Source organism: Mustela nivalis (genome assembly GCF_964662115.1).
Source record: "Mustela nivalis genome assembly, chromosome: 3".
In the NCBI taxonomy this organism is placed as follows: Eukaryota; Metazoa; Chordata; class Mammalia; order Carnivora; family Mustelidae; genus Mustela; species Mustela nivalis.
The window spans coordinates 95,273,727-95,345,605 of NC_139022.1; the positions used below are offsets into that span (position 1 = coordinate 95,273,727).

Here is a 71,879-nt window from a genome sequence, read left to right on the forward strand (position 1 = left end):
TTAAGCATAAGTTTAGTAAAAGGTATGTAAGACATGTACATTGAAAACTATAAGACATTGCTAGGAGAAAGTAAATAAGACCTAAGTAAATAGAGTGATATGTTCATTGGATGGGAAGACTCTTACTCAGATGTCATTTCTCTCCAAATTGATCTTATAGATTCAAAACAATCTCAAGCAAAATATTAGCAGGCATTTTGTAGAAATGGATGAACTGATTCTGAAATTCTTAGAGAAATAAGGAATATTGAACAGGCAAAATAATTTTGAAAAAGGACAAAGATGAGGGATTTAAATTGTCCGATTTCAAGATTTATTATAAATATTATTAGTCATCAAGAATTATCTTATGACACACATATAGAATAATGAAACAAAGAATGGAACATAGTAATAGGCATTATATACATAGTTTTTCATATATATGAATAAAAGATAGATTTTGTGACATATATGTATATGAACCATCAAAAATCTATCTATATCTCTGTCTATATTCAGGTAATTTTTTTTTTTTTTTACAAATGTGCCAAATCATTTCATTGGGAGAAAGCTTTTCAACAAATAGTATTGGGACAACTGGTATCTCTATTAAAAAAAAAGGAACCTTGACCCTTAGATCACACCATATATAAAAATTAACTCAAAATGGATCATAGATCTAAATGTTAAAGCTGACACTATAACATATTTTGAAAAAAAAAAAAAAAAAGATCCAGAGAAAATCTTGGAAAACTTGGAGAAGACAAAAAAATTACAAGACCACAATAAACCAATCATAAGAGAAAAAAATGGATACATTGAACTTCATCAAAATTAAAATCTTCTGTTCTTCAAGTATAAATGCAACCAGGAGAATAGCAGGGTAGAGAAGGCAGTGTGTACGTACAGTGGATCCTCCGTTGGTGAAGAACAGTGACCAGGTAGTCAGTAAATGACAGTGACCAGGAATGAAGACAGTATAATGAATATTAGGATTCTCAGAGTTTGGAGCATCCTGGCTTTCTATCAGAGCATCAAGGACGTGGACCTCACTTCCTGATCCTAGATTTGTGCAGTCTGAAGGGTGGTGTCCTGGGTAGGCAGGGCAGGAAGAATCAAGGAGGGGAGCAGGTCTCAGTGAAGGCAGGTGGATCAGGAAAATGCCCAGGGAACTGGTTCAGGTTGTAAGGGGTGTGAGATTACAAAGTAAGACTTCCGGGGGCTTGCTACAAGATTTTGGAAGGACTAAGGAGGGGGGGGTGTGTGGGATGACCTCTGGGTGTTATAGGCAACTAATGGGTAATAAAAATTAAGTAATTAATTAATTATTTTAAAAAGGTTTGGGGAGGAAAGTGAGACATGTTACGAAGGAGAGGTCCTGAGGATAGAGGACAAGAGAGATGTTTTAGAACATGGCTTTAGGCAAATTTAGTCCTCTCAGTTTCCTACAGCTGTGGTCTTCAAATTTTTTGCTTGAATAGTCTTCCAAAAGAACTTTGAAAACACCCTTTACTTTTGTTGTTGTTGTTGTTTTTATTAAAATATAACCTTTTTAAAGATTTTGTTTATTTATTTGACAGATGGAGACACAGTGAGAGAGGGAACAAAAGCAGGGGGAGAGGGAGAAGCAAGCTTCTTGCTGAGGAGGGAGCCCAATTCGGGGCTCCATCCCAGGACTCTGGAATCACGACCTGAGCTGAAGGCAGACGCTTAACACCTGAGCCACTCAGGTGCCCCTAAAATGTAACTTTTCTAAGATGCACACATTTTTTAAGTGTACCAGCTCAGTGGACTTTTCCATATTTATACACACTCTCATTATCACCACAAAGATGGAGATGTAGAACATTTCCAGTACCTAGCAGGCTCCCTCCTGCTCCCTTCTTAGAGATAACCTGCCCTCTCCCTCCTATAGGTAGTCACTATTCTGACTTATATCACCATTCTCTCACATTTTTAAGTTAATGTGAAAATTTTTCTATTATAAATCTAAAGAATTGCAAAGGATGTCATTTTTGGCATTTTTTATAGTAGCGTACCTTGGCCCGCAGACTTAACCAGTTTCACGTATGGAAATGTCTGCTGTATAATCTAAATGGCAAAGCCAGTCTTCATTGTCAAACCAATTAGCCAGATTGAATTTGCAGTCAGAAGTTGGACTTCATTAATCAATTCATATAAATGTATTCCTATGTCTCCCTGTGATGGATTTATTTTACTTTCGGAGTCTCTTTCTATATAGATGGGGGCGTAAAACTCAGAGACGTGCCAGACGGTTGTTACCTGCATGAAACAAAACACTGATGCTTTCATATTCTTATGTAGCTCTTTTTGCCCCCAGGGACTGCTTCACTGCTTCTCCACACAGGAGAGAGCCACACATTTTCCAACTGTCCTTTTCTTAGGTACCTCCTAAGTTTTTAGACCTGGTGGTGATGCATGTTTGGGATTTGGGGAGAAGGACCACCAAGAACAGGAGGCTGGAAAGGAGACCTGGCTGGCTGTTGCAGACCAAAGTTAGGAAAGAGTACAGATGGAAATTAACCAGTAACTAGTCCACTAGTCCCCTGCCAACAGTCCTTGCCCACTCACCTCAGGGAAGACCATACGCACTGTTTGGGCGCAGTTTCTCCCTAGAACCACTCTTGACATGTTGGGTCATTTCATTCTGTTACAGCAGGCTGTCCTGTGCATTGCGCGGTATTTACCAGATCCTAGTAGCATACCCCTCCCATGCTCTGTGACAACCAAAAAGGTCTTCAGATGTTGGCACAAATACCCCTGGGGAACAAAATACCCGTGGTTGAGAACCACTGCCTCAAGGTTCTCCCATCTGAAGACCATCCTGGAAGATGGTAGCTTCACACAACTCATCTGCAACCTGGACACCAGAGTCATAGTGGGGACCCAGTTTTCCTTCTCTTTTTAGTTTGCAGAAGGAGAACTTCAATCTCATTTCCACTAGGCTAAATGGCAGCGGAAGGAGGAAGCCCAGGAGTATGGGCCAAGTGGTCCTTCTTATAGGGATGAAGGGAGGGAGTGGGCCATGGTTTTTGCCCTTGCTTCTAGCCATCAGCGCTGAGGAGAGAGTGGGGCACCTTCTGTAAATGCAGTTTGATGACAGCATCAGAGATGCTCCTCAGGGACCCCAAGAAATAATTGAACAAGACTTCGGAGGGCTAGGGATCTTTTAAAACAGAAAAGGGCAAATGTTAGAAAACATCTTTTTGACTTTTACAACCTATCAATCAACATACTGCTTCCTTCACTGAGAGTATCTTCCTATGAAAAAATGTCAACTGAATTTAGTGCTTGATGACTGTAGTATATAGTGCCATCGTTCATTTACATTCTGGCTCCAGTTCTTTAACTTGTCATGGCAGCAGTCCACACTTTGCATAGCTAGGTTATGAACCAAGGGTCTTTAGAGGGTCATGAAATCAATCAAGACTTGCAAACTTTGTTTAAAAAAAAATCTAATGAAATGGAAAAATATCAGTGTATATGCTATTTAGAATAAGTATAATTTTATGAATCTTTTGTTTCGGTTGTATACTTGTATATATAAATGCACACATGTGTACTGAGTCACAATGTCAAATAATATATTTCTAAGTGTGGGGATTGGTCAGTAAAGTTGAAAAAAGTACTGGTCTAGGAAAATATGAAAGTGCAACTATGCTGGTTTAAGGCTGGATTATGGTCTAATATGATCTTCAGAGCTTTCCCAGAAACCCATCAGCAGTAGATACTGCCTATGCCTTGATCCATATTCCTCAGTCTGTCTTGAAGTCACTTTCAGACAGCACCTTACACACCTGGTTCCTGCGTTTCTCTGCCTAAGAATGTTATCTTGTTGAGACAAAGGGCTAGGCCCTTGTGAAGGTCAGGACAAAAGTCCCTGAGAGGTAATGCCAGGAACTAGCTTCCAAGGGGGATGGGAGATGGTGGGTATAATTCCAGCTTCCTCATCCCTCAGTGGGAGAGTTCTAAAGTATTACACACTCTTTCTAGGAGGGTTACAACACAGACTGAAAAGCGGAAACTGAGGTTCAGATAAATTAAATGACTTACCCAAGGTCACATGCCAGTGACTTTTAGACTCAGGTCTGTTTTATTCTGATGTCCACTATGCTATATCTGGGTTGTACTTTTTCTCCCAAGGTACACTTCCCTGCTCCATAAAGTTATTGGCCTCTAATAATTTCTCCACGTTAACCTACTTTGTTTTCTGGGCCAGTCCTGAACCTGTGCCATTAATTCCCTTGAACTCCTCCATATGGCAGGAGCAGCAATTCCTATAAGCTCCATTTCCCAGGCTCTTAGGTCAGCTGGCTTCTTCTTGGCTTCAGGTAATGGGAGGCACTAGCAGAAAATCACAGAGAAGAAGAGAGATACCACGACACTCGTCCCTCTCTCTCTCTCTCTCAGGTTACATCTCCGGCACAGCTTGAGTTAGGCAAGTACACCATAGTTCCAGCTTCCCCCACTTACTGGGCCCTGGACTGTGGTGACATTGATTATTCTTTGTCTTTCCAGCTTAGGAATGGTAGTACTTTCTGCTTTTGCAAATCTCCAGATTACTTGACAGCCCTCTGTTTGGAATCTCAGCTCTTTTAGGACCTCCATAACCAATTCATGGTTTAATTTCCTCTATTTTATTTTTATTTATTTATTTGGATTTCCTCTCTTCAAATCTTAGAATGGTTTCTGTTTTACTATTTGGAACTGATGTACTTTCTAATCTTATATTTCATTAGGAGTGATGGTGAGACTTCTGAACTCAACGTATGTAATGCAGGACCATGTTATGGATTAGCTGATACTGCATTCAGGATCGGGCCCAAGATTCCTTGTCAATGTTTGTCTCTAATTACCACGATTTTTTTTTTGGGGGGGTCTCATTTTCCATTTGCCAAGTGTGCCAGTGTTCTAGCCCAGGTTCCCTAGAAAACAGAGCCTAAGGCAAGGATTAAGTGATGATGTATTTGGGAATAATTGGGCAATGCAAAGTCATGGCAACAAGAGTGAGGAAAAAGGGAAGTCAGATAGGGAAGGACAGGGAGCAATGCAAGGTGGTGCATAATTATGTTGGTCATTGTTTCATAACAAAGTAATGGGAGGCCCAGCAGATTGGCTGAGCAGGTGCATCTACTCAACTACGCTGGACATCTCAGGACAGGTTTCTAGGGTTCGAACTAGTATCCCAGAGTCATGCATCCAAAGGAGGGAAAAGAGGAAATCTAACTGCCTGACACTCTTCAGTCTCCTGTATCTGCATTCATCAAAATTTGCTTCATATAGAATCAAAACTTTCATGTTTCTGCCTTACACCATCCAGCCCCTCCAGTAGTTTACTCAAGAAGCTAGATTTCATGCTCTGCAGCTGGTGTATTGTCTGAGTGCAGAAGGGGCAGGAGAAGCCAGATACCAGCATGCAGTTCCCTACACAGAGTTGGTCATCCATGGCAGAAGCTGTGAGTCTGAGAGGCAGACTGGGTGGAAAGAATCAGAGGGGGGCACATGTTATGGCTTGAATTGTGCGGACCCCCCAAATTCATATGTTGAATTTCTAATTCTGCAGTTTCTCTCATGTGACTGTATTTGGAGATCAGGACTTTTTAAAAAGATGTGATTAAGTTAAAATGAGGCCATTAGAGTAGGCCCTAATCCCATCTGACTGATGTCCTTATAAAAGGACTTTTAGATATATAAAGAAACATCAAGGATACGTGCATACAGAGGGAAAGCCATGTGAGGACAGGACGAGAAAGTAACCATCTAGAAGCTAAGGGAAAAGGCTTCAGGAGAAACTAGATCTGCCAACATCTTGGTCTTGAACTTCCACTCTTCAGAACAGTGAGAAGAGAACAGAAAATAAACAGAACAGAACAGAACATAGAATAAATTTCTGCTGTTGAAGTCACCCAGTCTTTATACGGCAGCCCTAGAAGACTAAGTAGACTAAGCACATAATGCTTCTGACACAAACAATTCCAGAAAGTCCTTCTTTCTACATCTAAAAGTTCTGCCAAAGAATAAGCTTGTTCTTGGGGCACCTGGGTGGCTTAGTTAATTAAGGGTCCGAGTCTTGATTTTGGCTCAGGTTGTGATCTCAGGGTCATGATATCAAGCCCCATATGAGGCTGTGTGCTCAACGAGGAGCTGCTTGACAATCTCTCTCTCCCTCTGCCCCCCTTTCCTCAGTGCTTCTGTACTCTCTCTCTCTCTCTCTCTCTAAAATCAATCAATCAATCAATCACTCTTAAAAAAAAATTAAAGAATAGACTTGTCCTTGTACAACTCTGACATGGTCATTTTGGCTTGAAATCCACTCAGTGGTGGGGAGGATTCATTTGTGTGTAAAGAAAAGGGTTAGGGTATAAGTATTTCAAAAGCTGAAATACAAGTTGGTGCGTGAGGAGAGCTGTTTTGCATTGTAGTTTTATAGTGAATTCCCTTACAGATTCCAGCACAGTGAGCTCAGTATGTCCCTTCCTCTCCCAGATGGAAGGCCAGGTAGAGCTGAGGTGGTTTGTGTGAATGAGGAAAAACTTGCAGTTATGGGTGAGTGGAGTTTGCAGAGGGAACACAGAGGGTGGAAGCCAAAGAAGCATGTTCCAGTGAGTCATCAAGTAAGGGGACCTTGAGGAACGTGACTCTGTGCTGCGACATCATGGGGAGTTAGGTGTCTGAGGTGGGGGAGGGAGATGGACCACAGCAAGTCAGAACAGGTGAGCAATAGGGCTGCCTGAATGCACCGTGAAGTCAGAGGGCCCGAAGCAGGACTTCCTGGCACGTGCATTATGGGCATGACATGGGTGGGTCTAATCCAACCAAAGGCCAGGCACGGATGTGATTTGTAAATGGATTAACAAGTGAATGACTGCTGCCTCTAAAACACCCTTCCAAATGAGGAATTAGGACACATTGCCTATTATCATCAGATTGTACACCTTAGGTCATTTGGAAGTGGCTATAGCTGAACTAGATCCTGATTCATTCATTCAGCACATATTTACCATGTCTGTGTGCACTATGTGCCAAGCAGTGTGCTAGGCCAAGTGTATGCAAAGAGGGACTCAGCTGGACATGTTCTGTGCTCTCTTGGCTTACTATCTCTTATACCATATAACTCAGATTATTTTACCTAACTGAATGATCATTACAATAAGTTGATATGATACACATTTTTTCTTTTATCCAGTTTCAAGGGTTAATCCCAAAGGGGTCCCTTAGTTTAGCATGTTTTTTACTCCAAAAAGAGTTTGCTTAGTCTCATTCATAATTACCAAGATTTCAACCAAATGCTTTTTTTTTTTTTTTTTAAGTAGTTCTTGGTTTCCTCAATAACATCTTGTTATGAGGAAAAGGGCTCAGGCAGATTTGTGCCCAGATTTAACTCTATCATTTGCAAACTGGGTAAGTTTTAATTTTTTTTAGTTTCTATATCTATGATATAGAGAAGATACCCACCTCCAAGGTGGTTGAGAGGATTATATGAAATAATATGTACTTAAGGTACTCAATAAATGCTTATAATATGGAATCATACTGCACTTACATTCAGATGTGGAAACTAAATGAAGAAAAAGGAAGATAAAATGGCATACTTTTTGATATTCCTGAAACACTTCTTATTTATTTATTTATTTATTTAAAGATTTTCTTTATTCTGAATTAATCTCTACACCCAACATGGAGCTCAGACTCACAAACCAAGATCAAGAGTTGTGTGCTCCACTGACTGAGCCAGCCAGGCATCCACTTAATAATGACTTTACATTTTTAAAAATTTATTTACTTTTTTTTTTTTTTCTTAAGAGAGAGTGAGCACAGGGAGAGGGGCAGAGGAAGAGGGAGAGAATCTTTTTTTTTTTTTTTTAAAGATTTTATTTATTTATTTGACAGAGAGAGAGATCACAAGTAGGCAGAGGCAGGTAGAGATGGGGGGGTGGGGAGCAGGCTCCCTGCTGCTTCATTCCAGGACCCTGGGATCATGACCTGAGCCAAAGGCGGAGGCTTTAACCCCCAAGCCACCCAGGTGCCCAAGGGAGAGAATTTTAAGCAGACTCCCTGCTGAGCTTGGAGCCTGACAACTTGGAGATTGTTCTCACAGCCCTGTGATCATGATCTGAGCTGAAACCAAGAGTTGGATGCTTAACTGACCAAACCACCCAGATGCCCCTACAATAATTTAAAAAAAAAAAAAAAAAATTGAACTGAGAAAAGAAGGGTTAGAAAACTACCTCATTGAGGGGCACCTGGGTGGGCTCAGTGGATTGGGCCTCTGCCTTCAGCTCGGGTTGTGATCTCAGGGTCCTGGGATCGAGCCCTGTATTGGGCTCTCTGCCTGCTTCCCCCTCTCTCTCTGCCTGCCTGCTTGTGATCTCTCGCTCACTATCAAATGAATAAAATTTTAAAAAAGAAAATCTAAGGAAAAAAAAGGAAAAGAAAACTACCACATTGCGGCGCCTGGGTGGCTAAGTGGGTTAAGGCCTCTGCCTTCGGCTTGGGTCATGATCTCAGGGTCCTAGGATCGAGCCCCGCATCCGCCTCTCTGCTCAGCGGGGAGCCTGCTTCCTCCTCTCTCTCTCTCTCTCTCTCTTTGCCTGCCTCTCTGCCTACCTGTGATTTCTGTCTGTCAAATAAATAATAAATAAAATCTTAAAAAAAAAAGAAAACTACCACATTGAAAGTAGGCATAAAGCCTTTCAAAAAGTCCAATGGAGTCAATTTTCTTTCAGTACTCGATATCTCTTTAGATGAACACCAAGTGAAGGAGTTGACTTGTATTTTTGGGCCATGCTGTAGCCCTGCGCCCAAGGTTGTACCTTTAAAAACCAGAATTGCACTCAGTACAGCAAGATGCTCACATTGTGAGAAGCCAAGCAAGAGTATAGAAAGTGCAAGTGTTCCGTCTCAAGCTAACCCCAGAACATAGTCATTGAGGGGATAGAGAGCAAAGTCACTGGCATTCCTTAAATTGCGCATTTTCCCTTAAGATAATTTATAAGTCTAGTTCTGCTAATACCCTGGGAGATGATGATGATCCTCCATCTAGAGAAGACCCTCTTTATCCATTCCCTGGGCATTCCATTGCAGTTAGAGTCACTAAGATGTAAGAAGAAATCTTAACAGAGTACTTTTAGAAATACACACTAAAATGAAGGATATATAATAAGCTAATAGAACTTACTGAATGTGTGTTTGATCTTCCTGTCTCATATATTTTTTAGGTTAAGCCTAGTATGAAGAACAGAGTATTTTGGTCCTTGCTGGGATTTTTTGGTATCATTGTGGAGTGTAGATAGTGAGAGGCAGAATAATTTTCATTTAATGACTTTCTTTCTTTTCTCTCCTGACCATTGTCAAAAAATGCATTGCTCTTGAAGGAGGGATCTGGAAAGAACAAAATAAAGAAGCCAGCATTGATAGTCAATATTAATCATTATTTAAACAAGTATTTTCAACTAGTTTCAATACATATTGTAGGCCATATCTCCAAGAGGAAACTGAATTTTTTTCAGATTTCTACATTTCTATGAATACTAGATAATACTCAAGGATAAAAATCCTTATGTTACTTCATCTTATGATATTTTCCTACTTCCTATTAGAAAATAAAAGAAAAGCTAACTTCTAGACTGGTTATTTTTAGCAACACATATCTTTCTCTATCATCAAATATTACATTTGAACACAAATGAAATTAGTGGAATATTTCTGATTTTTTATTCATAATTCTTTTATTTCCAAAGCAAATACCAAAGTTCAATACATATATGTACACATTTGCCAAAAAATTACTATGCCATTGACCACATCCTTTGCAATATAACTTATCAATTTTAGCTACACATTACATTGAATAAAAATAAATGAAGTAATGGGGAACTGCATATTGATTACTCTTGTTTTTATAACTTATGATACAATGAATAAACTCTATTAGATGTTACATCATTTTAATCTTGAATTGCCTGCTTTTAGTAACCTGTTTTATAGTAACATGTTTTGTGATTTATTTCCCAATGGTTTTTAATATGACTCAAAATAAGATTTAACACACTCATTAGAATTGGAAAATGAAGTCAGACTTTTTCTGAAAGCAAATCTGACCTGGCAGTTTGGTTTGACAAAAGGGACAGTCTTTGCTAGTTGGGTTGTCTGGCAAATATTTTCCACAAACTAAATGGGCTGAATATACAGGCTCATGGTTTTGACAAAAATATATTTAAAACGTGTGACAAGATAAAAAGGATTTTACTTAAAAATACTGTACTGGGGGCACCTGGGTGGCTCAGTGGGTTAAAGCCTCTGCCTTCGGCTCGGGTCATGATCCCAGGGTCCTGGGATCGAGCCCCATGTTGGGTTCTCTGCTCTGCAGGGAGCCTGCTTCCTCCTCTCTCTCTCACTCTCTCTGCCTCTCTGCCTACTTGTGATTTCTCTCTGTCGAATAAATAAAAATCTTAAAAAAAAAAAACAAAACTCTACTGGGACGTCTGGGTGGCTCAGTTGGTTAAGCGGCTGCCTTCGGCTCAGGTCATGATCCTGGAGTCCTGGGATCAAGCCCCCCATTGGGCTCCTTGCTTGGCAGGGAGCCTGCTTCTCCCTCTGCCTCTGCTGCCACTCTGTCTGCTTGTGCTCTCTCTCTCTTTCTCTCTGACAAAAACAAACAAACAAACAAAAAACTTAAAAATACGGTACTGACAAGAAAGTATGAAAATTAAGAATATTTCCATTTTCCCTCCCTTTTCTGAGTATGTTGGCTTAAACATGTGCCTCTAAGAGAAAAAAAAAAAAAAAGTAACCAGTACTTATCAGTTGATAAGTCTTGGCAAAGTCTGTTTTGGTATTCATCAAGATTGAAGTGAATTATAGTGAAGGACCATAAGGACTGGGTAACAAATCCTTTTGCAATCAGATAGCTGTTAAGTCTTTGCTTTCAACAAAATTGAAGACAATCAGAATAACAGTGTAAGATTAGCAATAATGTTTGATGGAGATCACATATGATATATTACTAAGGGTTCAAAGAGTTCAGTGATGGTTTAACAACAAAACTCTTATTGTATGAATAAAATTTCTCAGAGTTTACTTCTTTTTTTTTTTTAAGATTTTATTTATTTATCAGAGAGAGGGGGGGGGGAGAGAGCGAGCACAGGCAGACAGAATGACAGAATGGCAGGCAGAGGCAGAGGGAGAAGCAGGCTCCCCGCTGAGCAAGGAGCCCGATGTGTGACTTGACCCCAGGATGCTGGGATTATGACCTGAGCCGAAGGCAGCCGCTTAACCAACTGAGCCACCCAGACATCCCTCTCAGAGTTTACTTCTATACACATAAAGAATAAGAATGGAACCAATGTTAAACTTGTTCTCATTCTAGTATCCTGTAAAATTTTCCACAGTACATGATCTAATTTTTTAAAGATCCCATTCATCTTAATAAGAGATTGTTTCAGTGCAATTTTGATTTCTGATCAATAAGCTTTAATCAAAATTTGTGATATATGTATATTCTTTTGACCAATTGTGAATTAATAATAGGACTAAGAATAATTGGACTGATAACTTAATCTAGAGGGAAATTATTAACTTTGAGGGTCATTTACAGAGATATTTTTGTTGCAGAAAAAGATAGCGGGGCATCACCAAAAGACTTTTAGGCTTAAGCATATTACACTGGGATAAAATTCTTTGGATGAAATAGGATGGGAATATGAGATCAGAGAGAAAAAGGAATTAAAAATTTTTCAACTGTTAAAGAAGAAATATATTCCCTATTTTTTTAAAGTATTTATTTATTTATTTATTTGAAAGACAGATCACAAGTAGAGAGGCAGGCAGAGAGAGAGAGAGGGGCGGAAGCAGGCTCACCTCCAAGCAGAGAGCCCAACGCGGGGCTTGATCCCAGAACGATGGGATCATGACCTGAGCCGAAGGCAGAGGCTTTAACCCACTGAACCACCCAGGTGCCCCTATATTCTCTATTTATAGAAGAAAATGATGGACATATCAAATTGCTATGGTATTTAGATTCCATTGCATACATTTTGCTTTATTTTTAAAAAAAGATTTATTTATTTATGGGGGTGGGTGGCAGAGGGAGAAGGAGAGAAAATCCCAAGCAGACTCCACTCCAGGCTTGATCCCATGACCCTGAGATCACAACCTGAGCTGAAATCAGGAGTCAGATGCTCAATTGACTACACCTCCCAGGTGCCATCCACCACTGCATACATTTTAAAATGTTAAATAAAGACTTTATTTTTAAATGACCACCATTACAATACATTGGGAAGTATATCCTTTGCAACTCTTTAAACTTATAATGGAAAAATTAGATGGCAAGTTGGATATGTGCAAAGGTTTATAAATATTTACAATGCTTTTGAGAATATCCCTTAAATTTAAAGTTACTGAGTTGAGGATCTAATTGGGATCATCTTTCAAAGGTGTGTTAGCCTGATGCATTGATCATATTTTAAGGACAGCCTTGAATCATGGGTCAGATAGATTCTCATATCTGTGGACCAGGTTCTCTTCTTCTTTGTAATGAACTAAGGATTCACTCTCTTTTCATCTCTGTGAGTACTCTTTTCTTTTTCTTTCTTTTTTTTTTTTTTTCCTGAAGAGAATCTCCCTTTCGTTAACAATTTTGGCTTAGTCAAAACGTATTATAGGGGCCCCTGACTGGCTCAGTCATTAGGCATCTGCCTTCAGCTCAGGTCATGATCCTGGGATCCTGGGATTGAGCCCTGAATTGGGTTCCCTACTCAGTGGGGAGCCTGCTTCTGCCTCTCTTACTCCCCCTGCCTGTGTTCCCTCTCTCACTGTGTCTCTCTCTTTCAAATAAATAAATAAAATCTTCATTAAAAAAGTATTATAATGAATTAGGCTGCTCAGAGACTAGTCATTCATTCTAACAAAAAATATTTTTTTTTACTATCTCACAGAAGTGGATATATTTAGAAAAAATGCAAGTAGTCTGATCCAACAGAGCTGAATTGTTAGCATTGCAGTCTTATATGAAATCATTTTGAGAGGTAATATTAATTGGATACTCTAGGTTAGGGTCTGCAAACTGGAAACTCACAGCATGATTTACTTAATGTGACTTACTTGACCTAGATTGTGTTTAAAAATTTAATTAATTGACAAGTTTTTATTTTTTAAAAAATATTTTATTTATTTATTTGACAGACAGATCACAAGTAGGGAGAGAGGCAGGCAGAGAGAGGGGGGAAGCAGGCTCCCTGCTGAGCAGAGAGCCCAATGTAGGGCTCAATCCCAGGACCCCGGGATCATGACCTGAGCCAAAGGCAGAGGCTTTAACCCACTGAGCCACCCAGTGGGTTTTAAAAAAAGTTTTCAAAAAGACAATTGACAAGTTTTTAAAAAGACTTCATAAAGATCCAACTTTCTAGTTGTTTTTGGAAAATTGAAATGTCTGGAAGCAATGGGCCCACATCCTTACAATGCAAGAGCCGGTCTGAGATTAAGTTTATGGCTGCCCCATTTAGGCAAGATTATTATCTATTGGTTTGCTATTGCCCCCATTTTTGCCTTCATATTAGCCTATTTCACCCATTCATTATGCCTGCCTAACTACCATAGACATTAACATCTGATAGCCTATTATTTTCCCTTGGGTTAGATGGAATCTGTAGAAAGCTAAATATTTGCATTGTATTACCATGGCCCTAATAAAACTGCTTTCAGTAGGTCCTATGGCCATATAGAACTGTCATCTTTCGTAGATGGTCACTAAAAGAAACAGTGTTGTAAAACGTACTAATGCTTTTGAGGATCTGGTAGAGGGTATGTCCCTCTAAGTTACTATGTAGCTCAGGCAAGATATTTCTTTTAAAGTGTGCTGAAAAGCTTTGTTGCCCTTGAAGAATTTGTATATCTCTTTTCAAATAAGATGAGAATCAAACAACTAATTGCATTTATTTATTTATTTATTTGCTTTTTCTTCAGAAAGCTGCAAGCCATATTTACGATTTAACTCTTATATTGTATTACATCTCATTACCTGAATAGTCTTGTAACTTTTTCTCTGGTGTTAACCTCCTGGTCCTCATTTTTCATATTTACATTTTCTTATTTTATTTTACCTATTTTTAAAAGATTTTATTTATTAGACAGAGAGAGACACCATGAGAGAGGGAACACAAGCAGGAAGAGTGGGAGAGGGAAAAGCAGGCTTCCTACCGAGCAGGGAGCCTGATGCAGGGCTCGATCCTAGGACTCTGTGATCATGACCTGAGCCGAAGGCAGACGCTTAATAACTGAGCCACCCAGGTGCCCTATTTCACCTATTTTTTGTAAAATGTCTCAAAGTACACATTTATAAACTTTTCTTGATTATTTCATTTCTTTTCAATTTTTTTTTCTTTTATGAGAGTTTGTGTGCACACATTGGGGGAGGAGCAGAGGGAGAGGAGAATCTCAAGCAGACTCCTCGCTGAGCAAGCAAGGAGCCCCACAACAGGTGGGGTTGGGGGGAAGGGGAGCTGCAGTCTCACGACCCTGAGATCATCACCCAAGTTGAAACCAAGGCTGGATGCTCAACCCACTGAGCCACCCAGGCTCATTTATTTCATTTCTAAAGATGGTTGGAGAATCCATTACATTTTGGTTCTCCTTGAAGGCTTACCATGGTTTCAGTTTTGAGTTTTCCTTCCTCTTGTTCCCGTCCACCACATACAAGAATACAGTTAGTTACGTTATAAGCTTTTGAGAGACTAGGAATCTTATGGTGATTCTATAGTGCACAGTGTCCTGCGTAGGACTTGTTCTCTACATAATGCCATATGTTGTGTAGTGACAGAATAAAAAAAAAAAAAAAAAACGGTAAAAAGCAATTTTTTATTCTACTTCCTGGAATGAGGAGACTTTTTGTCTGTACTAACTCCTGAAAGTCTTGTCATCAAAAAGAATAAGAGATCCATGTACATAGGTAGACTTTAGACACTCTATCATAAAAGGAATGTGTCATGTAAGACTAGGCAGTAAACTTTTCCTCTACTAATTAGAAGGTGAGAAAATAGCTCTGCTTCCTTAAACTGAAAACTTATTTAGCTTCACTATTTTTCTATGAATCCTTATTTAGTACCCTCGACACAGATTACATAAACTATGAGAATATAAGCAGTCAAAATTACAAATACCTACATGGAATCTTCACAGTTTATTTAAAAAAAAAAAAAATAGAATCTGCAGAAACTCTACTAATGCAAATACATGAGTCTCCATACTTCTTGGACATGGCAAAATGGAATCTAAGACTACATTTATAGTTTGGATTAGCCAAGTTTTGCTATGAAGAAAATATTTTTCCTAGTATTAAGTACAAGGCAGGCTGTTGGAGACACTTTCTTCATGATTCAGATCTCTGACTTGGTCTGTGGTGGCTCATGCTGTGGTCAAGCAGATCAGGGAACTGTTTAATGGCTCTGTTCACTGGACATGCTCACTGCATTTCTAAAGTTAATCACTTGCACTTAATTTCAAGCCTTTTCTTTTTTTAAACTTTGAAAACTCTAAACGCCTCATTGAGGACAGTACATATAACATGTGCCAAGCCTCTAGTTTCAAAGTTCAGCTTTGGCTGGACAAAAGGTCGAAAGATATCTTTCACAGCAGGGAAAGTGTAATTTTCCATGTCTTTACGATGTTTTGAAATGGTTGAGGTGATTTTTCGCTAAAATTTCCATAAATAAATAAAGTTTACCAGTGGAGTAACTTTAATTTTTAAGATGCCTTGGCAGAAATGTTGAAAGTAATTCTTTCCCCTACTATTCATAATCCAGTCTTCAGCCTCAGCCTTCATATGTGCTCTTGGAGGGGAGAATCAAAGGTGACCCCAGCATAAAAGCAGACCTGTCATGTGTAGACTAAAAGTATGGGAGGTTCTCAACTTGTGAGCAAAAACCTCAACTCTGTCATATAACATGCCACAATTTAGCAACAATTGTTTAGCAACAATTGGAAGAACTCTAATGTCTGAGATCACTGTCCTCAGCAAGTCTCTGTAGGGTCCTGCCATACTACTCTGAGTATTTGCATCTGCCTTATCCATGGAGCTTACAAGAGACTTTTCTCTTCCACGTTTTTTAAAGAAGATTTTATTTATTTGACAGAGAGAGAGAGATACCACAAGCAGGCTCCCTGCTGAGCAGAGAGCCCGATGTGGGGCTCAATCCCAGGACCCTGAGATCATGACCTGGGCCAAAGGCAGAGGCTTAACTCTCTGAGCCATCCAGGCGCCTCTCTTCCACATTTTTTTAAACTTTATTTTCCATATATGTTGTTATTTCTGGCTTCCTGCCTCAAGACAATCCTGTACCACAAGGACTTGGCATAATGACTTGAACTTGCAGGATTTACTTCTGTGGGCTACCTGTGACTTGTTAGTAAATATTTCTGCATACTTGCTTAAAGTAGTTCAGTGTGGATATGGATCTGTCGGGAGTTAGTCTTACTTCTCCCAATGAAGAGCGAATGGCCAGAAGGCACATGTTAAGAGTAGGTATATCTGTTAAGCCTTGTCCTCCCTTCTCCACCCGTCGACTTGCCTATAGGACTAGTTTTCTTTTTGACCATAAGCAAAAGTTTGGCCTTTTGGGTGGAAGAAGAGTTTCTGAGACTCGGTTCAGGGCCTCTGATATACTATTTTGCTCTTCCACAGGTCTATCAAGTGTCTTCCCCTGGGTCATCCCCTGGACTATTTCGGGATTGTTCTAATTTGGGGGGTACATGCACGGTTTATTTTATGAACAACTCCTCTGAATTGTGCAAGTCTCTTCAAATTCTTTGCCTTGATGATCTTTTTGTCCGTTCTTCTGTATGTCACTATCTCTGAAAGCCTGTATGGCAAATGACCACTTCCACCAGCCACTCCAAGAGCCAAGATATGCTGGTCTGCACCTTCCATTCCTCAGGTCTCTTCCGGGAAACCGCAAAATGCGTGGTCGCTGTCCTCTCATTCTGGACTGACCCTGCCGTCCATCAGTCACTTCTCCCATTTTCCAGGGATTTCTCTTGTCCGTCAGTCTAATGCATCGATCACCTTCTTTCTTTTTCACTTGGAGACGTCCGTCGAGTTGTCCCTCCACGTCTCCTGCCCGCCTCCTCCACGTCCTACCGGACTAGAGTGTCCGTCCAGCGATTCTCCGCTGCCCCGGCCGGCTCTTCGGCCTCGATTGCCTGGACGTGGGTCCGTCCCATGCCCGAGTTTCCATTCGTCCCCCACTTGCCTCCAATTCGGCAGGAACTTTACTCCTAGCCGAAAGGCGAAGGGCGGGTGAGCGCCGGTGCGCATCGGCCGGTCCGCGGGGGGCGCGGGGTGCGGCGTGGGGCTCCCGGCAGGGTGGGCGTGCGAGCGGGCCGGGGGCGTCGCGGGCCGCCCTGCCCTATAAGGGGCCGAGCCGCCTCTGCCGCCGGGCGGGTGCCGGGCGGACCGCGGCGGCGGCGGCGGCGGCGGCGGCTGCGATTGGCTCAGGCGCCCCATCCGGGGACTGGGCTCGGCGCTGCTCGTTCGCCCTAAAGGTACCAATATGGCGGAGGTGAGCAGAGAAACCGGGCAGGAGCGGCCGGGCTACAGCGGGCGCCCAGCGGCGCCCGGCGCCTCCGGAGCCGGTCTGGGAGACCCGGGCCCCTTCCCGCGGCTCCACGGGGGGCGGCGCGGCGGGACGGGGGCTGCGGGGCGGCAACGGGCCGTGGCGGGGCCGGCCGGGGGGCGGGAGCGGGCGCGGGAGCGGTCTGCCTCCGGGACTAGGCCGCGGCGGCTCCGGCCCCGAGCCGGCTGCGCGACGGGGCCGGACCGGAGGTGGCGACCGGCGGCAGCGAGCCCCGGCCTGGGGACGGCGCCGTGCCTTGCTCCGGGGTAGCTGACGCGGGCCGCCGGAGCCTCCGCGCCGCTTTCTAGGGCCGGGGTGGGTGGAAACCGGCCGAGCTCCCCCCCCCACTCCGCGGCCGGATTGCAAGGCGGGGAGCGGGCTGCGCCACTGTCCTGCGGGAGGAGTGCTCTGTGCCCCCGGCCCACTGGGTCCGGGCTGCGGCGCCAAGGAGCTTCTCGCTCCACTTTGCTCCCGGCACCGAGGCAAGCGGGATGTACGGTCGCCGGGCTTCGCGGTAGGCGAGCGGGACTCCTCGCCCCGCAGCCCTGGAGGTGCGGGAACCCCTGGGTGTACAGGGGGCAATCCAAGACTCTCGACGTTATATCTAGGGGCTCTCGGTAACCCCACTTTCTTCTGGCCTGAAGGAGGGAGGCAGGGCTAGCAAAGCTGCCCCGGCCGTGTCCCCCGGGACTGGTGATCTGGGGGGAGGGGGTGGCGCAGCAGGAGCCCCTTCGGCTGGAGCTCGCTGGGGTGAGGGGCTCGCTGGCGGGCCTAAGGGAGAGACTGAACATCCTGGAAGGAACTAGCATCTCTGGGACTGAGGGGCCGCGTCTCCAGTTTCGGGAGAGAGAATGGGGGGTTTGCGCTTTGGTTTGGGGGCGGGTGTCCAGTTTCGAGCTGGCCTACGCACAGGTCCGAGGACAGCCTCGGAATTGGGGCTCTCGGGCCTCAGGGGTAGACTAGGTGATCGGAGAACGATTCCCTTCCAGGAAAGGGTCTTGCTTTGGAAGGTGGTGTTTGGGTCCGTGGAGAGCCGAGTGGGATGGGGGACTCCGCGATGCCGGGGAGTGGGGACCGATGCCGTGAGTCGACTGCTCTGGGTTTTGCTTCTCCTCTTTGTAACTTGCTGAGCTGCAAGGAGCGGCTTGGAGTTGCCTCTTAGACTCTGGGCTTCGTCCCGGGTCTGCGAGTTTGCACACTGGGGACTCGGGGAGGAAGGCGAGGCAGCCAAGAGGGGCCCGAAAGGGGCTGGGAGCGATTGGAGCGAAGCTACGTCTTGTACTTTTGGCAGCTGCGGAGGAGCTCTGGGCTCCGCCTCCTCTGCGCCCTGTTGCCGGCGCTGCCTCTTCCCCCTCGGCTGCGCGATCTAACCGCACGTTTTCTTCTCTCTCCTAGGCTTCTTTTGGAAGTTCGAGCCCAGGTTTGTCCTATTTTCTTACCTCTTGATGGGTCCCAAAGTGTAATGGGGGGTGGGGGGGGGAGTGGCTCAGATATATATTACTAAAGGTTTTTGCACAAAAAATTGTCCTGCGAGTTTTTCATTTGTTTTTTAGAGTTTCAGCGTACATTTTGGTAATTAAGTTGTTTGAGGACAGAGAAGTTACACTTTTCTTTTTTTTCTTGCATGTTTAAAAAAATAGCTTGTTACAAAGCTGCTAACAGACAAGTGTTCTTTTTAGTAATACATCTTTAGTTATCGCATACCGGTTTTTTTCTCCAAGCCTGAAACAGTTAATCCCGAATTAACTTTCCACTAACTTTTCCAGATTAGTTTAGGTTTTATTTTATTTTATTTTTTTTCAAGAAATCAGCTCTTTAATTTGTTGAAACTTTGGGATTGCTTACATCGCTTAGTAATTAGCCATGACTCCCCATCTTGCCTTATTTTGTCTCCTAAATTTTTTCATAATTGAGAAATGACTATAGATTTATTGAAATTGGAACTTGAGTGTTAGGTAAAGCTACCCACCTTAAAAGAAACATAGAATTACAAGTTTGTCACGTGAAAGTGGTGATACAGAATTTTTGAGGTGAGACAACCTTAGATGATCTAGTAGTGTTTAACCTTTTAGAAATGGGAAACATTTCAGGTTCTGATGAAAGCAAGGGACTGTCTCCTGAACTATGTAGCATTATTGCATACAGTTTAGGATTTCTGGCTCCCTTGAATACCATAATGGAGAGGACAGTTTTGTTTCAGTTTCTCACCCCCTTTCCAGCCCTTTTTTGGCTGTCTCTTTTCCCTCTATTAGTCTCCAGGAAAAGTATCTCTGAACTACTCCAAGTCCCTTACTTTACGCTTGAGAAGACTTTTAAATAACTCTACTGAGAGTCCCCTAGTTAATAGAGCCTATAAAAGCTCCCAAATCTTCCCTTGCAGCATATTGCCTTAGTGAACAGCCCATTTCCTTGCGTATTAATTTGTGTATTTAGTTGACTTTTAAGGTCTCACTTGATTATCCTTCAAGGTATTAGAAAATAATTAGTCACAGAGTAGAAGAAATTTGTGGTTATTTTTTAAATAGCTGTCTACATCTTTACATTTAAAAGATTGTTTTAAAAATTTTTTCTAATTTTTAGACAAACATTTCTTTGTCATAACTGATTTCAGGAACAGAGTATTTATATACATGATGCCAAACATCTGGATGATAATGGAATTTTTCCATTTTGCATCACTGTCTGCTTTTAAGAAGTTGCAATCCAAATAAAGAGCAAGAAGACATTGTGGCTTTCGTGTTTAAACAAATTTTTATAACCTGTTTTTAATCACTTAGCCAATTTTCAAGAAAATTTTAGAACTTAGAAGAGGCTCGTGAGGTCATCTAAGCCAACACCATGCATTTCACAAATGAAAAACTGGACTTGGGCCCAGAAAGTTTGAATGACTTGCCTCAGGTCTCAGCAGGCCAGGGACAAAGGCAGGAGTAGATCCTTAGGCCCTTTGATTTCTAGCCCTTAACTGAATACCTTCCACTTTAAGAGGGAAGAGCACAGTGACCAGTGATATGGGGATTACAGAAGAGGACAGGGTTCTGCCTTAAAGAGGTAGAAGACTTACCATCTGTTTCATCCCTGACACTTTGGGTACCACAGGGGTTTCCAGAAATTCCTCAAAATAGGAAATTGATAATGGTGGATGATCTGCTTTTGAGCTCTTCAATAACTATTCATTTTTCTCCTTAAAATTAAGTTAAACCGTCTGCATTTCAACAGGTTTGAAAATGAACTGATAATATCTTTCAACATTAAAAAAAAAAAAAAACCACCATAATGTAAGCTTCCTAAATAATTGAGTTCCACAGAAATTGTGTTATTTTTAGGACTAATTAGAGTTCTCCAAACTTAGAAACAAGATCATGGAATTACATCTGTATTTTTTCTCACAGTGAAAAATCTTTGCAGTAGGTCAGTACTTTGGGATGATCGCATACTGTCCTTAAATGTTTGAAATTCAAAATATTAAATAGCTTTATTAAAAACAGACCAAACTTTTTATGTTAGATGTATTTCCTTCCACTTTCCCCTTCCTCTACCCCAAGATTCTGGTACTTCTTTGCTTCCCTGCTCCTATGTTAACTGGTCTAATTGAATTAGATACTAGAGAAAACTGTTTTTCATAGATTCAGTTTCATTCTCTTGGGATTGTGAATTTTACTCATTTCTCAACTTCATTTTCAGAGTATCCTGTAGACTTCACATTTGCCTTAGAAAAGCATTGCAATTTCATAAACCAGTATGAATTGGCCAGAACAAATTGCATCTTTCAAAAACCTATAGATATGATTTTTCTATATTTCCTTCGCATTATCTTAAAAACTAATTACCTTATTAGTCGTCCAAAGAAAAGCATGCTCGTATAATTTAATGCCTGTGTGGAGAGTTTGAAATACAGTTCTGGACATGAAAAGTGACATACTTTAGAACCGATTAGCAAAATAGTTGCTTTTCAAAAACTTGAATTTTTTCCTATGAACCCGATTTCTATTGTGTTTTGTACCTTTGAGGGTTGTAAGTAGGGTAACATATATATTCTCTTTGCTTGAAGTATTGAGCTTTAGTGTATAACAGTTTCTTATGAAATCTTCCATTAACAAATAGTCTGTCATTTTTCTGTTGCTTTTAGACAAATGCATTAAACTGACAAGTTTGACTTTTAGAACATTTTTTTTAGGACTCCTGTTTAAATCATTTTGCTGCCAATATAGGTTCTGTTCTCATGGACTTGACTTTTATTAACGTGTTTTTAAATTACTCTGCCTTGTTCTTTTGCTGATTTAGATATCTTTTCAGAACTATATGGTCTTTATAACCTGTTAAGTATATAGTAAATGGATTTAATAAAGCTCACATATAAACATTAAAAGGAACTGGCAGAAGAACACAAATTATTTTTTCTTGTAAGTAGTGTTGTGAATATGTAAAGTGATTCAGTTTGTTTCATTCCAGTTGGGTCTTTGTCTTCCGAGGATCATGATTTTGACCCTACTGCTGAGATGTTGGTCCATGACTATGATGATGAAAGAACTCTTGAAGAAGAGGAAATGATGGATGAGGGTAAAAACTTCAGTTCTGAAATTGAAGACTTGGAAAAGGTAAAGGATTTTACTTTCATATTTTAATAACAAACTTAGAGTAAAGATTTTGATATTGTATTATGTATTATTTTACCATCTACCTGAAATAAAAATAGGTTCAGCGTCTTTGTTTTTGACCTTTTATGGACTGTCACTGATTTTCTCATTATTTTGAAGGAAAGCCTAATAAGTAAATTTTCACTTAATCTTTAAAAATTATTTTATAGCTCTTAATCTAATTTTTAAGTATTTGAAGCACAGTGAAGTAGGTATGTGTGGTCATCTTACAGATGAGAATCTTACATAATGAGATATAGAGAACTGTGGGTCCTAGACTTGTTGCTGAATTGTAGTCCAGCCCAGTGCATTAAACTACATTATTCTACTGAGGGTAACACTTGAGTTTAATTAAATACCGCAGTAGATACAGGGAGAAGTCTCTTCCTTTTTTTTTTTTTAAAGATTTTATTTATTTATTTGATAGAGATCACAAGTAGGCAGAGAGAAGGCAGAGAGAGAGAGAGAGGGAAGCAGGCTCCCTGCTGAGTAGAGAGCCAGATGTAGGACTCAATCCCAGGACCCTGAGATCATGGCCTGAGCTGAAGGCAGTGGCTTAACTCACTGAGCCACCCATGCGCCCCAGAAGTCTCTTCCGTTAAATAGCTTGTAATCTGGTAGAATACTGAAAGAATGTTGAAAGAGAAAAAGTTTTACTCTATTTTTTTTTTTTTTTTTACGATTTTTGAGAGAGAAAGAGAGACAGCGAGAGAGGGAACACAAGCAGGAGGAATGGGAGGGAGAGGCAGGCTTCCCATTGAGAGGGGTGCCTGATGTGGGGGCCTGGTCACAGGACCCTGTGGGATCATGACCTGAGCTAAGGCTGATGCTTAATGACTGATTAAAAAATAGAGTAGGGGCGCCTGAGCCACTCAGGTGCCCCTACTCTGTTTTTAATTGTAAAATAATAATGTCCCATTTTCCACCCCTCAGTCATCTTTTAAAAAGTTGGCAATAATAAATGTAGTTTGTAACTTCTTAAACCTAAAATCAATAGAGATGGAAATGAACTGGATTTTATTTATTTTATTTTTTTAAAAGATTTTATTTATTAATTTGACAGGGATCAGAAGTAGGCAGAGAGGCAGGCAGAGAGAGAGAGAGGAGGAAGCAGGCTCCCCAGGAGCAGAGAGCCCGATGTGGGGCTCCAATCCAGGACCCCGGGATCATGACCTGAGCCGAAGGCAGAGGCTTTAACCCACTGAGCCCCCCCAGGTGCCCCGAACTGGATTTTAAACACATTTATACCAGGACTATAGAGAGAGGTCTCCGTAGGGGTGATATGAAAAAATGTTGGATTGTAATTATCTATAAATTAATCTTATTTGCACATTTCTGATCAGCTCAGAATAACAAAAGCTTTCAGGAATAATATTAAATAGTAATAATCTTTTGTGTTTTTTATTATTTTTTTTTTTTTAAGATTTTATTTATTTATTTGAGAGATCACAAGTAGGCAGAGAGGCAGGCATAGAAAGTGGGGGAAGGAGGCTCCCTGTCAAGCAGAGAGCCCGATTCGGGATTCGGGACCAGATCCCAGGACCCTGAGATCATGACCTGGGCCGCAGGCAGAGGCTTAACCCACTGAGCCACCCAGGCGCCCAATCCTTTGAGTTTTTATACCTCTTTTTCTTCACGAAGACAAGATACATTCTTTTCTTTTTTTTCCTGTTTTTTTTTTATATCTTATTTATTCTATCAATATCAAAAGAAGTGGTTTAATATCACCAATTTTTTTTTTTAAATTTTTAAAATTTTTTTTTATTTTTTAGTAAACATATAATGTATTATTAGCCCCAGGGGTAGAGGGACAAGACACATTTTTATATAATCTCTTCTGCTGTCTTTGTAAGGCAGAGATGAATTCTTATTGCATAACTTCCTTCATGTTCATATACAGGGAAATAGAGGCAGTTTGAGGATCTAGATCCCAGGCTTGCTCTGGTAGACCTGAAAATTTCTAAACGTGTTCATTCACTTGACAAATTAACCCAAGAAAATTGCTGTTAGATTTAATCATTTAAAAAAAAAACAAACAAACCAATTCACAGCTAAACAGATTTGAGAATATAGGATAAAATGGTTGGGAAATAATTAAGAAAAGCTTAGGGTATTGCTGCTTCTTTCAGGGGTGATGATTAAATGGTGTCTTTTGATAAGAAAAGATGTCCAAGAGTCTTTTTTTTTTTTTTTTTAAGATGTCCAAGAGTCTTGAGCTCTGCCTTGGCTTTATTCAGGCACTTCCTTCCCAGCTCTTATGATGGGTAGCCTAGAATAACTGAGAATTATAATCCAGCTAACATTATCTCTCTGTCGGGGCGCCTGGGTGGCTCAGTGGGTTAAAGCCTCTGCCTTCGGCTCAGGTCATGGTCCCAGGGTCCTGGGATGGAGCCCTGCATTGGGCTCTCTGCTCAGCAGGGAGCCTGCTTCCCTCCGCCCCGCCTGCCTCTCTGCCTGCTTGTGATCTCTAGCTCTCTCTGTCAAATAAATAAAATCTTAAAAAAAAAACCAAAACATTATTTCTCTGTCAAATAAATAAAGCAATTAAAGAAATAAACACTGGTAATTAATTTTTTGCTTTGTAGTGGTATCTATCACTGAATTTGATAATTCAGAAAAATTAGGTCTTTATTTCAACTTTTCTGTACTTGGACAGTTTTGCTTCTTGGCATTTTATGACATTTTTGGAAATTTCAGAAAACTATAGGTGATCTTTTTTTTTTTTTTTTAAATATTTTATTTATTTATTTATTTATTTGACACAGAGAGAGAGAGATCACAAGTAGGCAGAGAGGCAGGCAGAGAGAGGGGGAAGCAGGCTCCCCGCTGGGCAGAGGGCCCTATGTGGGGCTCCATCCCAGTACCCTGGGATCATGACCTGAGCCAAAGGCTGAAGCTTAACCCACTGAGCCACCTAGGTGCCCCACTACAGGTGATCTTTAAACAGATTCAAGTGAAGACCTAAGAACTTTGTCTCCACTTAGAAGCCTAATCATTCTCTCATGGAACAATGGACAAGAGGACCTATTTCTAAGAGTGATTGCCCACTTCCTCTGAACTATAACTCTTATCTGTGGTAAAGCATAACTATGTAGATGTGGTCTCTATTCTTTGTTGATGTTTAATGAAATGAGAAATTGAATAAACAGCAGATAGTCACAAATACAAAGAGTAAAGGTCATTTATAGAAGAAATTTAAAATTATTTCTATATCATTTAAAGTACTCTTGTTAATCTTTTTTTATTGGAATACTGATTTAGGTGTTCTTACCTGTTCACAGTCTTAGGGGCTTGATGTTAATGTTTGTTTTTAGAAATTAAAAGTAGTTTTTATATTCGTTGTAAACTTGATAGTTTATAGACTATAAATATGGCTGTATTTTAATGCTTACAGATTTTTGGTACTAAGAGATAAAAACACTTTTTGTATAGTAGAACTTTGGTATAGAGAATACATTTTGTGACTAGATATATGTTATGAAACATATAAAATAAGGTTTACATTGTGTCTCACTATAGTTTATTCATGTTACTGTTTTATGAAGTTTTAATTTAATAGTCTCCAGCTATAACTTTTAGATAATTTGTAGATTTCTCACTTGATACTCATTGTGAAACGAGAAAGTAAAAATCACCTTTTCTTCCACTTACACTTTGGTATAGATCCTTTCTGTTTTGTGGGTTTTTTTTTTTTTATTAAGTTTTTAAAACTACAGGTATACTGTTTTTGCAATGCACATTTTAAGATATTAGACTGGTGTTAAATGAAAATTGTTCTACACTTCACTTAGACAATTTCTTTTGATCAATCCAGGAACACCATCAGGTGTATCAGGTAAGTATTAGCATTATTTCCTTGGTTAAGAGTCCTTGTTGATTGTGAAATCTACCACAGATGTAGAAATAATATAGATGGTGCAGGGAGGAACAGTACTATGGGAGATGTATACATTGGTAGTGGGATGCATCCTGATTTCTGGTATGTGATGTTATGCATCATAGGATCAAGGAAATTATGATACTTTTTTGTACAGTTGAAGAAATGTAGGTGAGAGGAGTTAGGTGATTTGCCTACAGTAACGGTTAGCAGTTAGTCCTCTGCCTCTAGATTTTATATTCTTCCTGATACAAAACCTTTGAGTTAGAAAATACTTCATTTATAAGGATGACTAGACTCAAATACACCCTTTAAAGTTTAGGGTCAATGAAATGCCTGAGAAAAAGGAGAAAAATCTTCTACCTGGGATAAGGTGCTGGATCAAACTTTTAAGCTGTTAGATCTAGCCACACAGATCTCAGAGATGGAGATTTACTCATTCCATTTTTTAAAAAAAACTTTTGTACTTCAGAGGGTTAAGTCCTTTATTAATAGGTCTAATAGAAAAGAAACCTCATTTGTGAAGTGTTACAGAGATTGGATTTACCTTTCCTAGTTTTGCTATACAAGTTTTAGTACAAGTAATTTCTATATTTTAGCATCCGCTCCCTTTAGGTAACTAGTGTCATTCCTTGAATGTGTTGGTGAAGTTCCACTAAGATAGTCACCGTCTTCCTCAATACATGATCATATTTTTGTCTTTATAGAGAAAGTAGGGTTTTCATGAGTCACTACCTGGAATCTCCTGTGTACCCCACACATACAAATTTAACTTTTAAACTCATTCTTTCTTCTCCCCCTCTGTCCCAAGAGTATATGCCACATCTTAGGCTAACTCGTAATTCCATCCCTCCCGCCCTGAGCCTGTTCTTCCCACTTATTCTTTTATTTCAGTATAGAAAATCCTACTCATATGTTTCCTAAATTGGGGAGAAATTTTTATTTTATTTTTTTTTAATTTTATTTATTTATTTTTTATTAAAGCTTTTTTTTTTTATTTATTAATTTGACAGAGAGAAATCACAAGTAGATGGAGAGGCAGCCAGAGAGAGAGAGAGAGAGATAGGGAAGCAGGCTCCCTGCTGAGCAGAGCCTGATGCGGGACTCGATCTCAGGACCCTGAGATCATGACCTGAGCCGAAGGCAGCGGCTTAACCCACTGAGCCACCCAGGCGCCCCAAGGGGAGAAATTTTTTTTAACCCTGTGTTGCCTTTAGTGATTCTTGTTTTATAGTGTGTATACTTTCTCCCTCCATTCAGTCTATTCAGAGTACCTTCTCCCCTCCATCAATTCAGCTTTGTTTCTCCCAGCAGGCTGTAGGGTCACCAATAATTCCTGCTTGACAGGTACAGAGAATTCCTGTCTCTCTTTATTTTCACTTGATTTTTCTTTGATATTTGGCCTAAGTGACTGTCTCTGGTATCCACACTTGCTTCTTCCTTAGCTTATGTAATTCTGCTTTCTCTTAGTTCTCTCTGGTATCTCCCTCTTTTGTATTTATGGGCCATTCTTTCTTTGCCCGCATTTTAACTGATGGCATTTCCCAGAGTTCTAGCTTTTGTCTTCTCACTCTATATGCCTTTTCTGGGTGACCTCATTCAAGCCCATTGCGTCACCTTTGCCTTGAATTATTATTTACCACCCCATTGTCTACCTTCAAGTTTGTCTGATGTTTCTGTCTCATAACAGTACTATAGGTATTTAGCCTTCGCGGGTCAGAAACCGGCAATCCATTAGACTCCTCTGTCACTTTGATTCATTTTATCAAGTAAAGAAATAAATTCTTTTCTCTTAATTTCACTCAGATAATTCCCTTCCTTAATTGGGGATCTCATTATTTTCAAAATGTATATTGTACTTAAAATTTTCCAGACATAGCCCATCATCTTCTAGGGTGATATATCTGGAAGTTCTTCTGATACTCCCTTCTCTTTTCTGTCTGTCCTCTCACCTTTGGCTTTAGGTATCATCTAGATGCTAACAAATGCCAGATTTATATCTCTAGCCCATCCTGATCCTGTGAACACTAGGCTGCTGGCCAACTTAACTCTTCTACTTAGATGTTTCTTAGTCCTCTCCAACTTAACTTTTGTCTTCTGCAGAACTCTTGTTTCCTTCAGAAACCCTTCCTTCAGTCCTTTGTTTTTTTTTTTTTTTTTTCAAAGGTTTTATTATTTGACAGAGAGAGAGAGCACAAGCAGGGGGAGCAGCAGGCAGAGGGAGAAGGAGAAGGGCTCCCCTCTGAGCAGGAAGCCCAATGTGGGACTCAGTCCCAGGACTCTGGTATCATGATCTGAGCTGAAGGCTCGTTTAACTTACTGGCCCACCCAGGCACCCCTTCTTCAGTCCTTTCTATCTCAATAAAAGTTACCACTTTTACTCAAATAGAGTTGCTTAAATAGAAATCTGGAGAGGCATTGTTTTCACTCCCACATCCAGGAGCTCATTTGATTCCACCTTAGAATATATATCATCTATTTACTTTTCTCCATGTTTATATCCTACCTTAATCCATCATGGAACCCTTAGGTGCTCTCCCTGCTTTTCTCTTCTCTTTCCATCTCTTCAACCTTTTCTTTATGTAACTCCCCAACATTTAAGAAAAAATAAAGTCATAGCACTCCCCCTTCATCCCCCCCCCACTTTTTTTTTTTTTTTTTTTAGTTTTCATTCACTTCCCATTGCCCTGGGAGTAAAGGGCACTCTCTACCTTCCCTTTGACCTTGTGAAAGTATACATTATTCTGTATTTCAGGACCCTCTTTATTTCCTTTGGATTCATCATAATTGACAGTTTTGTATTTGGGTATTGTCATTATCCCCCTCCACCCTCTTCCCCTACCACCCTGGTCCCCCAGACTGTGCATTGTAGAAGGGCAAGACCTCTTTTTCATACCAGCACTTGGTACAACGGCTTACTGGCACCCAGTAACTGCTCAGTCGGTGTTTCTTATGACACACCAGAAGGCCCTAGTACATAGCTCTCATCTGTCGAATGATGCTTAGCTTGGTCTTTGCCCCCTATGTGGCACCTCCCTAATCTCATGTATGCCATTATTCCTGCAGTTTAGTTCTTCCCTTCTCTTATCTATCAATGTATCTACCATTTTTGGAATTGATTATTGCAGTCACCACATTGTATTGTAATTGTTAACTTACCGGTTTCTTCCATCAAGACTGAACTCATTGAGAGCAGGGATTTTCTATAAATCTCTGTATCTACAGCTAGCAACCTCTGCATAGTACCTAGAACCCAGTAAATGCTGTGTTGATGGAAAGGTGGACTATTAGTGTATGATGTATGAAAATTGACATAGAAACTATGAGGTTTTGAAGAACTACTACAGACAGGTGCAATGCAACGCAATCTCCTCTTAGAACTGATACGAGCCAAAGGGAATAGGCTGCATGGAATCTGCAAGGAGCAGGGTCAGAGAGACTGAATCTGGTTCTGGGCACATTTGAGGGGTTCTGTTCTTTGGTTTGAGAGAAGAATAATTGATGAGGTTTCCCCATGGCATGGATGACCTTCCAACTCCATTTCTACTGACTCCATGCTACTAAAACAGCTTTTTAACTGATTTCAATCCCAAGCTGAAAGGATTTCATGAGTGACAGGATTGGTACGGTCACTGGAAAGGCATAGGTCTCCTACTGCAAATTTACAAAGTCAAATTCTGTTATAAACCTTATTCTAAGTTCATTTAGCATGAATCTGTTTGAATCAGGCACAGTGAAAAATACAAGTTCTAGACCTGTAAAGGTGAAAGTCAGATTCTTGGGTACCTCCCCAAGCCTGGCAGGCAGTATGTTTCTAGAAATCACAAGTGGCTCATTTCAACTCACTTTGTGATCTGCTGAGGACATGTTTTACATACTCCGCTTTAGCATTTTCATGCTTTTGCTTCATGACTTTGACATTTTGCCTTAAAGGGAAAACTAAACCTATAGGCAAGCTTAATGAATTTCTTAATAGATGAGCATAAACATTTCTTAAAATGTTGAGCAGATTAATCTAATCTATAGATTTTTTTTTGTATTTATGTATTTGAATAATTATGAATAATTGTAAACACTTTAGTAGTTGAATTAAGATATTTTTGAAAAGGTGATACACCACTTATTTTCAGATGGATTAGTTGGGGGGAAAAGTATACCAAAATGTGGCATAGCATAGGTATTCATAACACAGGAAGCACTACAGCCAAAGTATTTACTTTTATCAAAGCATTGTTGCAAGTAAGTGAACTGGCACTGGGATTTGAACCCAGAACTAAACCTCCGTTTTGTCACCTCTAAGATGGTGGTAATGATACTAACTTCATTAGGTGTTTATAAGAGAGAAACTTAAAACAGTTACACAGAGTACAGATAAAGTGTTAGTAATATAAAAGGATAATTTTGAATAGTAATGTATAAGTATTATTAGTATTAGTGATTGCTTAGCAGTGATTGCCCTTCAGCTATCATCTAAGTAACATGAAGAATAAACCAAGTGATCAGTTGTTAAGTCCAAGGAAACAAGCTGAATATTACATGAAGTTATTGATTGATTAATTGTGACTTCTTTCAAGGTAAATCTTTATACTAATGTGAATGTTTTTAAAAAAAGATCACTAAAGCAAATATTTAAGGAATTTTTTAAAGAGTAAAACGCTACTGGAAATAAAAATGAAGATATTAATCATTAGGGTTTTTGTTAATATATTAATAATACTCTTAAGTGTTTGAGCCTGTTTTCTAGCAATAGTACAAAAAGAACAACTAAAATTTGGCTTTGATATGATACTGCTGTTCTTTTGAAAATGTGTTTTATGAACATTAATGGCATCACAGTTTATCTGTGCTTCTGTATTGTGACATCTACTGAGCTTATGTTTGTGTCCTGGCTTGAATAGGAAGGAAACATGCCTCTAGAAGATTTACTGGCGTTCTATGGCTATGAACCTACAATTCCAGCAGTGGCAAATTCCAGTGCAAATAGCTCCCCAAGTGAACTTGCTGATGAACTACCAGACATGACACTAGACAAAGTGAGTACAGGCGTTTAGTGAGTTGGGGGAAATTGGAGGGGGAGACAAACTCTGAGAGAATGTGGACTCTGATAAACAAACTGAGGGTCTTAGGGGTGGTGGGGTGTGGGTGAGCCTGGTGGTGGGTATTAAGGAGGGCATGTATTGCATAGAGCACTGGGTGTGGTGCATAAACAATGAATTTTTAGAACACTGAAAAAAAATAAGATAAAAAAAAGAAGAAAAATTCCAGATCCATTACCATTGGATGTTTTTATTAGTTTCCTTTTAACTGAAAGCATTTTATATTTCTGAAATGTAAATTTCTTATTGACCCATTGCTCTTTATCATTATTGTGACTGATTTAAGTATTGGGCTTTGATTACACTGCTTTAAAAGTGTTAATGGCTTCTTAATACTTTGTATGTTTGAGTGTTCTCCCGTAAAGTTTATCTTTCCTATGTTGACGTATTGTATCTAAACTTAGATTTTGCCCTGTTTTTGATCTTCTGAACTCTTGAATCTATTGATTAATAAATCCCCTCCAGAAGCCTTCAAACCAAGCTGGCTTAGATGTGGCATGGTTGGAGAGAAGTTCTGTTTTCTTGGGCTCTGTGAGTGGCAGCAGCCACAGCAGCCAAGGTCTTGGTGATATATCTGTAACATTGTTGGTTGCAGGGAAGGCATAATCCCTGCTGAGGAAAGTTCATACAGCCACGGTCTCTGCTAACTTTCTATGGTCTCTGGAAAGCTTTCCTTGCCTTTCAGATCTCAGACAGGGAGAGGAATCCACATCTTGGAACCTCTTCCTGTGAGTTTTGTTGTTCCCCTTTTTCAGTCAAATGTGGTATTAATGTACCACATCTTAATGACTGTAGTCACCCAGGAAATATTGAGTGCCTACTATGTACCAGAACACAGATGACTATATCCTTAGATAAAAGTTAATTCAAACCTGTTTCTTTTAAAATTATATCACTAGTCAGAGTTTTTCATTGGTTAGATTTTTTTTTTAAATTATTGGAGAATAAGAGTTTGGAGAATTTTTTGGTTTTGTTTATTTATATTGGTAGAAAGTGAGTTTAATTTTTACTCACATAGAAATAAGATGATTTTTGGGGTGCCTGGGTGGCTCAGTCATTAAGTGTCTGCCTTTGGCGCAGGTCATGATCCCGGAGTCCTGGGATCGAGCCCTGCATCAGGCTTCCTGCCATCCCTCTCTTGTGTGTCTCTCTCTATTAATAAATAACATCTTAAAAAAAATTATTTTTGTTGTAAATTCACTAAAAATTAGCCTGCAGGGTCAGATAAGCTTTCTGCTCCTCTGTGAGTTAGGCAGACTTAATCTGTTAATAAATATTATACATAGTTAAGTACCAAGTGTTATTAAGTATTTATATACATGAAGTAAATTATAGGAGCATTTCATACTTACTTTTCTCAAAACTAAGGGGCTTCCAACAAGTTTTTAATTGTATCATAATACATAGTGTTTATAAATAATATGAAGTTGATGAAGTATTACTCTTTTTTTAAATGAAAAAAAATTTTTTATGAGATGTAGTAATTTCTAACTCCAGCACTGCATTCTTATTCTTATAGGAGGAAATAGCAAAAGACCTATTGTCAGGTGATGATGAGGAAACTCAGTCTTCTGCCGATGACCTGACACCATCTGTGACTTCCCATGAAACTTCCGATTTCTTCCCTAGGCCTTTACGATGTAAGAAACTCAGTTGTTACTGATTAATAGTAGCACCGGTGCTCTGGCTCAAGTATGTTTTATGGCATTCACTAGTTTGTCAGACATAAAACAAAACAACAAAAGAGTTCGTCAAAATATTCTAAGTGTTTTACTTAATGGAAATATAATTCTGTTACAATCCAAATACGATTGTAACTTTTTATTGGGGTAAAGTTGAAGTAACATGTTGTTTTAAAACTTAAAACATTTGGTTAGTTTTGCAAAGCTGTCTATTTTCTTTCCCAAGATTCATCTGTTGCTATGGTAACCAATCTTAGTTCTTCAACCATGAAATTTTATGGACATTTCTTGACTTGTTTTAGAAGGCCCTTTACTCTCCTGGTTTTGAAAACCATCAGATGCTCAATAAGTATTTTTTATCTTTTTAGTGATTTAGTTCTTTTTTCTTCTTTTTAGTTCTTGGTGTTACCCTTTAATGTATATCAGTAATATTTAAAACGACTTTGAAGTGAAATAATTTCTTACCTATAGTCTTGCTTATTTTTTTAGGTATTTTGATCATAGAAGAACTATTCACTTAACAAATAAATGCAAATACACATACAGGTGTATGTGTGCAAAAACAGTTTTGATGGACTTAATATGCACCTCTTTGTTTGTGTCCCATTCTGGGTTAGCATAAAAGAACTCTACTGCTTTCTGTTTTTTTTTAAAGGTGAACATAGTGCTTTTCCTTTGCCTTCGGAAACTCTTTGATAGTAGACCAAAAAAATCTTAAGGATACTATACACTTTCTTAGTATTTTCAGTGTCTTGTTTTAACTAGTGTTAAAATGTAAATAGTAAAATAAGTTGACTATATTTGTGCTGATCTCATTCATTCAACAGATTTTTTATAAAATACCATGTGCCACGGACATGTGCTGCAAAAACAAGCAGTAAAACCCTTTTTAAAATTTGATTTTTTTTTTTTTTTTTTTTTTTTTTAGCAAATACTACATGTGATGGAGATAAGGAATCAGAAGTTGAAGATGTTGAAACAGACAGCGGTAACTCACCTGAAGATTTGAGGAAAGTAAGTTGAGTTACCATCATAATAACTTAGTGGATAGTTTGGACTAAAGTAGCTTTTAAAAACATTTCTGAAGTAACTTAAGATAATTTTGCTGTTGTGAGATGAAAGTTCTTTCAACTTGTAGTAACTCATTAATGAGTTGGAACTGGTTTTTCAGTGTATTTTTATAAGTTGTTTTTACTTCTGAATTTTCTTGTAGGAAATAATGATTGGTTTACAGTATCAGGCAGAGATTCCCCCTTACCTTGGAGAGTATGATGGTGATGAGAAAGGTAAGATTCTTGGTTTTGATTTTGATACTATTTGATAGGCCAAACTATCCCTTAATATGTTTGTTTATTTGTTTATATATCAACCTAGGGAGTATACATCATTTTTAGGGGAAGATTTTATTTATTTATTAGAGAAAGAGAGAATGTGCAAGTAGGGGGAACTGCAGAGGGAGAGGGAGAAGCAGATTCCCCACTGAGACGGGAGGCCATTGTGGGGCTCAATCCCAGGATCATGACCGGAGCCAAAGGCAGATAAGCTTAACCAACTGAGCAACCGAGGTGCCCTCAGCCTTGGCAGTGTAAAGATAGATTTGGAGTCAGTGAAAGTTTAGGCCTGACTCAGGAATAATATATCAAAATTAACAGATTTAGAGAACCACTTCTGTCTTTATACAGTGCTTTTTAGCCCTACGGGTATGCTAAGGCACCAGGTAAAGTCATGGAATGCCTCTGCAGGTACATCTGTTTGACCTACATCCCATTCTAGTAGAAGTGGGTAGAATCTCATAACCTGAAATAATGAGCACATTAGAGATAAAATGCTCTTGCAAAGAAAACTCTTGATGAATAAAGACTCTAGAAGAAATTCTTCTGTACGAGCCCTGAAAGCGAAGGTGATAGAACAATTCTGTTTCTTTTTTTGTACACCCCTACTTAAGTGTAATTGGTTTTTCTTCACATTTTTGGTAGATCCCAGTTATAATTGGTTCTGAAAATACGGCAGAAAATAAAAATACAGATACATTTCCCTAGCTGAACTTGGGAAGCCTGGAAATTTGACCGTGCACATTTGACTTTCCCTAAGGAGTCAGTTTGTCCCTGTGACATCATGGGGCCAGAGCAGCACAGCGACACAACTCTTCCTTAGTTTTTCTTTTTCCCTTTGCTCTGTTAGGTTATCCTCCATTTAAAGGAAGGGAAGATGGGCTACCCTAAGGTTGTTAGCATTGGCAGCTTCAGCAACAATATTTTTCTAAATTGCTCTCAAAATGCTGTTGTCTCAGGGAAGCAAAAACAGTAGTTGATCTTGAGATGGCCCAGCCTTTCCATCCCCCCGCCCAAATGACACACACCCTTGAAGTCAAGAACATGCTCAGCCACTATCTATAAAGGCATAGAGTTCAAGAAAAACTCTAGTGAAGCTATTACAGAATTTATACAGGTTATTTTTTCCCCCTCATTAGGAGAATATAAAACACCCTCTGAGTTTTACATTAGATTTCACTAGGCATAGAATGCTTTCTCATTGGATAGTGAATCCTATCAGCGAGAAAGCTACTTGCTCTAAGCATTGAAACACTCAGCCCTCAATAAAGTTAAAAAAAATTTTTTTTATACCTTTACCAATTAAAGAGTCATCTTGTGAGACAATAAAATTGCTGCCTCAAAGTTAGTTGTGCGTAGTGTGTAGCCTATCAAAGAAGAGGAAGGACAATTAATATACATCTAGGAGTATGTTTACTATTTTTAATGTGTTAATGGAATTTTCTTTGTTAGTGTATGAAAATGAAGACCAGTTACTTTGGCGTCCTGGTGTGGTTTTGGAGAGCAAAGTTAAGGAGTATCTTGTTGAGACCTCATTAAGAACTGGAAATGAAAAAATAATGGATAGGATATCTGCAGGAACGCACACAAGGGACAATGAACAGGTATACTTCCACTTCTGTTGAAACAGCAGCTAATTAATCTCTCTTGGTTTTCTTTTCTTTTTCTTTCTTTTTTTTTTTTTTAAAGAAGGGGGACAGGGGTGGAGGTCAGAGAATTTTAAGCAGGCTCCTTGCCCAGCCCGGAGCAGATGCGGGGCTCAATCTTTATAAGCCTAAGATGACCTGAGCTGAAATCAGGAGTCAAATGCTTGACCGACTATGCCACCTTCTTGACTTTCTTATATATGATTCAAGTATTTCTTACATGTGAACTGGATATCTCTTTCGCTATAGATTTTTAAAACTTGGAAAACGCTGGTTAAGGAAAAGTCCCACGACCTAGTGATAACCACTCCATACTGTTTCACATTTTTTCTTCTGGTCCTTTCTTCTGTGTGTATGTGCATATCTTAATTTGAATCACTTACTTTCCTTGCCTTTGAGAATTCTTTAGTATCTCTTCCTGATGACTGTATATAGCTATAATATAACTTATTTATAAGTAGCTATAATATAACTTATTTAAACATTCTCTATGGTTGGACCTTAGATTTTATAATAAAGGTATTTTTTAGATTATTCTTGAATTCTGTTCAGGAAGTGTTGAAAAGTATTACCTATTAAGATTGTATAAATATGCTCTAGGAGCATTTTTTAGGCACTGTGACCTATAGTTGCAGGATACTCTTGATTATATGTGGAATGGGACTGGGAGTATTGCCTAGTAAGGGTCTTCTTTTTTTTTTGAATGCCCCTGGTATTGCCATCTGACATCATTTTGCCCCTCTTGTATACTTTTCACTCTGTATCTTTAGCCTCAATAATCGTAACTGAAATGAATATCCAGAGAGAGTTGGACTCAGACTTGAATTTCCAAGTAACATACAGAAGTCGTTGTAGCTGAATTTCGGAGTAGCTTTGCAGCTGTCAAAAAGAACCCCCCCCCCCCCAGGTTTTTGTATTGATAGTCTATTAAACTATAATTTAATTTTGGAAGAATTAATACCTTTAAAACAGTAAACCTTCCAGTTCAAGAACATGGTCCGACTCTCCATTAATTTTACCTTTTTTTAATCACTCAAATGTTTGTGTTTGGGTATCATGTAGATCTAATTAACTTAATTTGACAATATCTTAAATATTTATGTGTATTTAATACTTTTGTTAATAGGAACTCTATTATAATTATATATTGTTATTATAGAGAAATAATTTTTTCAGAATGTATTTTTTCTCAAGTAAAATTAATTTTCAGTTTTTATCAGGCTTTCTAGTCTTAAAGTCATTATTGAATTATATATTGGTTCCTTCCTTAACCATTTATTAGATCTCTTATTCCTGTTAACTGTCTTACTGCATTAGCCATAATGCTCCTCTCAGAGACTTTTGGTAGTGATAGTGATTTGAGGTCTTCTTTTGATGGAAATTCATATATCTAAGGTTTTTATATTAAGAATAATAACCAGTTCTTGGTTTGATGGAAGCTGTCTTTATTATACTAAGGTAGTAACCATCTACTTAAAATGGTTTTTGTCTTTTATAAAATTAGAAATGGATACTGATTTATCAGATGCTTTTTTAGCACCTGGATTGTTTTTTAATGATTATGTTCTGAATATTAACCTATTGATGTATTAATAGATTTACTAATATTGAGCCCTCTTTGCCTTTCTTGGAAATTACTTGGGAAGGTGGATTATTATTTAACTTTCATTTAAGTTCTGTCTGCTGTTATTTCGTATATTTGTAATTCCAAACAGATTTAATGAGAAATTCTAATTTTAAGAAAAATGACACCCTTCATAGTAGACCATGAGACCATTATAAACCCCAGTACTCAAGTACCCATACTTCTCTTCTAGGACTGCTCCTGTTCCCTCTTATTAATGCTCTAAAAGGCAGGGAGTAGGTGATGTCCAGAAATAAGACCATAATTCTAATTTTTCCAAACTAGAAAAGAATCATCTAACATAGGGAAATTGCCCAGCTCAGATGGCCTGGCAATTAAAAATAAATAAATAAATAATGATACTGGCAGGTGACTTCTGAGAGGTAGAGTGAAAATGAACAAACTTTTGGGATACGAAGGTCCATCACCAGGATAGTTAAGTAGACTAAATGTTTGGGCAAAGATATCCCTAAATGTCTTGCATTTAGATAGCATTTCAGACAGTATTTGTTAGGACTTTTACTAGTCTCCCCCCGACCCCTTTTTTTGTTTCTATTTGTTTTAATGCTCTTAAGTGTGAATTTCTGGTAGTTTTTATTGGATAGGTTTTTTTTTTTTCTTTCTCTTGTAGGCATTATATGAACTTCTCAAATGTAACCATAATATAAAGGAAGCAATTGAAAGGTACTGCTGCAATGGAAAGGCATCTCAAGGTAAGGCACTTGGGATCAAGAGAGAGAAGTGATAGGGGATGCTCATTTGGGGATTAGAATAAGCAAAGTATTGTAGAGGATGGAGCAGTCCTATAACACTTTTGTAAGATCTCTGTTCATCTTCACAGCCAATAATTTTTTCCTTTTCTTGCCCTCTGTTTTTAGACGTACGAGAGATTGTTCAAATACAAATTAGTTACCCCCTGTCACCTCCACTTTCTTGAAGAAATAGTTACAGAACAAAGCAGACCCCAGAGATGACAGTATACCCAAAGTAATTAAAAAGAATGATTTTATGATTTCATTGAAAAGAAAAGTTGTTTTTTTTTAAACTAAACAGGAAATGAAAAGGAGATTAAAGATGAATATTATATTCCATAGAATTTATTATGAAGAAGGTATTTTTAGTAATCATGTAATAAAATTTTTATAGTACTTAGGCTTTGTTTTGTGTGTGTCAGGGAAAAAGATTACCTTTAATTTCAGTAGTTTTGTCACTATGTAAATAATTGCATGCACCATAGCTTTCATTAAGTAGATACAGAGTGAAATAATACTCAGTAATATTATATAAATGATTTGGAAGAATAGAAAAGCTGAAAACAGTACATTTAAACTTGTAGGTTGAGATAGTCTGTAGAAATGTTTTCTTGTAGAAGTTGGTTTTTTGATAAAATTATTTTTAAGCTTTCCTAATCTCAAAAACTAAATACTGGTTTTTTTCTTTAGTTGAAACTATGTTTTATCTTTATGGTGGACTGCTCTTAGGGAGGACCTGGTCCCCAGTGTCTTCAAGTGAAGAACTTCAAATTTCCTCTGCCCCAAACAGATTTGAGGTCACTCATATTAGCATCTTCTGAGCAGTTGAATGGGATTTAGTCTTTGAGAGCATGGGCTGTTTCATATTCCCATTGGGTTTCCAGAGTGAAGCACTCTGCAAACTAACTTTAAATAAATATGTATTGGTTACTTATGGTCTTTAATTAAAAGCACTATTGTTTTGATATAATACCCAAAATAAGGCGCTTTTTTTTCCCAATAAAGGCGATAACTTTTTTTAATTTGAAAAAATGCTCATTGTTTAAAAAAATTTTAAAAACAGCATAAATGATAGAAAAACATTATATTCTTATCCTCCCATGTAGAGAAAAAGAACCCATTGTTTATATTTTGGTGTTGTTGATTTTTAAATAAGATTTGTATTGTGCATACTTTTGGTAATCCTGATATCTTCTGCATACAGAACTGTGTGTATGTGTACATGTGAGAGAGAGATTGAGAGAGAGAGGGATAGTTAGTTAATGGCATTTTATAGGGGAAACATACTGAAAGTGTAAATTAGCAATTCATGTAAAAGAGCTCTGAAGCCATTAAAGTTTCTCTCTAAATCTCTTTAGAAGGAATGACCGCATGGACGGAAGAAGAATGCCGGAGCTTTGAACATGCACTCATGCTTTTTGGAAAAGATTTTCATCTTATACAGAAGAATAAGGTAAGTTAGGCAAATTAGTATAGTTCGGTTAGTATAGACAATGAGTAAAAGCCTGTAAGTTTTAAGTCACTTGGGTTTGTTAATGCTTTCCTGTCATTAGCATTTCTTATGTTGCTCTACGCATGACTGGGATTGGCTTTCACGTGGGGTGGTTGAAAGAGGACTCACCTATCTTTTGACATACATAGTTGTTACACTCTACTCACGGAGAATGGATTGACTATATTTTCTACAGAGTCTAACTCTTCTGTTTGCCTTGACTTTGATTTCTTTCTAAGCTCTTAAGAAGTTTGTGGCCTCAAAAATGTTTCTCTTTAGCAGCCAGAGCCGTAGTTGCTGAAAGAAGAATCATTGGTTAACTAAAACCAACTATAAATATTTTAATAACATCAAATGCTGGCAAGGATGTGGAGCAACAGGAACTCTCATTCATTGCTGATAGGAATGCAAAATAGTATGGCCCCTTTCAAAGAGACAGTTTAGCGGTTTCTTATAAAGCTAACCATATTCTTACCATAAGATCCAGCAGTTACACTCATTAGTATTTACACAAAAGAGTTGAAAACTTATATCCACACAAAATGTTAATAGCACATTTAATCATAATGGTCAGAACTTGGAGACAAGTAAGATGTCCTTTGAGGTGGATGGGTAAATACATTGTGACACATCCAGACAATGGCATATTATTTAATTCTAAAAGGAATGAGCTATCAAGACACAAAAAAACCTTGGGGGAACCTTTAAATGCATATTATTAAGTCAAAGAATCCAATCTGTAAAGGCTATATTACAGTATGATTTCAACTATATGACATTCTGGAAAAGGCAAAACTGGGGAGACAGAAATCAGTGGTTACAAGATTTATCATAGAGGGAGTGATGAATAGACACAGTATAGAGGATTTTTAGGATAGTGGAACTATTTTGTATGATACTCTAATGGTGGATATATTTCACTATATATTTGTCAGTAACTATATAATGTTTAGTACCTGAGTGAACCCTAATGTAAATGATGGACTTCAGGTAATAAAGATGTGCTGGTGTAGAGTCATTGTAACATATACCACTGTGGTGGGAAATTGATAGTGGAGGAAGCTCTGTGTGTTTGGGAGTAGAAGATGGTTATGGTAACTCTGTACTTTCTGCTCATGTCAGCTGTGAACCTAAAACTGCTCTAAAAAATAAAGTCAATTTTTTTAAAAGTGTGTGTGCATGTGTATATCCCAGTAGTCTGGAATAATTAACTTTCATTAAAGTATGGTTTATTTGTTATTATCACTCTACATCATAAAGGAACATAAGATTTGAAGTGGGTGGGTAGGTCAATATTTTATTCCTTTTTCTTTTCATTATAATAGACTTTATTTTTTAGAGCAGTTTTTGGTTTATAGAAAAATTGATCAGAAAGTACACAGAATTCCCATATGTCCTTTTATCCCTACAAACATAGCTTCCACTATTATTAATATCTTACATTAGTGTGATACATTTGTTACAATTAACGAACCAATATTGGTACATTATTAACTGAAGTCCATGGTTTACATACTGATTCACTTTTTGTGTTACATGGTTCTGATAGGTATGTAATGACTTGTGCCATTACGTATATATTGATATCCATCCACCATTATGGTATCATACAGAATGGTTTCACTGTCCTAAAATCCCTTGTACTACAACCAATTCCAATCTATTCCTCTCTTCCTTCCTCCACTCCTACCCCAGCATCTGGCTTTTTACTCTCTCTATACTTTTGCCATTTCAGAGTGTCATATGGTTGGAACCATATAGTATGTAGCCTTTTCAGATTGGCTTCTTTGATTTAGTAGTATGCATTTAAGGGTTTCTTTATGTCTTGTCATGACTTGATAGTGCATTTCTTTTTATCACATTTCTTTTTATTCCATTGTCTGGATATACCAGTTTATTCATTCACCTTGGGGCGCATCATGGTCCCATTCAAGTTTTGATAGTTATATGCTGTTATAAACATCTGGTGTGAAGGTTTTTGCATGTTACTTGAGTTTTCAACTCCTTCAGCTAAATGCTAGTAAGTGGGATTGCTGGATTCCATGGTAAGATTATGTTTGGTTAGAAACAGAAAATCTTTAAAAGGTCTGCTAAAGTGGCTTTACCATTTTGTATTCCCACCAGCACTGAGAGTTCCTCTTGCTCCACATCCTTCCAGCATTTGATGTTGTCAGGGTTTTAGATATTGGCCATTATAATAGGTGTGTAATGTGTCTTGTTTTCATTTGCATTTCTCTGATGACATAAGATGTGGAGTATCTTTTCATTTGCTTATCTGCCATCTGTGTCTCTTCTTTGTGAGGTGTCCATTAAGGCCTTTTGCCCACTTTTTTTTTTTTTTTTAAGATTTTATTTATTTATTTGACAGAGAGAGATCACAGTAGGAGAGAGGAAGGGAAGAGATCACAGAGAGAGAGGAGGGGAAGCAGGCCCCCTGCTGAGCAGAGAGCCCGATGTGGGACTCGATCCCAGGACCCTGAGATCATGACCTGAGTCGAAGGCAGCGGCTTAACCCACTGAGCCACCCAGGCGCCCCTAGCCCACTTTTTTAATTGAGTGGTTTGTTGCCTTATTGTAAAGTTTTTTTTTTTTTTTTTTAAGATTTTATTTATTTATTTGACAGAGAGAGATCACAGTAGGTAGAGAGGCAGGCAGAGAGAGGGGAAGGGAAGGAAGCAGGCCCCTACTGAGCAGAGAGCCCGATGCGGGACTCGATCCCAGGACCCTGAGATCATGACCTGAGCCGAAGGCAGCGGCTTAACCCACTGAGCCACCCAGGTGCCCCACCTTATTGTAAAGTTTTAAGTGCTCTTTTTTGATATTTTGGATAATAGTCCTTTTTTTTTTTTTTAAAGATTTTATTTATTTATTTGACACACAGAGAGAGGATCATAAGTAGGCAGAGAGGCAGGCAGAGAGAGGGGGAAGCAGGCTCTTGCCAAGCAGAGAGCCCGATGTGGAGCTCGATCCCAGGACCCTGAGATCATGACCTGAGCCGAAGGCCGAGGCTTTAACCCACTGAGCCACCCAGGTGCCCCTGGATAATAGTCCTTTATCACATATGTGTTTTGCAATTATTTTTTCCCTGTATATGGCTGTCTTTTCATTCTCCTAACAGTGTCTTTTACAAAGTAGAAGGTTTTAATTTTAGTGAATTTCAACTAATCAGATTTTCTTTTGTAGATCGTGCTTTTAGTATTACATCTAAAAAGTCATTGTTATCCTGAAGGTCATCTAGCTTTTATGTTATCTTCTAGGAGCTTTATAGTTTAGTGTTTCACATTTATGTCTGTATTCCATTTTTAGTTTATTTTTGTGAAAATTGTTAAGATCTGTGTCTAGTTTCTTTCTTATCTTTCTTTCTTTCTTTCTTTCATGTTGTTTTGTTTTGTTTTTACATGTGGATGTCCAGTTGTTCTAATACCATTTGCTTAGAAGACTATCCTTCATTGCATCACCTTTACTCTTTGTTAAAGTTAGTTGACTGCATTTCTTTGGGTCTGTTTCTGGGCTCTCCATTCTCTTGTGTTAATTTGTATTCCCCCTCCCCCTCCCCCAGTAGCACACTGTCTTGATTACTGTAACTTTATAGTAGTAAGTCTTGAAGTTGGGTAGTGTCATTCCCCAACTTTGTTTTCCTCTTTCAATATTGTGTTGGCCACTCTGGTTTGTTTGTTGTTGTTGTTTGCCTTCCCACATAAACTTTAGTGTTAGTTTGTATATTTCCCCAGTAACTTGCTGGGGTTTGGGTTGGGATTGTCCAGAATCTATAGGTCAAGTTGGGAAGAACTGACATCTTAACAATCATGAGTCTTCCTACCCATGGATGTGGAATATCTTTCTGTTTGTTTAGATCTCTGATTTCTTTAATCATGGTTTTATAGTTTTCCTCACATAATATCTTGCATGCAGTTTGTTAGATATATACCTAAACTATTTCATTTTTGGGGTGCTAATGTAAATGCTATTGTATTTTAAAATTTCACATATTGGTGGTTTATTGTTGGTATATCGGCAAGGAGTTGATTTTTAGATATTAATCTTATATCCTGCATCCTAGCTACAATCATTTATTAGTTCCATGAGTGTTTTGCTGATTCTTTGGAATTTTCTATGTAAACAGTTATGTCATCTGTGAACAGAGACAGTTTTAATTCTTCCTTCTCAGCTCGTTAACCCTTTATTTTTTTCTTGTCTTACTGCATTTGCTAGACCTTCTAGTAAGATGCTGAGTAGCTGAGAGCCTTTTTGTATGTATGAAAACCTAATGTTTTCTTAAAGACGAGATGAAGTACTTAATTTACTGAATAGATAAAACTTTTTTCAAGGGGGCGCCTAGGTGGCTCAGTGGGTTAAGCCTCTGCCTTTGGGTCAGGTCATGATCCCAGGGTCCAGGGATCAAGTCCCACAACTGGCTCTCTGCTTAGCAGGGAACCTGCTTCCTCCTCTCTCTCTGCCTGCCTCTCTGCCTGCTTGTGATCTCTGTCAAATAAATAAATAAAATCTTAAAAAAATTTTTTTCAAGAAGTCTTGGTTAAGTCAAAATAAAACACAAGTTTTTCAATGACTAGTGAAATCTGTCCATTCGTTCCATAACTAATTAAGTTCTGCCATTTACCAGGCATTTTAATTGCTAGAGATACATTAGTGAGTAAGACAGGAAAGGTCTCTCTCCCCAGAAAGCCTATGTTCACCACAGAAACTTAAAGTGAGTGATGTTTATTGAAATATGTACTTTATTTCTTCACTTAAAAAGCTTGTTCCTTATGTTATGAACTTATTATATCATGCTCATTAATCAGGATAGAGACTCTGAAACTTCTTCATTTGATGCTGATTAAGTAATAGAGAAAGTGCTTATTAGATAAGGATACAGAATGTTGTCTGTATGCCTGAACTCATACCTGTAGCTGTATATAGTTTGACCAGCCCCAGTCTGAATGTGGGGCCAAGTTGGCAAGGCTCTTATTTTTTTTATTGTTGTTGTTGTTATTTTTACCAAACTCTGTTGGAGCTATGAACCAAACCCATGTTGAAGGAAAATACCTGCTGTTAGCTAGCAGATCATCTTAAGTCGCAGATGCAGTTGAGTGCTACTTCCTTTCCTAAGGGTTCTGTGTCTCTTTTGCATTATGGAACCCTTTGATAATCTGATGATACTGCAGCTCTTCTCCCCAGAAAAGTACAGCTGCATATTATTTTGGAATTTAATGGATGCCAGTGAATATCATTCATGGACCCCTCAGGGTTAGGAAGGACTGTTGGCTTCAGTCAGAATCATAGTGAGAGTTCAGTGCGGAAAAAGTAAAGGTTGCCATTGTTTTAAGATTTTCAGGAAACATGTAAGATCATTCCTGGATACACATTTATTTTATAAATGAATACATTCTGATTTAAATAACGAACTTTGAGCTTTTGAATGTATCCTTATTATTAAATAGTTTAAATGTAACAACATTTTACTAGTAAAATGTTCAGAATTTATAATAGGGAGTATAGAAAGTAAGACCCATAGATTGAAGTTACAGTGCTGTAAAAAAACAAACAAACAAGAAAAACCCAAGATGGTGGGGCATCTGGTTGATTTGGGTCATGATCCCAGGGTCCTGGGAATCAAGCCCGAGTTGGGCTCTCTGCTCAATGGGGAGTCTGCTTCTCCCGCTACCTCTGTTCTCCCCTTGCTTGCGCAGCTGCGTGCTCTCTTTCTATGTCAAATAAATAAATAAACTCTTTAAAAAAAGATGTTACTGGGCGCCTGGGTGGCTCAGTGGGTTAAGCCGCTGCCTTCAGCTCAGGTCATGATCCCAGAGTTCTGGGATCGAGTCCCATATCAAGCTCTCTGCTCAGCAGGGAGCCTGCTTCCTCCTCTCTCTCTCTCTGCCTGCCTCTCTGCCTACATGTAATATCTCTCTGTCAAATAAATAAAATCTTTAAAAAAAAAAAAGATGTTACTGAAAAATGGGTTGGGTCTCTTGGTTTCTATTTAAAAATTTTCACTTTTTTTTTGTTAGGTGAGAACTAGAACAGTTGCTGAATGTGTAGCATTCTACTATATGTGGAAGAAATCTGAACGTTATGATTACTTCGCTCAACAGACAAGATTTGGAAAGAAGCGATATAACCATCACCCTGGAGTTACGTAAGTACTATGGGGTTGATTTGAGAGACTTCTGTTTTTAACTGTGATAGGCAGTCTTGAAGTTACTGGGCTATGTTTTTCAGGGACTATATGGATCGTTTGGTAGATGAAACAGAAGCTCTGGGTTCGACAGTAAATTCTTCAGCCTTAACTTCTAATCGACCTGAGCCTCTTCCTGATCAACAACTGAACATTCTCAACTCTTTCACTGCCAGTGACTTGACAGGTAAAATGGCATCTTTTTGTGTTCATTAACTTAGTGCAAAATTGGGTCATCTTCGTTTCAGGACATGGGACGACTTACTTAAACCATTTTCCATTTCTTTTTAGCCCTGACCAACAGTGTGGCAACGGTCTGCAACCCCACGGATGTGAATTGTTTGGATGATAGCTTTCCTCCACTGGGCAACACACCCCGTGGACAAGTCAATCATGTGCCTGTCGTAACGGAGGAGTTACTCACCCTGCCGAGCAATGGGGAAAGTGATTGTTTTAATTTATTTGAGACTGGATTTTATCACTCGGAGCTAAACCCCATGAACATGTGCAGTGAAGAGTCAGAAAGACCAGCAAAGAGATTGAAAATGGGCATTGCTGTTCCTGAATCCTTTATGAATGAGGTTTCTGTAAATAATTTGGGTGTGGACTTTGAAAATCACACACATCACATCACCAGTGCCAAAATGGCCGTCTCCGTGGCTGACTTTGGCAGTCTGTCTGCCAGTGAGACCAATGGTTTCATCAGTGCCCATGCTCTGCATCAGCATGCCGCCCTTCACTCTGAGTGACAGGAGTGAGGCGCCCAGAAACAGTGGGTGTGCAGTACCAGTAAACTTGAGGAAAGGATCAGGTTTGCTTAGTCTTTCACTGGAAGTTTGAACCTTTTTCAGTATGACATCAGTGATGTCAGTATGTATAGAACTATATCTTGATTTATCAAGAGTATTTTCATTTTTCAATCCATAAATGTGGAAATGAACTATGATCAGCAGAGTTGGGAACTAAGATTGAACTCTGTGGTGCAGCTTTAAGCTCTGCTTATCTCTTCCTCATCCCTCAGTACCTCTTCTCCACTCCCTTCTTTTTCTATTCTTTTCAGTTCCCCACTGCCCTCACTCCCAGTTTCAAAACCTGTAGACAGAGGCCACCAGCTCAAAACCAGCACAGATGTTCTGAACTGAATGGAGTGGCTTCTTTTCGTGTAAATTCCTTTTGCCATAATGGATGCAGTGGAATAACAATGTTTACAGGTACCGATCCCAATCCCTGCTCAATGTAGCATTTTTTGGTTTTATTTTCTTAATTAAATAAAAGCAGGGGTAGGTTTCTTTAAACTGCACAAACATGCAAGGATTTTTTTAAAATGGAAACTTCTCTCATGTTATTCAACTAGAGCACTTCGGTTTACAAAACAGCAAGTCCATCTTTATGGAAGCCAGCACGAGGAACTGCGTGCAAATTATGAAGACGCTTGCTTGGATCCTGTTTCAAAATTCTAGACCAGGGCTACCTTACACAGAATCAGTCATTTTACTGTGGGAAGCGTACTGTGTACCTTATTTATTGGCTAAAAATTTGGCATTTAAAGATGTGGTATTCAGATGGGGTTTTGTCCACCATTGTCAAGATTATAATTGTAAAAATCATACTGGTCATTGATAATTAGTTTATCCTGAGGCAACTGACTTGCAGGTCACAGTCTACAAAGTCTAGGATGTTGCCACGCAGTGGTTTACGTTTGGGGACACTTCTTAAGTTGTTTGTAGCACTGCAGTTCAAAGTGTTAATATTTTGGAGGGACTTCTAGATTTTACACTTAATGCAGTAGAACCTTGAAGTATATTTAAACTTTTTTGTTCAGCTTGAACAGTTGGTGAGAAAAATGTGAGTTTCTATCTGCAATAGCATGGTACTTTACCACTTTAAGTTTCAAAAGTGATAGACGTTCGGATGCATCTCAGACTTTTATTTTTATTGCAGACATTGTGAATGAGAAGCCATTGTCCTAAACTTTGGCCATTTTTGCTCTATAGATACGCATCTCTAAGTTAAAAGGTGAATTCAAACAATGTGTATGTAATACAGTATTAGGGTGTAATAAGCCTCGCTTTTATAGTTCAGTTAAGACAGAATTTTGCTTTTTTTTTTTTTTTTTTTTGTGTGTGTACCGTCTTAATTTCCAAATTCTACTAGTTGTCTTGCTTTGCAAAAACCTGAAATGTTTGGCTGCATTACTCATATTTGTAAGAGTAAGTCGCTTCAAGGTTGTGCTGAGGAGTAGATAGGTTGTAGTGACCTTAGTAGTGATGGAAAGGGAGGGTATTTATTATACAAACTGTGAACTGCAATGACATCCTTAGTTTTGGATGATGTGTATTCTTATTTTTCTTTGCAGCATTTTAATGAAGATTGCTTTGAAGTGTTTACGCAGTAGCATATTTACTATAAAATTTAGTTTAGCACAGTGGACAAAAGTAGTTAAATTAATAACTTAAAATCAGTATCTAATTTATACATCTAAAGTCTAGCATTCCTGTGTGCACACAGTAAATAATGGGTAGCCTGGGCTCTGTGTTGCTTTCAGATATTTTTATCCAAGTTATCAGCTTCTTATTGCTGTGGTTTTGTGCTAAACTTTGAACCTTATTTCTTCTGTTAAAAATCAGTATACCTTTTATAATTTAGTAAGATACTGGCCATAATCTTCCATTGTTTTAACTTTGATTTTTACTCTGGGTTTACAGTGGCTGGTTTGTATAAAGTAATTTACACAAAGATGACTGAATGCTAATACCAGTTGCACTTAAATGAACATGCCCATTCTCAGTAGCTGATGCAGTAACATACTCAGTTTATCTATGCATTGCTGGGATCTTGATATAAGATGGAAACAGTGTTTCTTATCTAAAGTTTTGATTATCAGCAAGTTGAATGGACACTTTAGTTATTTAAATAAAGATTTTTGACCAAAATCCAGTAAATGATATGAGAGAAAAATAAATTCCAGCTAGTTTAATAGATTTTTAAGTGTCAATCTGATTTTAGCCTCTTAGAGAGCGCTAACTAGCTGGTAACGTTTACTTTTAATTCCTTGTTAAAATGAGGCAATAATTTGCAAGATTTTTGTATATATATATGTAAATTCTTCATATCTTTTTAGATCTAATTCAATATTTTCTGACTGCTTCCGCCATGTATAATACCATTTTTGTGCATGCTTGATGTGACATTCATAAATTGTACCACTATGACTTTATCCATGTAAAATAGCTATTTATTGAATTTTCTTTTGAACGCTGGGTTTACTGGTTTTCCCCCCCTCCAGTTAAGCATTTTAACAGAGAATTTGTTACCGTTTATTAGAAGAATTGCGTTTGAGAGCATGAAAATTACTGATTTGCGATTTTATGAAGAAACAATGCCTTTATTATCAAGTGTTAAGCACAATTCTTATAACAAACTGTGATAAATTCTTTTTTTGCCACATTATTTTCTTAAGAACAAACCAAAAATCCATGGTGAGCTGTTGCATTGTTGGCTGATGTATCTTTTATGTACAGGGAATTTGAAGAGGACCTGGATTCATTTAGAAGTGTAACTGGTGCTGTGATTATAGCAATACTTTACTTTTGTTAGTTGAACTTCATCTTTTCCATGCTAGCTTTTTAAGTGTTTAGTTTTCCTCTTGTCATGGTCAACTGCTGAATTTACTTGAAGGATGTAGAATACTGTTTAAACAATACTAAAGTGTGTACAATTAGGTCAAAGAATTGTGCAATTGTTTCCTTTTTAATTTTTAAAATTGAGGGTCATAAATATTTGAGAACTTCAGATCTAATAGAGCATAGTGATACTATTTAATTTAACCAAAGTCTCTAGTGAATATTTCAACTTTGAATGTAAACTAATGAATAAACCTGACCACCAAGGAGATTGTTTGCCCAGAGTTTCAAAGCACATTGTCTACAAATGGAAATTGAAATAATTTATAAAAATATTGACATTACTATGTTTTTTAAAAAGTTCTTAATTTTTTCACTAAAAGGAGGAAACTATTAGTTTTATTGTTAGGTAGATATTAAAATTCCTCTTAGATGACCAGTGATTCCAATTGTCCCAGTTTGAAATAAGTACCCTGTGAGTATGAGATTAATTAGTGACAATCACAACAAGTTTTAGTAACAGATGTTCAAGAGGAAGTTGCTATTGTTGCATTGATTTTAATATTTGTACATAAACACTGATTTTTTTGAGCATTATTTTGTATTTGTTGTACTTTAATACCTGGTGTACAGTTCCAGAAATAAAAATCTGGAAATCTTTTTTTTTTTCTTGGTTTGTGTGAGTATTTGCTGCAATTAGATACTTATTTAATAAATCTTAAGCTATAACACATGGGTGGAAACTTAACCACTTTTCAGCTGGGATTTTGCTGTTGTAAATAAGTATGTGACAAAGTTAGTATATAAAATAAGTTTTCTTTAAATCCTCTATAACAGATTTTCATTTATGCTAAACCAGCCGTCCCAGAGTGAGGCTTATTACACTTTTAATTCAGGAGATATTTACTGAATGTCTTGTGTTTCAAACATTCTTCTAGGTAACTTTGTCTTTTAGGAAGACATGGTATCTGAAATTTGATCGGATGTTAGTACTTGACAATATATTTATGGTAAACTTGTCTTTATAGTTTAGTAGACTCTAGAAATATATATTTTTTTAACATTTTTTAATTTATTTGACGGAGACCACAAGTATGCAGAGAGGCAGGCAGAGAGAGAGGGGAAAGCAGGCTCCCTACCGGGCAGAGAGCCCGATGTGGGACTCAATCCCAGGACCCCGGGATCATGACCTGAGCCGAAGGCAGAGGCCTTAATCCACTGAGCCACCCAGGAGCCCCTAGAAATATTTTAAACCTTCATCTTTTCAAGCCGATGATCTCGTCTTAGTCTAATTTCACAAGTTTGTCCCCATATTTCATTTGCTCTGAGTGGAGCTTTATGTAGTCCATTCTTTTTTTAAAGATTTATTAGAGAGTTGGGGGGGTCAGAGGAAAAGGGAGACAGAATCTAGTCCATTCTTAATATGCAGTGATCAGATTGCACACAAGGTTCAAATTTTGTACAAGGACATGAAGAGGATAAAATGAAAGCACATACTCTGACTCTTTTGCTTTGATTACTTGTCTAAAACCACATTCCTCCAAGCACAGACACCACAGAAACTTAAATGTGCAGGCCTCTGGGGGGACCACATACACAGAAGTGCCTTCAGGTGGGGCCGAACACCAGTATTTTGAATCCTGCCAAGAGCAGCTGCATACCATGTGAGAGCTACAGAGTACTTCAGGCTTTTAGGGGAGGGAGGAGAGTCTTGAAACAGAATTTCTCGTGACTTGTAGACCTTATCCTTGTTGGCCATAATTTCCATCAATGATAGGCCTTGAGCTTGCTGCTTCCCTGACTTCTCACTCAAAGAATCTGTAAGTTGGATATTTCATTATATACACTTTGTCTTTATCCCTAGGATAGGACGGTTTACCACTTCCCATCTAGTAAGTGTTCTCTAACCCTTTTCCTCTCTTTCCATGTCTATGGGGATTCTCTGACAAAGCTGGGCACGGGCACTGAATTTGTGATTCTAGATCAGGAGTGCTCATGTGTTCCTAGGTTTAATACACTAGTTGACATGCACTTTAGAGAGAGACACAGCTGTTGGGTAACTCGGTTTTGATGAGGCAGTTACACGGAAGCAAAGCTTCTATTTCCATGAAGTTGTTTCATGGAACTCATGAAATGTTAGAACTCATAAAAGCATTTCAGAAGTATGTCAGAAATGAAACCATCCATTTATAAGTCTAAACAATTATTTCGGTAAGAAAAATAGATGTTTCTGTTTTAAAATGCCTATGTTACATTAAAAAATTTTTTTCACTCCTCCAGTGCAGACCAAATTATTATACGAGGCAAGCTTTATTCTCCACCATGAGCACTTTATGAGCAGAAACCATATTTTATTCTTTGACTCCCCCAGAGCCCTTCATGTAGTAGACATTTCCTAAAAGCTTGATGACATCGTCTACCCTTCAACTAATGGTGACTTTGCCCCTAGTTTTAAAAGAAAAAAACTTAAGACAAAGCTTAAAGAGCAGAATAAAGAAAAACCCAGATTGAGCAATTGACATTTTATCATATTTGATATTTTTCTATATAACATACCTTTCTTTTCCTCCTGAAGTAGTTTTAAATTTACGTTGCAAGAGTTCACTCCTAAATACTTTAGCCCACCAGATACGTCCACAGGAGTTAGTATTTCTTTCTTTCTTTTTTAAAGATTTTATTTATTTATTTGACAGAGAGTACAAGTAGACAGCGTGGTGGGCTGAAGGAGAGGGCAAAGCAAGCTCCCCACGGAGCAGGGAGCCCAATGTGGGGTTTGATCCCAAGACCCTGGGGTCATGACCTGAGCCAAAGGCAGCTGCTCAGCTGACTGAGCCACCCAGGAGCCTCAGGAGTTAGTATTTCTGTATTTTACTTAAGGGTCTGTGTAACAGGATCTTCTTTGTTCAAGTGGTCAAGTAGATTGGCTTTTTTTTTTTTTTTTTAAGTAAAATTAGTCTCCCTGTTTTCCCAGCATCTTGGTGACACAAATAAAGGACAAATGAGGCTGAGAAAAGGAATCGGATGCTGTCAAAAATACACATTTAGTATCTACACGAGATAAATCTAATAGAGAAAAAGAAGGAAAGCGTAATGGGAATTTTCAGGGCTTGCAGCTGGGGACTGTCAATTTCAGTAGGCTGGTTGGGCAAGGTGACTCTCTGAGAAAAGACCTTTGCAGGCACAGAAAACTAGAAGTCTGAAGTGCAAGTGTGCCCAGCAGGTTTCGGGAGTGGTGGGTGAGGAGACAGATGCACCTAGGGTAGAATGAGCAGGAGATAAGGTAAGAGGTATTGAGTGGCTATGTCATGTATGTGAAGCACTTGGGCATTTCTTCCACTATATGAGGAGTAATCAGAGAGTTTTGAGCAGAGGCTGGTCAAGATGGGAGTTATAAGAACCTTTCTTGGTGATCCATTCTGTAAAGGCAGCAGGAGTGGAAACAGGGGAGGCAATTAGGAGACTATTGAAATTACAATAAATGAAGTGAGAAAAGCTGTTGATGTAGCAGTTTAGGTGGTTAGAATATGGTTATACAGGTTCCATGTTAGAAATCAAGGAGTCCAATAAAAATATCCTCTTCATCCAAGTTTGGAACTGAGAGTTAAATGCAGGAGTCAGGTCAATGCAGATCAAATTAAGTATCATGAGTGAAACTCACTGGAGAAGGTTGCTTCAGAGCTGTGGGCAGGTCAGCTCACTAATACTCTACCTCTGGATAGACTCACTGGCTGGGTAGAGAGCCCACGAGAAGGAACTAGAGGGGTCTGGGCCGTGGGTGCCTAGTTCTCCAAAGAGAATCTCATCAAATCACTCTTCCTGCAACAGACGCAGAGAGAGGCCAGGAGCATCACTAATGTCAGCACTCCCCACTGAAATAAGAGAATGGGAATAGGTGTCCCTCCCACCACCACTATCTTTTAACTGTATTTCTATGCTAAAACCATCTCTCTCACTCTTTTAAACTTTGTATATATGTGTGAACATGCAAATAAGAGTAAATTCCAATTCCCTCTTACCTAGCTAAAACAATCCTTAAATCACACACACACACCTACACACACACACACAAAATTCATGACAACACAACATACATTTTTTGCTTTGTGTTTATTACACAAAATATTTACATAAATATTTTATGTCAATTTATTATTTTTTATTTTTCATTTATTTTTATTTTATATTTTTATGATTATTACATAAAAATAAGTTTTTACAGAAGTTTGTACAAATCAACAGTGTAAGAAATGAAAATTCCGGCTTGGCTGGAATTTTATAACCACCACAGAGATATACAAAATAAATGAAAATTTGAATTTAAAGTTCAGTAGGTTTTAACTTAATAAGCTACTGTATATTTAAGGGAAAGCCAATTAAAATTGGAATTGTATTCCAAATTTGAAATTGCAATGAAGCACATAGCTTTTATCATAAAAACAAAAATACCCCCTCCAATTAGGCCTCAAAATATTTGTCCTATAGGTTAAACGATGAACAAAAAACATTTAGAGTGAACTCAATAGCTGGGTAGAAAACCTAATTTCTAGCTCACAGTTAGCTAACAATTGTATAGTAGTTTGAAAAAAGCTCTTCTCCTTGTTTGATGTCCCTTAGTGCTACAAGAATGACACATCGAAGTGGGCTGAAAACAAAAAGAAAAATACACAAAAGTCGTAAGTATTAACAGATCCAAGCTCATATTTTTAATATAACCATCATAGATCTTATAATTTTACTCAAATTTCTTACTATTGTCTTAGTTATTTGACTTCCATGAGGAAACAGCTCTTATCCCTGATGGCATTATTATCTTATTTACTTATTTAAAAACTTACTTATTTACTTATTTTCCCTGATGGAGTTTAAATACCTATGTCTAATCCTTAGCATTAAAAAAGACCACAAATATGTTGTTTTTATGTTCAGGCTCTCCAAACTGGTTATCATAAAAAGCATTTTAAAATGACATTTATTATAGTTTAACATTTTAAAATTAATCTTTATCTTTGTATTCTGCAAAGCCAGAAACATTACTTAAAATTAATTGGAATTTTGAGGCACCTGGGTGGCTCAGGTGGTTAAATGTCTGACTCTTGATTTCTGCTCAGGTGTTAATCTCAGGATTGTCAGTTGGAGCCCTGTGTTGGGCTCTGTGCTGAGCACGGAGTCTGCTTAGGATTCTCTCTCTCCCTCTCTCCCTCCACTATCTCTCTCCCTCTCAAAAAAAAAAAATCAGAATTCAAAAAAATACTTTTATGGATACCACAAGACATATGTAACCTTCAATGTTCCTACTCAGTTAACGTTTCCTGTACTTGTTGAACAGTAATGACATTGTACTCCACCGTATATGGCTAAAACACTCAAACTATTAGCTATACAAACACACATGAATAGAGACAGAGAAGTTATTGAGTTTTACGTAAAGAAAATAGTCTGTTTTAAATCTCATTCATCTTAAAAGGACAATTTAATGGGGTCCATATAAAAGTTTGCTAGTAGTTGGCAGCTCACTGTCATAACGATTATATCTTCCTATAGCATCGCTGATAAAAAACTCTACAGAATTACTTATATGTAGAAATAGATACTTGAATTCTTTCAGCAGACTTTCCACTTCATGAATAGAAAATAAACCTTATATTACAAGTATGTACCTTCTGAATATTTATCTTTTTTTCATCGTTAAGTTTCCAAACCTAATACTGAAATGGGCAAAAGAATTAGTAGTGTAATTTGGCTTTTTTCTTTAACTGGGTACTCTCAAGTGAGATGAAGAACATGATCCTTAAAATGATTAAAGTAAAAAATGTATTTGAAGAATCTGTAAGAAGAAAAATAACAGAATCACTTGAAAAAAATTTTAAGGTTGATACTTTTAAAGTACCATACAGAATAAAAATGGGTAATAAGAAGCAGAATGAGCTAGGTTAATGGAAAATTTTAAATTTCAAGTAAGTGTACATTAACACATTCAGGTATAATGAAAAAATCAAAATTTAAGTCATAATTTTTCACTAAAAAAAGAGCTTTTTCTTGGAAAAAAAATTTTTTTGAGGTTTATTTATTCATCTATTTGGGGGGGTTACATGTGAGCTGGGGGAAGAGCAGAGGGGGAGGGAGAAAGACAAGGAGACTCCTCACTGAGCAGCCGAGTGTGGAGCCCCATGCAGGGCTTCATCCCAGGACCCTGAGATCATGACCTGAGTCAAAACCAAGAGTCAGTAACCAACTGAGCCACCCAGGCGCCATAGAAAACATATGTTTTTTAAGTATAGCATAAGACAGGAAAGAGGAGAAAAAAAACTAACCTTTGTTTGTCACAGCTATAGGCAATGTTTGGAAGATACTGCTTCAGCTCTATAGGGAAGACTGCAGGCACATCAAATTCTTGATAGCAGACATTAGCTGCTCTATCTAGGAATAAATATATAATTTTTATGAACAACCATTTTATAAGGTCGTGAAAAACAGTACTGAATTATGACACTTGTGTGATTTTCCAAATTATAAGAACATGCTCAAATAAGTAATCACTATTATGTTCCAGGCATTATTAGATTATATATACATACATACATATATATACACATATTATTTACTTTTTGAAGAATTTATTTTATTTTAGAGAGAGAGTGCACACGTGTGAATGGGCAGAGGGACAGAGGGAGAGAATCTCAAGCAGACTGCCTGCCTAGCTCAGAGACCGACTGGGGGCTTGACTTGGGGCTTGGTATCACAACCCTCAGATCATGACCTGAGATGAAATCAGGAGTCACACATTCAAGGGACTGAGCCACCCAGGCACCCCTATTACTTACAGAGGCTCAGAAAGGTTAAAGGTTAAGTAGAAGAGTCAGGTTTCAAGTTCACATCTCCATAACACCAAAACCTATGCTAAATACAGCCAGATCAAACTTAAACTTTTGGGGAACTCAAGCCCTATGAGAAGGTAAGTGACTCATGCACATAGCAACAGAAAGGGATACCAGTCTAGTTCAACCTACCAGGCTCTACTGAGGCACTGAAAGAATGATCTCTAAGTGAACTATTAAAAAAAATGCTACAATAGTGATGATCAAAAGAGCAGTTATCAATTGCCTATATTTATTGCAAAACCAGAAGAAAAACAATAAATTATTCAATTAATGTATATCATTACTTCCCCAGATTCTTTGATATCTGCCCCCAGAATGGGCTTTGAATAGCTGAGATGTTAAATATAACTGCCTTTGGCACTCAGTCATAGGGCAAAGGAGGAAAATGGCCACTGCTGTATTTTTATCTTGTCTCACAGACCCAGGATGCCAACTTACCATTTGAACAATTGTTGACATACTGTCCTACAGCCAGTGGATTACAAATTTCTGATGTTAGCCATGTACTATCACTCATTTTGAAAGGACCAAGTCGATCTCTCCCATTACAAGATCTGAAACAGGTGAAAAAATTACCTAAGGGATTGTTCTTTTATATCTTACAATAAAATCCAAAAGTATAAAAGTAACCCTAAAACTGAACAAGTCCAGGTTCTCTTAAAAAAGTTTTTTTTTCTTTTTTTTTTTTTCCTCAAAAAAGTTTTATCTAGTCAATAGGGCAACTGAGTGGCTACTTAGCAGCTGCTTAAACAGATTTTTATTGAAAGTAAAAAGGCTAGTGGTCATAATCATTTTGTGGTGGTCCTATATTAAGTTTGAACATGGGTACCAACTTACCTATATACAACTTTTGATATTCCTTTGTCATTTCCATCAATGAGTACCCCATCCAGGCATCTAAAAATGAATGGATTTCCAATGGACTGGAAAAAGATTGGCTCATACTTCTGATATACTGTACCTATTATACAAGAAGATAAAGATATAACATGTAAATATCATAAACATCTGGAAACATAAGTAAAACATGAAAGAAATTGTTTTAATTTATCCACCCTTTTTCTAATATTTTATCTCCAGTCTAGATGATCACATTCTCTTTGGTTACTTTCCTCCTTGGAAGAGTGCTCAATAGTAAGTGGAGCAGAGGACCAATTTGTTCACACAGCCAAATAAAATGTGACTATTCTGGTTGATTAAAATGTGAACACCACATCTGAGGTTCAGTTTTACAAAGTCGTGGGTTTGTTTTGTTTTGTTTTGGCTTTTTAAAGTAGGCTGTGATTTGACATCTATTAAAAAGTCTTTTAAGAAATGTACTTTGTTAAAAACTGATTTAATAATGCAGAAAGAATGGGAATGAATGAGTCTGACATTCAGGTTGTTTCTCCTTTCATTGGCAATGGAGGAAAGGACAAAATACTTACTGGACCTGTCCTATGTTCCAGGCATGCTAAATTTGTTTTAGTATTCATTTATTGCTGACTTGTCCTATTTAGTCTTTACAGGTTAGTTGTGTAGGAGGAAACCAACTTTCTTGCTTAAGGATATACAATCAGAAAATAGTAGAATGACTTTTTGAAAACATAGGTCTACTTAAGCATTCACACATATTTTGTATCACACCAAATTATATCATGTTAATTCAACAAATAACATACTCTCCTGAGCATTCTAGTCAATGGTCTTTTTTGCAAAGCAGCTGCTTTACTTTCAAAGTGTAGAAATGACAGGAAGGTCTTCATTCAATGATTCATAGGTTTCTATCTTTCCTGTTTTAACCCATACTACTTTTACCTGTAGTTACCAATTATGTAAGCCAACTGACTTATTCTCTAGTGCTTTCTAAGTAATTCATCTTATCAAAGTAGGCTATACTGTATCCCACATTTAAATATTTCACATTTAAACATTAACTACAAAAATTTCCTTAAAAGAAAAGAAATACTCAAGGATGTTTTCTAACACATAAAATAATTTATGGTTAATTTCTAAATCAGAATTTAAGAATCTGTGGAAATTTGAGTTTTCAATTCAACCCCTTAACTCGAAGGATTATGCGACTATATATTTACTTGAACTTATATTAATGGGTAAATAGAAAACTCTTGACAAAGCACTAATTGTGTGATTACCAGGATACATAGATACAACCGCGCCTTTTGGTACCCATCCTCTGGTAACGAAGACACCTTTTCCAGCAGATACCAGTGAGCTAGTTTCTCGGGCAACACTGAAACCCAATGTCTTATAAAGAATTTCTTCTGGTTTAAAGGTATTTTGCTGTTGATGTCTGTATTCAAGCAGTTTCACCCTTGGATGTTGAACTGACAGTAGGTTGTGGTATTTTGATTTAACAGTTTCTGGAAGCATAGTCAAGATATCTGATTGCTTATTGAAATCATTTATGAATAGAGCCTGGAAAACTTTCAGTAATGTTCCTAGGACATCTTCATCTGAGATAACTTTGTCTTTGGATTCCTCTGGAACATATCGGAGGGTCCTGAAAATGGGAAAAATTTCTGTTCACTACCCTGACAAAAGCCACACTTCATGCCTTCTGAGTCACTGGCCTTAATGATGATTATTCTCATGTGTCTGAACAGCATAAAACTGAAAGGTTCAGCGAAGAGTTGTTTAGGGGTAGTTTTAGTGACCTAGCTCCGGACAATGCCTACCCATTAACAATAGCTAGTATTTGTGAAGGCTCTAACTGTACCAAATGCAGTTGGGTCCTTACACTTCTGATCTCTTTTTTTGCAGATGAGGAAACTGAGGCTTGGAGATGTTGGGGAATTTGCCCAACATCCTAAAGCTGTTAAGTGAGAGAGCCAGAAGCTGAAACAGAGCTAGTTCTTTTTTCCACCACACACATAGCCATTATGTGAACATCACATAAGAATCCACATATTGCAATGGCTCTTTTTGTAGGCGTGTAATTTTTAAAGACAAGTTTAACATTATACACTGTCACATTCTTTCCTGGGAGTACTGACTTCTTCAATGGCTGCATCATTTTTATTTGCATAATGGTATTTTTACTTCTTAACAAAAAGTAATTCCCGCTTCACAGTTCTATAATAAGGATGGCCCTGAATTCACGTATTCGCCGACAGAAACTTTGGAAAGGCTCTTTGGTTATTAACCGGCTTTCAGTGGAGCTAGTGTGCCCCATTTAAGTGAGCATTACTGAACTGCTTCCAGATCGCCAGCACGCCACCTATTAGAGCCTGCAATGACACTCACTCCACAGCCACCCTCTCAGATCCCTGTTTCAGGCATGAGCTAATTTAAACCCAAGACTCCAATGTGCTTTTAGTGGCATTTTGCTCGTTTTTACGCGTGAGTCCAAGCTGCTATCCTCACAGCCAAGCTGGACTGTTTTCACCAGGTAAACTATGGAGCTGTGAAAATAAACCTCGATTTGGCTTTTTTAAGGACATTCAAGCTCCTAACTATGCCTTGGCGGAGAGAAGACCACGCACCCTCTGGCTTCGTTCTTTTTCAAAAGTCTCTCTTTTTTCCGCCGAGGCACAGAAGCCGGAAAGAACACCCGCCTCCGCACGTGGGCAACGCCCGCCTCGCAGACCTGGCAGCGCGGGGCTCCATGGGAGATTAGGCCACAGGCCCCACCCACCACAGGCTCCCCGCCCCCGTCAGTATCCCAGCTCCCCTCCGGACTCCACCAGCCTCGGCCTCGCCCTCTTCGGGCCCCGCCCTCTTCGGGTTCCACCAGCTTGGGGCCCCGGGGCCGGCTTAAGCTCCGCCCGCCCGAGACTCCGTCCGCCGGAGGCTCCGCCCATGTAGGGCTCACGGGCCTCGGGTCCAGCGGCCCGGGTGGCGTCGCGGTGCTGAACGAAGGCGCCCCTGGTCTGCCGGTCTCGCCCTCTCACCTAGGGTTGTGGCTTAGGTTCAGCGCGATCCAAGGAACGAAGCGGTACTTGTAACGGCGCCATCGCTGCCGCAGGCCTCGCAGGAGGCGACCCGGCATGGCTGTCCCGCGGCGCTGTGACGAGGGCAGCGCGGAGAGGTGGGTCGCGGTCTCGGGCCCGCCCCGGCCCGGGGAGGAGCTGGGGGCCTCGCCGTCCCGCCCCTTCTGCGTCTCCGCCTTCAGTTCCGAGCTCTGTGGCCCTGGTCCTCCTTTGGATCCTCTTGCTGGTGTCGTCTGTGCCTCTCCTTTATTGTCCCCAGCTGGCTGAATCAGAGGTGCGTAGAGCGGAGGCAAGCCCTCTCTCCCCCTTACTTTCCCCATTCGCTCGTGTATTTACACACACCCACACACACCCACTTAGGACAAGTTTAGCTCACGCTTAGTTCCAGTGGAGGCAAACTTCAAGAATCTCGCGACTATCTTCAGATCCCCCAAGTATTTGTTAAAAATTAAATGTGTTGGTGCCATTTCCTCAGGCCGGAGACTGCTCTCCTCTTCTCTGGCGGAGAATGAAAGCGAAATCCTAAGCAAAAGTCTAAACAGAACGCATGAGACCTAGTGAAAATTCAGGTAAAGTCAGGTGGCTTTAGGACTAATTTGTTCAAACACAAGGAGAGAAAGAATATCTGCCAAAGTCTCCATTTCACTCTTATCTAATGCAAAATGTTGGCAAACTCTAGAGGCTCAGGTGTTGTGTTTGGTGGATTGGCATCCTGCAGATTTACCGGATTTGCTAAATGGGGTCAATTCAGTTCCAGGTTGTATTAATAAATGGCCTTCAAAGAAAGTGATTTTTTATGGTCTCTAAACTTAAAAGGAACAGAAGAGAACTAGTAGTATGTTTACTTATAATAATATACTTTTCAAAAAAATTTTTGTATATATTTCCAGTGTTTTTAAAATTTTTATCATGTAGTGTAATCATCTTTGTTGTCCATCCAGTTAAGGAGACCATTTTGCATAGACCCTATTTATTATTGATTGATTGATGTATAATGGTTTATAACATTAGTTTCACATGTGCAACATGATTCCATGTTTGTATATATTGCAAAATGACCACCACAATAAATCTGTTTAACGTTGGTCATCATACATAGTTATAATTTTTTTTCTTGTGATGAGGACTTTTAAGATCTACTCTCTTAGCAACTGTCAGATATACAGTATTGTTACCTATAGTCACCACACTGTACATTATATCCCCAGATCTTACTTCTCTTGTAATGAGCCCCTACCCTCCAACCCCTGGAAACCTCTGGCAACCATCAGTCTGTTGTCTCTGAGCTTGTTTTATTTTGTTTTTTTAGATTTCACATATAAACGAAATCATATGTTATTGGCCTTTCTCTGTCTTTTTTCCCTTAGCATGATACCCTCAGGGTTCATCTTTGTTGTCCCAAATGGCAAGGTTTCCTTTTTAAGGGCTGGGTAATGTTCCATTGTATGTGTCTCTCTTTGTGTGTGTGTGTGTGTGAGTGCGCGCGCGCGTGCATGCATATACACATATACACACATATACATACCTTGATTTCTTTATCCATTCATCCATTGATGGACACTTCAGTGGTTTCTGTGTCATGGCTGTTGTAAATAATGCTATAGTGAACATAGGGGTATATATATCATTTCTAGTTAAGTGTTTTCATTTTTTGGGGTAAATACCCAGCTGTAGAATTGCTAGATTTTATGGTAGGTCTGTTTTTAATTTTTTAGAAAAGACTTTCCTTATTTGTCAGAAAGAGAAAGAGAGAGCAAGGGAATGCACAAGCAGGGGGAGTGACAGGCTGATCTCTCATTCCATAGGTTGCTTTTTCATTTTGTTGATGGTTTCATTTGCTGTGCAGAGGCTTTTTACTTTGATGTAGTCCCACTTATTCATTTTTACTTCTGTTGTCTTCACTTTTGGTGTTAGATTAAAAACAACAACCAAAAAACAGTTATTGTTAAGACTGATGTCCAGGAGCTTACTGCTTATATTTTCTTCATTGTGTAAGAGTTTTATGGTGTCAGTCCTTAAATTCAAGTCTTCAATCCATTTTGAGTTCATTTTTATGTATGGTGTAAGATAGTAGTGCAGTTTCATTCTTTTGCATGAGGCTGCTCACTTTTCTACCATCATTTGTTGAAGAGACTATCTTTTCCCCATTGTATATTCTTGGCTCCTTTGTCATAAATTATTTGACCATGTAAATATAGGTTTATTTTTGGACTCTGTATTCTCTTACATTTATCTGTCTGTTTTTATGCTAACACTGTTACTGTAGCCTTGTATTAGACTTTGAAATCAAGGAGCCTGATCCCTCTACATTTGCTCATCTTTGTGAGGTTGCTTTGACTGTTTGGGGTCTTTTGTGATTCTATATGTATTTTAGGATTACTTGTTCTAGTTCTCTGAAAAATACCCCTGAAATTTCAAAGGAATTTCATTGAATTTGTGGGTTGCTTTGAGTAGATGGAAACAGTATTAACAGTATTAACAGTATTAGTTCTTCCAGTCCATGAACATGGAATATATTTCCATTTATTTGTGTCTATTTCATTTTCTTTCATTAATGCCAGTTTTCAGGGTGCAGATCCTTCACTTCCTGGGTTAAATTTATTTCTATGTATTTTATTTTCCCTCTCCGCCCCACCCAGAGGTAGGGCGCGGGGAGAGGGAAGGAGAGAGAGAGAGAGATCTTTTTGTGTCTGGGGGCAGGGAGAGAGAATCTTAAGCAGGCTCCATGACCACCAGCATGGAGCCCAATGTGGGGCTCCATCTCATGACCCAAAGATTATGACCTGAGCCAAAATCAAGAATCTTACATTTAACCAACTGAGCTACCCAGGTGCCCCTGTATTTTATTCTTTTTGATGCAATTGTGAAGGATATTGTTTTAATTTCTCTCTCTGATAGCTCACAGATGTCTCATCTGTGTAGACACAACAGATTTTTTTTTAAGATTTTATTTATTTATTTGACAGAGATCACAAGTAGGCAGAGAGGCAGGCAGAGAGAGAGGAGGAAGCAGGCTCTCTGCTAAGCAGAGAGCCCGATGTGGGGCTCAATCCCAGGACCCGAGCCGAAGGCAGAGGCCCCAACCCAGGTGCCCGACCCAACAGATTTTGTACACTGATTTCATAACCCTGTAACATTACTGAATTTATTAGTTCTGTTTTTTGGTAGAGTCTTTAGGGTTTTCTAGATGTATTATCTATATATAATATCATGTAATGTGCAAATAGTGACAGTTTTACTTCTTTTTCAATTTGGATATCTTTTTTTTTTTTTTTTTAAGATTTTATTTATTTATTTGAGAGAGAGTGGATGACAGAGAGCATGAACAGTAGGGAGGGGAGCAGCAGAGGCAGAGAGAGAAGCAGGCTCCCTGCCGAGCAAGGAGCCCGACGCGGGACTCGATCCCAGAACCCTGGGATCATGACCTGAGCCGAAGACAGCTGCTTAACCAACTGAGCCACCCAGGCGTCCCAATTTGGATATCTTTATTTGTTTCTTTTCTAATTGCTTTGGCTAGGACTTCCAGTACTATATTGAATTTAATTTTATGGTATTAAAGTTACTTTTTAGTTACCTAAGCTGTTTATAAAAACAACATTCTCCTGGTAACAAATAGAAACATGGTAGATAAAGCTAAAATCTCCTTTAATCAGACCCTGTGACTTGTACTTAGGCCAGTCCTGGTCCTCACCTGGTCTCCTCAGAAGTTATCAGGCTGATGTGTTTTCTGTAAGTCTTATTTCTGTGTATTTGTATACCTGTGTATATTCCTACAGAAAATCATAGAAATATGTGGAGTTTTTTTAAACTACTCTAAATACCTGTAACTTCTTTAAATCAAAAATATATTTTGGAGTCTCTTCATATTAGTCTGTATAATTCTACTTTATTATTCTGTTTATTTCTAAGGTTTGCCATCAAGTTTAATATTTACTATAGTTTTCTTTAGGTATTCTTTTGAGTTTAAAAAGTTCTCTAGTTTTGGTTGGTCAAGAATTTTTGTCCTAATTTTAAATGGTGAATATCACATGCTTTTCTTTGCCATTTTTCTCTGTTCTTCTGTTAATGTAATGAATTACAACGACACATTGTTAAATCTTGCACCATCCTTAAAGTCTTTATGAGTAATACTTTGGTTATACCCTATAGGTTTTTATATGCTTTTGTTGTCTTACATTTATTTTGAAGTGTGTTTTAACTTTTTAGTCTCATGGTTTATTTGCAGTTTTGTTTTAGGGTTTTGGTGTTAGGCTTATGTTGACCTCATAAAATGTGTTGAGAAGTATTCTCTTCTCTACTTTCTAGAACACCAATAAATTTGTATATAAGTACTGTTATTCCTTCTTTGAATGTTGATAGAATTCACCAGTGAAACCATTGGGCTTGTCATATTCTTTGTTAATGAATTCATTTTTAAAATTGAAGTAGAGTTGTCATACAGTATTATTCTTGGGTGTACATAGTGATTCAATATTTATATACATTAGGAAATGATCACCATTATAAGTCTAGCTACCATCTGTCCCCATATGGAGTTGTTACATTATTATTATATTTCCTATGGTGTACATTGGATTCTTATCTTACTTATTTTATAACTGGGAGTTTTGTACCTTTTATTCTCCTTTCCTTATTTTGGCCATCTCTCCTTGGCACCACAAGATTGTTTTCTCTATCTATGAGTCTGTTTCTGTTTTCTTGCTTTATTTTTAGGCTCCCCATATAAGTGAAATCATTTGATGGTTGTCTTTCTCTGACTTAGCACAGTACCCTCTGGGTCCATCCATGTTGTTCGAAATGGCAAGATTTCATTTTTTTATGGCAGAATAGTATTCCATTGTATGTATGTATGTATGTATGTATGTATTTATTTATTTATTTAACAGAGAGAGAGAGAGAGATCACAAGTAGGCAGAGAGGCAGGTAGAGAGAGAGGAGGAAGCAGGCTCCCCACTGAGCCAAGAGCCCAGTGTGGGGCTCGATCCCAGGACCCTGGGATCATGACCTGAGCTGAAGGTAGAGGCTTTAACCTTCTGAGCCACCCGGGCACCCCCCATTGTATGTTTTTATACCATATATTCTTTTCTTTAAGTTTAATTTTATTTTGTCAGTGTTCTAAGATTCATTGTTTATACACCACATACTCTTTTTTTTTTTTTTTTTTTAAACACATAATGTATTATTTGCTTCAGGGATGCAGGTCTGTGAATCCTCAGTCTTAATACAGTTCACAGCTCTCACCATAGCACATACCCTCCCTAGTGTCCATCACCCAACCACCCTATCCCTCCCTCCCACCCTCCAGCAACACTCAGTTTGTTTCCTAAGATTAAGAGTCCTCTATGGTTTTTCTCCCTCCCCACTCCCATCTTGTTTCATTTTTTCCCTCCCTACCCTCCCGACCCCCACCCTACCTCGCAAATTCCTCATGTCAGAGATCTCATATGATAATTGTCTTTCTCTGATTGACTTATTTCGCTCAGCATACTACCCTCTAGTTCCAGCCACATCATTGCAAATGGCAGGATTTCATTTTTTTTTTTTTTAAGATTTTATTTATTTGACAGAGAGAGATCACAAGTAGGCAGAGCGGCAGGCAGAGAGAGAGGGGGAAGCAGGCTCCCTGCAGAGCAGAGAACCCAATATGGGGCTTGATTCCATGACCCTGAGATCATGACCTGAGCCAAAAGCAGAGGCTTAACCCACTGAGCCACCCAGGTGCCCCAGGATTTCATTTTTTGATGGCTGCATAGTAATCCATTGTATATCTATACCACATCTTCTTTATCCATTCATCTGTTGATGGACACTTAAATTGTTTCTATATCTCTGCTGTTGTAAGTAAAGTTGCAGTGAACAAGGGGATTCATATATCTTTTCTAGTTACTGCTTTTGTTTTCTTCCAGCTGTGGAATTGCTGGATTGTATGGTATTTCTATTTTTAATTTTTGGGGGAACCTCCAGACTAATCATTGCAGTTGCACCATTTTGCATTCCCACCAGCAGTGCCCAAGTTTCCCCTTTTTCCTACATCTTTGCTGACCTTGTTATTTCTTATCTTTGATACTCACCATTCTGACAGGTACGAGGTGATATGTCATCGTAGTTTTGATTTGAATTTCACTGAAGATTAGCAATCTTGAACATCTTTTCCTATGTCTGTTCTCCATCTGTATGTGTTCTTTGGAGTAATGTCTGTTTAGGTTCTTTACCCATTTTTAATTGGATTTTTTTTTTAAATTTGGATAGTGTGTTGTATGAGTTCTTTATATAGTTTGGATATTAACTTCTTATCTGTTTTATCAGTTGCAGATATCTTCTCTTATTTAGTAGATAGGGTGCATTTCATTTTGTTGATGGCCTCCTTCCAGTTTTGAAGGAGTGGCTTTATGCAGAAGTATCCTGTGAGGTCCAGTTGTGCAACCTCACCCCCCACCCCTCATTACTTGAGCCAGGTGCCCTAGTGGTCTCCCCTCTTTGGGTTGCAGGTACCTTCCTACTGTAGCTGGGTTGCACTTGGTGGTGGATTCACTGCTGTGAGGGGCTGTTCCCCAAGGCAGCTTTCTGTGCGGCTTAGCCATGTTGGCTGTGGATGTGCTGGTGAATGGGGCTCGTCCCCAGCCTGTCTGGCTGAGAGTCAAGGCCATAATTACTGTTAGTGTGCTCATGTGCAGGGTTGGCCCCTCATGCGGTTGGCTGTGAAGTTCTGGACCAATAGCTGTGGGCATGTGTGTGGATGGGGTCGGCCTTCAGTTTGGTTGGCTGTGAGGCCCAGCTCTGACTGTTGCAGGTGCTCTAGTGTTTGGCTCTTTCCCCTGGGATGGAGGTTGCTTGGTAGGGATGGGGTAATGGGGAGGCTGGGACTCTGGTGCAGCTGCCTCCATCTGCAGGTGTGGCCAGGTGGGGAACTGCTCTGCAGGGGGCAGGCTGGGGCAGGTAAGTTGGGCTGATGAAGTCTGCAGAGGAAGGCTGCGGCCCACTGATTGATGCTAGCACAATAAGTTGAGGGTTGGAAATGGCTGATGCGAGGCTGCACCAGCTAGTCTGTGAACGCTGTACTCTTTGGAGAATGTCCTAAAATTGGTGAATGGATCTTTCCATATAACCCAGGTGCTTTTCCAACTGCTGCCTCTTCTCTCGAACTTGGAGTGAGTGAAATTATTCACCTGCCCTTTAAGTTTCCTACTGCCTTCTGGATCTCCCAAACAGAAGCACCACTGGTTTGCAAACACATTTGTTACGAGCCTCATTTTTCCCATGCATGTTTGCATGTTCCTTGACTGGGGCTCTAGATGTGGGGCTTGGATCCTTTGTTCCTCCTCAGGGGCATGTATGTTTGTGTTATCTCTCCTGCAGGCGATCACTGTGCAGGGGTGGTGGATCCTGGCTAGATCACATCTCTGCTCCTCCCACCCATCTTGATGTGGCTTTTTCTTTCTATCTGTAGTTGTGTACTATCTGTCCTGGTAGTCTTCAGTTTGTCTTCCGAGATAGTTGTTTTGTATGTAGTTATAGAAGTTGTTATGTCCTCGGAGGATCTTCCTGCTCTGCCGTTTCCATCCCCCCTCCTAAATTCATTTCTTTGAAAGATACAGTGCTATTGAAAATTTCTGTTTCATCTTCTTTCAAGTTTGGTAAGGTATTTTTCATGGAATTTGTTCATTTAGTCTAGCAAATTGGCTGGCATAAAGTTTTCATAAATATAATCTTATTGTCCCTTTAATGTCTATATGAGCTATAGACATTCTCATTATAACTGGAAGTTTCTTGTTGTTGTTGTTGTTTTCAAAGAAAGAGCTTTTGGCTTTATTAATTTTCTCTTCTGTTTGCCTAAAATTAAATTTTGTTAATTTCTGTTCTGTATTATTTTATACATTCTACTTTCTTTGGTTTTACTCCTTTTTGACCTTTATAAGTAGATCCTCACTGATTTTAGATCTTTCTTTTTTTCTTTTTTCGTTTCATGTTTTTATTTTAATTCTGGTTACTTAACATTCCTTTGGCTCTTTGGGGTCTTTTTGGTTCCATGTAAATTTTAAGATGATTTGTTCTAGCTCTGGAAAAAAGTTAATGGTATTTTGATAGGGATCACACTGAATGTATAGATTGCTTTGGGTAGCATAGATGTTTTCACAATATTTGTTCTAATACATAAGCATGGAATATTTTTCCATTTCTTTGTGTCTTCCACAATTTCTTTCATGAGTATTCTGTAGTTTTCTGAGTACCGATCCTTTGCCTCTTTGGTTGGATTTATTCTTTGGTATCTTATGGTTTTGGGTGCCATTGTAAATGGGATCGACTCCTTAATTTCTCTTTCTGTTCTCTTGTTGGTGTATAGAAGTGCAACTGATTTCTGTACATTGATTTTATGTCTGCCACTTTGCTGAGTTCCTTTGTGAGTTCTTGTAATTTTGGGGTGGACCCTTTTGGGTTTTCTACATAGAATATCATGTCATCTGCAAAGAATGGAAGTTTTACTTCTTCTTTGCTGATTCTGATGCCTTTTATTTCTTTGTGCTGTCTGATTTCTTAGACTACGACTTCTAGTACTATGTTGAACTACCATGCTGATAGTGGACATCCCTGCCATTTTCCAGGCTTAGGGGAAAAGCTCTCAGTTTTTCCCCATTGAGAATGATATTTGCTGTGGGTTTTTCATAGATAGCTTTTATGATATTGAGTTATGTACCCTGAATCCCTACACTGTGAAGAGTTTTAATCAAGAAAGGATACAGTACTTTGTCCAGTGCTTTTTCTGCATCCACTGAGAGGATCATATGATTCTTTTCCTTTCTTTTATTCATGTATTGTATAACATTGATGGAATTGTGGATGTTGAACCACCCTTGCAGCCCAGGAATAAATCCCACTTCATTGTGGTGAATAATCTTTTTAATGTTCTGATGGATCCTATTGACTAGTATCTTAGTGAGAATTTTGGCTTCCATGTTCATCAGGGATATTCGTCTATAATTCTTCTTTTTTGGTGGGGTCTTTGTCTGGTTTTGGGATCAAGGTAATGCTGGCCTTATAGAATGAGTTGGGAAGTTTTCCTTCCATTTCTATTTTTTGTAACAGCTTTGGGAGAATAGGCATTAATTCTTTAAATGTTTGGTAGAGTTTCCCTGGGAAGCCAACTGGCCCTGAGCTCTTGTTCATTGGGACATTTTTGATTACTGATTCAATTTCCTTGCTGGTTATGAGTCTATTCAGGTTTTCTATTTTTTCCTGTTTCAGTTTTGGTAGTTTATACATCTCTAGGAATACATCTATTTCTTCCAGATTGCCCAATTTGTAGGCATATAGTTACTCATAATATGTTCTTATTATTATTTGTATTTCTTTGGTGTTGATTGTGACTGCTCCTCTTTCATTCATGATTTTATTTATTTGAGTCCTTTCTGTTTACTTTCTGGTAGGTCTGGGTAGGGCTTTATGGATCTTATTAATTCTTTCAAAGAACTAGCTCCTAGTCTCATTAATCGGTTCTACTCTTCTTTTGGTTTCCATTTCATTGATTTCTGTTCTGATATTTATGATTTCTCTTCTCCTGCTGGGTTTAGGCTTTGTTTTCTGGTTTTTGTCCATCTCCTTTAGGTATAAGAATAGGGTGTATATTTGAGACCTTTCTTGATTATTGAGAAAGGCTTGTTTTGTTATATTCTTCTCTTAGGACCTCATTTGGTACATCTCAAAGGTTTTGAACAGTTGTGTTTTCATTTTCATTTGTTGCCATGAATTTTTTTTAATTCTTTTTTTTTTCTGGTTGACCCTTTCATTCTTTAGTAGGATGCTCTTTAGCCTCCATGTATTTGAGTTCTTTCCACCTTTCCTCTTGGTTGAGTTCTAGTTTCAAAACATTGTGATCTGAAAATATGCAGGGAATGATCCCAATCTTTGGTACTGTTTGAGACCTGTTTTGTGACCCAGGATGTAATCTATTCTGGAGACTGTTCCATGTGCACTAGAGAAGAATGTATATTCTGTTGCTTGGATGGAATGCTCTGAATGTATCTATGAAGTCTGTCTGGTCCACTGTAATATTCAGAGCCCTTGTTTCCTTGTTGACCATTTGCTTAGATGATCTTTCCTTTTCAGTGAGTAGAGTATTAAAGTCCCCTACTAGTATTGCATTATTATCAATGTGTTTCTTTAGTTTGGCAATTAATTGGTTTATATAATTGGCTGCTTCCATGTTAGGGGCATAAATATTTACAATTGTTATATCTTCTTATTGAATATACCCTTTAATTTTGATATAGTGTCTTTCCTCATCTCTTATTATAATCTTTGGATTAAAATCTAATTTGTCTGATATAATGATTGCTACCCTTTCTCTTGATGTCAGTTGTCATGATAAATGGTTTTCCACCCTGTCACTTTCATCTGGAAGTGTCTTGGAGCCTAAAATGAGTCTCTGGCAGACAGAATATCAGTGGGTCTTGCTTTTTTATCCAATCTGGTACCCTGTGTCTTTTGATTAGGGTACTTAACCCATTTTCATTCAGAGTAACTATTGAAAGATAGGAATTTAGTGCCATCTTATTTCCTGTAAAGTCACTGTTTATGTAAATTGTCTCTGTTCCTTTCTGGTCTATGTTACTTTTGAGCTCTCTTTTTGCTGAAAGGATTCCCTTTAATAATTCACTTTTTTAGTGGGGTCTTTGTTTGGCTTTGGAATCAAGGTAATGCTGGCCTTGTAGAATGAGTTTGGAAGTTTTCCTTCCATTTTTATTTTTCAAAACATTTTGGAAGAATTGGTATTAACTATTCTTTAAATGTTTGGTAGCATTCCCCTGAGAAGCCATCTACTCCTGGAGTTTTGTTTGTTGGGAGACTTTTAAAAAATATTTTATTTATTTATTTGAGAGAGAGAGAAGGTGAGAAAGAGCATGAGAGGGGAGAAGGTCAAAGGGAGAAGCAGACTCCCTGCCGGAGCTGGGAGCCTGATGTGGAACTCGATCCCGGGACTCTGGGATCATGACCTGAGGCAAAGGCAGTTACTTAACTAACTGAGCCACCCAGGCATCTTTTTTGGGAGACTTTTGATTACTGATTCACTTCCCCTGCTGGCTATTGGTCTGTTCAAGTTTTCTGTTTCTTCCAGTGTTAGTTTTGACAGTTAATATGTTTCTAGGAATATATGCATTTCTTCCAGATTGCTTAATTTGTTGGCATATAATATTTCATACTATTCTCTTAAAATGGTATTTCTGTGTTGGCTGTTTTCTCTTCCCATTCATTCATCATTTTAACTATTTGGGACCTTTCTTCTTTTCTTTTTGATAAATCTGGCTAGGGGGTTATTAGTTGTATCGATTTTTTTTTTTTTTTTAGTTGTATTGATTCTTTTTTTTTTTTTAAGATTTTATTTATTTATTTGTCAGAGAGAGAGCGAGCGAGAGCGAGCACAGGCAGACACAGTGGAAGGCAGAGTCAGAGGGAGAAGCAGACTCCCTGCGGGGCAAGGAGCCCGATGTGGGACTCGATCCCAGGACGCTGGGATCATGACCTGAGCC

At 38.6% G+C, this 71,879-nt stretch overlaps 2 protein-coding genes and 1 long non-coding RNA gene across 6 annotated transcripts in view; 2 read left to right on the forward strand and 1 right to left on the reverse strand.

The window, feature by feature from the left end:
• The first annotated feature begins 17,434 nt into the window (after positions 1 to 17,434).
• Positions 17,435 to 50,208, forward strand: MIER3 (MIER family member 3). 4 transcript variants are annotated; one of them, XM_082725979.1, is made up of 13 exons: positions 17,470 to 17,558; positions 19,008 to 19,032; positions 22,062 to 22,207; positions 31,022 to 31,156; positions 32,739 to 32,859; positions 33,830 to 33,915; positions 34,115 to 34,187; positions 35,685 to 35,836; positions 38,134 to 38,215; positions 39,613 to 39,707; positions 45,758 to 45,885; positions 45,969 to 46,111; positions 46,216 to 50,208. In XM_082725979.1, the coding sequence occupies exons 1-13, from the start codon at positions 17,550 to 17,552 to the stop codon at positions 46,671 to 46,673; spliced, it is 1,653 nt and encodes a 550-aa protein (XP_082582105.1). In that variant the 5' UTR covers positions 17,470 to 17,549; the 3' UTR covers positions 46,674 to 50,208. The 4 variants fall into 4 exon arrangements, with proteins under 4 accessions (XP_082582107.1, XP_082582108.1, XP_082582105.1 ...); XM_082725980.1 differs by having other exon boundaries at positions 39,616 to 39,707; XM_082725981.1 differs by lacking the exon at positions 19,008 to 19,032 and having other exon boundaries at positions 17,435 to 17,558; positions 22,047 to 22,207.
• Positions 50,209 to 53,635: 3,427 nt separating this feature from the next.
• SETD9 (SET domain containing 9) lies at positions 53,636 to 60,604 on the reverse strand. Its single transcript, XM_082725986.1, has 6 exons — positions 60,319 to 60,604; positions 58,561 to 58,928; positions 57,263 to 57,386; positions 56,864 to 56,979; positions 55,859 to 55,964; positions 53,636 to 54,189 (listed from the first exon to the last, which is right to left on the reverse strand). The coding sequence occupies exons 1-6, from the start codon at positions 60,414 to 60,416 to the stop codon at positions 54,102 to 54,104; spliced, it is 900 nt and encodes a 299-aa protein (XP_082582112.1). The 5' UTR covers positions 60,417 to 60,604; the 3' UTR covers positions 53,636 to 54,101.
• The window catches only part of LOC309862272, an 82,723-nt gene continuing 71,388 nt past the window's right edge, over positions 60,545 to 71,879 (forward strand). The window contains exon 1 of the long non-coding RNA XR_014310395.1: positions 60,545 to 60,631. This is a non-coding gene — a long non-coding RNA (uncharacterized lncRNA). The remainder of the gene's footprint in view (positions 60,632 to 71,879) is intronic.

Coding starts and splice junctions, on each gene's coding strand:
- MIER3 (XM_082725979.1), top strand. Junction 32,860..33,829: donor CTTCCCTAGGCCTTTACGAT/GTAAGAAACTCA, acceptor TTTTTTTTTTAG/CAAATACTACATGTGATGGA. Junction 38,216..39,612: donor CAATGGAAAGGCATCTCAAG/GTAAGGCACTTG, acceptor AAATCTCTTTAG/AAGGAATGACCGCATGGACG.
- SETD9 (XM_082725986.1), bottom strand. CDS start 60,416: ATGCCGGGTCGCCTCCTGCGAGGCCTGCGGCAGCGATGGCGCCGTTAC. Junction 58,929..60,318: donor AACCTAAGCCACAACCCTAG/GTGAGAGGGCGA, acceptor TCCCATTTTCAG/GACCCTCCGATATGTTCCAG. Junction 54,190..55,858: donor TATAGCTGTGACAAACAAAG/GTTAGTTTTTTT, acceptor TTTTGTTTTCAG/CCCACTTCGATGTGTCATTC.